General features: G+C 41.2%; 1 protein-coding gene across 1 annotated transcript; it reads left to right on the forward strand.

Moving 5' to 3' along the window:
* Positions 1-15,520: 15,520 nt before the first annotated feature.
* MDFIC2 (MyoD family inhibitor domain containing 2) lies at positions 15,521-60,477 on the forward strand (the record flags this gene model as incomplete). Its single annotated transcript, XM_081854005.1, is given in 7 exon segments — positions 15,521-15,589; positions 15,726-15,816; positions 41,935-41,963; positions 41,965-41,974; positions 49,568-49,636; positions 53,099-53,314; positions 60,218-60,477. Coding segments are annotated over 6 exon segments (675 nt in total). The 5' UTR covers positions 15,521-15,589.
* Between the last annotated feature and the right edge of the window lie 471 nt (positions 60,478-60,948).

Raw genomic sequence — 60,948 nt, forward strand, 5'->3', positions numbered from 1 at the left:
AAGCTGAAGCCATTGGTTCAGGTCCTACTATCTGGAGTAGGGTTAAACAAGCTTGTTCCCTCTTCCACGTGACAGCCCTTGGGATATCTGAAGATGGCTATCATATTTCCTCTCAGACTCCTCTTTTCCAGGTTAAAGATACCCAGCTCCTTCAACCATTCCTTATAAGGCTTGGTTTCCAGACCCTTGATCATTTTGGTTGCCTTCATCTGCACTCGTTCCAGCTTGTCAATATCCTTCTTAAACTGTGGTACCCAGAAATGGGTACACAGTATCCCAGGTGTGGTCTGACCAAGGTAGAATAGAACAAGGACTATTGAACAGGACCAAGGCAGAATAGAACAGGACTATTGTTTTCAGCAGTCACAAAATTAAAAGACGCCTGCTTCTTGGGAGAAAAGCAATGAAAAACAAGCATCTTAAAAAGCAGAGACATCACCTTGACAACAAAGATCTGTAGAGTTAAAGCTATGGTTTCCCCAGTAGTGATGTATGGAAGTGAGAGCTGGACCATAAAGAAGGCTGATCGCCGAAGAATTGATGCATTTGAATTATGGTGCTGGAGGAGACTCTTGAGAGTCCCATGGACTGCAAGAAGATCAAACCTATCCATTCTTAAGGAAATCAGCCCTGAGTACTCATTTGAAGGACAGATCCTGAAGCTGAGGCTCCAATACTTTGGCCACCTCATGAGAAGAGACCCTGGAAAAGACTCTGATGTTGGGAAAGATGGAGGGCACAAGGAGAAGGGGACGACAGAGGATGAGATGGTTGGACGGTGTTCTTGAAGCTACTAACATGAGTTTGACCAAACTGCGGGAGGTAGTGGAAGACAGGAGTGCCTGGCGTGCTCTGGTCCATGGGGTCATGGAGAGTCGGACACGACTAAACGACTAAACAACAAAAATGTTTTCTTTATCAGCTGCTTCCCCCATCCCTCCCATGGTGGCAGGAGAAGGTTGAGCTGCCAGCTATCAAAGCCACACCATGCCCGGCTCCATGTTTGCCATCCTCCACCCTCTGAACATTGGAGGGCTAAAACCCCTCAAAAACAAAACAAATCAACGCCCCCCAAAGTGCCTCAGCCCCTAGGAGTTGGCACTTATACTGTTGATTCATCCTAAGCTTTTCAAAGATGGGACCCACATTTGCTGCCTTCAGCCTGTAGGGTCCTCACCTGTTCTCCAAGATTTCCCAAAGATTATAGACAAAGGTACCTTTGGGGGCAGCTGTACCTTACAGGGTCTGAGTTTTCCTGTTTGTCCATTTCTTTGTTTAATGAGTGTGTGCACTTTTTTCGGGTATTGGGAAGAATTGTGTGTAATAATGTGCCATTACAATTTTAACCTGGCAGTTTACCTTTCTGGATACATGGGAAGAATATCAGAATTCACAAAGAAATCTGGGGTTCTTAAAATGTAGGAATAACTAAGATTCTTGTTTCGCCTGCAAAGAGTTAAATAAAACTATGCCATCTTCCTGCTAATAATAATAATAATAATGTGCTTTCTATTGAAATTTGTTCTTTGCATCTTTCCCCCCTTCTCCTTCTCGGCATAAGTGTTGGTGTGTATCACTGATAGGAGGTATAAGTTTGCTAGGGCAATTACCCATTACTGTTGAGTAGCTGAGTAGTCCCTTGGGCAAACTCATGCATAATTTGTTTGTGCATAAGATACTGTTAGAGGAGCTGAGGCTGCAGTGATTCCTTCCCTCCTGCTTATGTCAGGGTGGTGGAGGAGGAAATATTATAAGCTTTTCTTCCTTAGCTCCCATGCAGTGCTTCACCTGTTAATTGAACTTAACACTATTTCTCCTTGGCCTTTGTTTCATACACCCTCCTGCACAGAGATATTCTTGTGGCAAGAAGGGTGAAGCTGACAAAGAAGAGCACTAGGGAGGGGAAATATAACACTTTCATCCCTATAAGATACATCGTGGTCATCAGGTCTTGAAACATCAACAGGACATCCCTTTAATTGATTCATTCCGTGTCCCTCTATCTGCATATCCTTGTTATCTTAGCTAAACACTGTGGTCCTCTAAGGTTGCCTTCTCTGTGTGGATGCGGAATGAGGCTTGGATTAGCCTGGATTGGTTTAGTTTATAATCAGAATGTAAAATAATTACAAATTTCTTTTTTAAAAAAACAACAACAACGCAGCAGCAACTTGCCCTTTAGTGTTTGGCATTTTACCATCACCTCTCAGGTTCCTGCTTCCTTATCTATAACTCAATTCTTTCTCACCCTTTCTTTCAGATAGCAGGCTCTTTCTCACTCTGTTCAGCTTGCAGTTCTAAACACCAGACTCAGCTTGGTTTGTGTGGCCAAATATATTAGCATTTCAATGCAGCTCTTTCTCCTTCTGCTGCCTTGAATCTGATGTTTTGTTTTGCAAAAGGTTGTTTGTAAATAAATAAATAGTTTGCAAATATTTCTTTTTCAAAATATGCTTTTTTATTAAATTTTCTGTTTTACAATTTCAGATAAACATTGTACATACTTAAGATATCACTGACTTCCCTTCTTCTCTTTCCATGGTTCATTTTACATATCTTATATCCCTGCATATTTTACAAAAAACTATACCAATCAGTTTTCCATTATTACATCCATCAAAACTTATTTACACTGTTGAATTTATCTTAATGCTGCCAGCGTTTTCAGCTGTGCACAATTATTTTCCATATATTCAATAAACGTTTTCCAATCTTCTTTAACCGTATATTCTCTTATTCTATATGTTAATTCTGTCAACTTAAGTTGCCAATCTTCTTTGGTTGGGACCTCGCTCATTTTCCAATTTTGGGCTAACAAAACATGGGCTTCAGTTGACCTTTTCTTAGTTTGCAAATATTTCTAGGTAAGGATGCCTGGAAAGTATTTATGGTAACCATGTTACAATACTACACCCTCTCAAGCTGCAAACAAGAGAGCGAATGTGGGATATCTCTGAAGCACCCAGAACCAAAGTGAAGACCTCTGAAATTATTCAAGGCGCTTTCCCGATTCAGACATTAAAAACATGCAGACAGTAACAGCATCCATGTCTTAGGTTAGTGCATGTGGCACCTACTCAGTACAGATTGGAGCAGGGCCATATTTTTGGCTCTACATTCAGTGTCAGGTCTTCTTTTTTTAATCAACCACTTGTTGTATGCGTTTGTATACATGGAAGGTAACTTGTGAGGTCCTCCTTGTATGTAGGAGTTCCAGGCAACTGGGACACCTGCACAACCAAGTGTCCCAGTAATGCAGAGCCCCTACCTGTGAGCTAGAATGCTTGTGCTGATGGAACAATTGCCATAGCGCCATTATATATCATTTATACATTTGGAATAGTGCCTGCATGTGGAGTTGTAATTTAGGAGTAAAGGGAAGATGACTAAGGCTGCAATACTAAGCACACTTAATAGGGGAAAGCACCATTGTGCTGGGACGTGGGTGGCGCTGTGGGTTAAACCACAGAGCCTAGGACTTGCCAAGCAGAAGGTTGACGGTTCAAATCCCTGCAACAGGGTGAGCTCCTGTTGCTCGGTCCCTGCTCATGCCAACCTAGCAGTTCGAAAGCACGTCAAAGTGCAAGTAGATAAATAGGTACTGCTCCGGCGGGAAGGTAAACTGCGTTTCCGTGAGCTGCTCTGGTTTGTGGCTTAGTCATGCTGGCCACATGACCCGGAAGCTGTACGCCGGCTCCCTCGGCCAATAAAGTGAGATGAGCGCCGCAACCCCAGAGTCGGCCACGACTGGACCTAATGGCAGGGGTCCCTTTACCTCTACCATTGTGCTATACATCCTTAGGACTGGGCTATAAAGCTGTGCACGAAATATCAGGAGGCTCCATTGAACTCAAGGGAGACCTAATATCTGCCTCCCAAACTAATGTAATTATCATTTGGATTTTGCTCTTTTATTTTTTTTACACAGTGGTTTGTTCAATAAATGTATGAAAATGCATTAAACATCACATTTTTATGACTTGTTGACTGAAGCACCTAACCATCTTTGTATGAAAGATCTTGCAGTATCTTGGCTGCAGACATTTGGGAGGTGCAGATTGGTCTTTCAGAACCAACATGACACCTGAGGTCATTTCGGTCAGTTTGAGCAAGAAAACTGCTATTGGAGTAGATTTGTAACAATGCATTGAACTTGAATCTGGAGGCCTGCTAAAGAAGGCACTTGATAAGGGTAATGGAATTACAGTGAACCACAGTTGAGGAAGAGCCATAGCTCTGTGGTAGGGCACATGCTTTGCATCCAGAAGGTCCCATGTTTAATCCAGGGTATCTCTAGGTAGGATTCAGAAAGATCCCTCTCTGAAGCTACAGAGTACCACTGACAAGTCAGTGTTGAACTAGAGTAGACAATGCAATGCCATCCAGATGCTGCTGGATTCCAACTCCCACCAGTCCCAGCCAGCATGGCCAATGATCAGAGTTGATCTGGAGGGCACCACATTGGCTACCACCACTGGAGACATTTCTCAGATAATATATATATATATTAATTGTATTTCAATTTTCAAAAGTTTACAAATGCACACCTTACAATCACATACTTTCAATACAAATGCATATTAGACTTCCCTCCCCCCTTTTGTAGTTTCTTGTCTTATTTAAATTTTTAACACTGCATTTTCCACTTTACTCCGTTTTTTAGTTATTCTACAATTTATCTCGATAATGATTTTAACTGCTTGATTTAAGTTAACCCTACTTATGCAGTTACTTGCATACCATAATTTTTCAGATATTCCACAAATGTTCCCCAATCTTTAATAACCCCCCTCCTTGGTTACTTACTACACCATTTCGGCACAAGTCATCAGTTTAATCAGCCACTCTTCCTTGGTTGGTTTCTCTTCAGATCGTATAAATCTTTCACCACTCCTCTGATAATATTGACAAGTCGGCATGCTCATATCTGATCAAGTCCTGGATGGCCACTGTTGTCCGTCCCCCCTGCCAATAGCTCAGCCAGAATTCTGCAGCAGCACCTTCAGGTTCAACAGGTTGATGATAGGACAGACAAGATGCCCATGGAGAGGAGAGGAACAGGAAAGGTCCAGCTTTATTTCTGCTCAACTGTTGTTTAATTGTCCCGCCTTATAGTTAAAGCTATGGTTTTTCCAGTAGTGATGTATGGAAGTGAGAGCTGGACCATAAAGAAGGCTGATCACCAAAGAATCGATGCTTTTGACTTATGGTGCTGGAGGAGACTCTTGAGAGTCCCATGGACTGCAAGAAGATCAAACCGATCCATTCTTAAGGAAATCAGCCCTGAGTGCTCACTGGAAGGACAGATTGTGAAGCTGAGACTCCAATACTTTGGCCACCTCATGAGAAGAGAAGACTCCCTGGAAAAGACCCTGATGTTGGGAAAGATTGAGGGCACAAGGAGAAGGGGACGACAGAGGACGAGATGGTTGGACAGTGTTCTCGAAGCTACCAGCATGAGTTTGACTAAACTGCGGGAGGCGGTGGAAGACAGGAGTGCCTGGCGTGCTCTGGTCCATGGGGTCACGAAGAGTCGGACACGACTAAACGACTAAACAACAACAACAACACCTTTGTTATGATGACTTCCGGAGGCGGTGCAAACGGCAATGGCGGTCCTCCTTGCGCGGTGAGGAGGAAGCTCCGCGGAAACGGGTCGTCCGCTACGGCGAAGCGGAGACCCGCATCGAAAAACCACAGGCAGCAAGAGCCTGTGGCCGTGGGACTCGGCGGGCGCCAGAAGCGTCCCCCGAAACGGAGAGGGGACCCCGTAAGGGGTCTCTGAACGTGGAGGGGGTATCGCGGCGCTGTGAGTCGATCACTATTCCTGTGGAGTGAAGCCGCATAGCCGCTGTCGGTGAGCGCTGACCTTTTTTCCTGGAAACATTCGACTTTGAAAAGCAACAACGCGTGAGTAAGAAAAGAGAGTAAGAATTGGAAATTAAATTGCTATAAATTCGGCTAAAAGCGGGAGACGCAAACAGGAAGTCCGTCTTCCGCTTCTGCTTAAGATCTAAAGCAAAGGACTTTGATGTTTGGAGCCTTTGAAGAGGCGTTTAAATCAACTAATCTGTGCATCCATTGAAGCTGCCTCTGTGCAAAATCAGGATTTAACTTCTTTTAAGTGACTTATTTCTTATATGGACTGTGTTTTACCTCTTCTTCTGGAATTACAATTTTATCGAGAAGCCCAGGTAGTTGGACTGCCTGATCAACAGAACTGTCAGATTGCAGACTTTGATACTTTGTAACTTGGGTTTGTTACAATCTGAGTCCTTGTGGATTTGCTACACTGAAACATCCTTTCTGGCATTTGCTAGAGACATTGTAGTGCTTTTTAAACCAACTCTGCTAACTACAAGAAAAATTGAAGGTTCTCTGGAAAGTAACTGGACTTTAACAATTTGGCTTTTTCCCTCAAGACATATTCGAATTCCCTCTAGAGGATTTTGGATTTACAGTTGTATGTGACTTTACTTTCTCTTTCCTTTCCTCCTATTTGTCTGTTTACCCTCTGGGCTGCTGGATTCTCATGGGAACAATTTAGTTTGACCTTGACTAGTAGACAAAACTGGAATGAGTGGCACTGGGAAAACAAGAGCGGCTAGAGCGAAAGCTAAACAAACAACTTTAACTTTAACTTCACAGCCGCGCAGATCATCTGTTCCTACTGTTTTGCTGGCAGAGGAAGAAGAAATTGAGCAACCACTGCTGGAAGATATGGCTGCAGGAGGATCTGGTTCAGTGTTAGAGAAAATCTTTGAAAAACTGGAAGCTTTGGACAAGAAAGCGGATGAACAGACGGCCAAGCTTGACCAAAATACAGCCAGTGTTAATAAATTAACTGAACAAGTTGCTCTGAATACACAATCGATTGGAAAGTTATTCGAGGCCACTGCAGAAAATCGCAAAGTGGCTGTGGACGCCAGCCAAAAAGTTGAAGAATTAGAACAAGAGGTAAAACCATTGCATAAACAGGTTGGTGAACAGCAGGCGTATTTGTCTATGATTGAATTGCGGAATCGGGAAAATAATCTGAGATTGAGGTCAATACCAGAACTTGAACAAGGGAATTTAACTGAGTTCCTGACAAAAGAATTTTCCAAGTTTTGGCCTTTGGAGGAAGAAAAGGACTTTAAGATTGTGACTGCTTTTAGACTTGGAAAATTAGTAAGGAAAGACAGGCCCAGAGATTGTTTGATCACTTTGAGATCTAAGGAGGAAAGAGACAAAATATTAGGCCTACATTACGGAAAGTCACTGGATATTTCGGACAAAAGAGTCGAAATTTATAAAGATATCCCAAAACAACTTTTGGATCTTAGATCCACCTATATTGAGTTAGTAAAATTGCTGAGGAGCAATTCAATTGTTTTTAGGTGGGAATTTCCCCAAGGATTATCCTTTACATTCAGAGGGAAGAAGGTTAAAATCAAAACAGCCGAGGATAAAGATAAATTTTTGAGTGCCTACGGAGAGGACCTTCAGAAAGGGATTGAAAGACCTTCAGGGTCTGGACCATCATCTGTACCTGCACCTTTGGGACCTGAAGACCTGGAGAAAAGATACCACCACCAGAGGAATAACAGATTTGTTCAGGATGTCTCTGCAACTTCTGAGCTGGAATATTAATGGCTGTAATTCCCCGGAAAAGAGGAGAAGAATATTTCATATATTGAAAAAAGAACAATTGGACATTATTTGCTTGCAAGAAACACATGTGACTAGGCTCCATAGAGAAGTGTTAATAAATAAAAGATTAGGTCAAGAATTTATCTCTTCGGACCGAGTCAAGAAAAGAGGAGTGGTGATATATGCAAAGGAGAGCCTGTCACCAAAATTTCTATTTAAAGATGAGCAAGGAAGAATTTTGGCAATTGAGATACAAAATCAGGGAGAAAAGTTTTTGATATTAGGAATTTATGCACCAAACGAGGGGAAATCGGAATTTTATAAGAAGCTGCATGAGATAATGCTGGACTATCTGGACTATGACAACATCATTATGATGGGAGATATGAATGGGGTGGCATCAACCAACATGGACAAGTCTCAAAGCCAAAATGTGACAAAAGATGGCAGACTACCTAAAACTTTTTTTGAACTGACTGACAATATGGACTTGATTGACATCTGGAGGACAAAGAACCCCCTGGGAAGAGAGGGAACATTCTTTTCTGAAGCCCAACTGACATGGACAAGAATCGACCAAATATGGATAACTAGAGGTCTGGCACCTAAGACGAGAAAGGTGGAAATCTGCAACTGATGGACTACATGGAGCTAGCAGAAATAACCGGCAGAATCCGAGACCTGGGAGAGGAAGCAGTGGAGGAGGATTGGAAGAAATTTAAGGACTATCTACAAAAACACTGTAAACTATATAAGTGTTAAGAAGGATGAGAGAGTTGAAAATAACAGGGCACCATAAAGTTAGTTGAAAAGATTATGAGAATAAGTGAATTTTATGAGAAAATAAATTTTGAATAAATACCATGTTAAAATTAGGTATCTAAGACCTAGATAAAATATTCAAAGTTAGGGACAAAATATTGGAAATGTGTACAATAAGAATGGAAACAAGGTGATAAGTTGCTGGCTAAAGTTTTATAAATTTGGAACGCAGGAGCGAGAGATGTGAGGAAGTCCAAAAATGAAGAAAAGATGGTTATCACAAGATGCCAAATTTTATGTTTGTTTCTTTTTGTCTGTTTTCTGTGTATTCTGTTTTTTCTCTTTATTGTATTAACAAAACTCTTAATAAATTTTTTTTTAAAAAAACAACAACACCTTTGTTATGATGATACTGACTACATAATGTGCTGCAGCAATGACGTTTGACTGAAGAAAAAAGTTATTGCAAACCACTTTCTCCGCATCAGTAATAGAACTCAGAACAAACATGAGCCCTGGGAATAAATTGGAAAACACAATTTGCTGTTAAGTCATTGATCGAGAAGTAGAGTAGTGTTTCCTCTTTGGAAGTTAATCAGACACTCAAAAGGAGTACTCTGGGAAGCTCTTCAAAATGTATGTGCAAAGATAGCTGCCCCACCCCACCTCAAGCACATTATCAATATATTTTAACTCTGAATTTCCATTAATTATTAAAAGATATTCAGACAAGCCAAGCAGATATTCTAAAATGCACACTTCAAATATTTCCCACCTAAAATAAAAAAAGCTTGAAAAATGGATGGTGCTGTCCATTAGGAGGCTGCTTCCATGGACCAGGAATATTGATGGCAAGAGTACTAATGATTGGGATTTTGGACTTCGATTGCTAGGATTGTGCTGTTCCACAAGCAGAATGTACCAGAAAATGGTACCGCAAAGCAGATGCTGTGCTTGGGATTTCAACTCAGTTGCTGCATGCATGGAACAAGGTCCACTTAAGCAATGGGACTTCCTTTACTCACCCCTCCATGTGTCCTATATATCTGCTTTGGAGGGTTGATGTGAAACCCATAACATGGTGTGTTTTGTTTTGTTTTGTTTTGTTTTGTTTTGTTTTGTTTTGTTTTGTGTGTAGAGAGAGGAGGAAGGGGGGGAATGTCTCAGAGAAGGAAAGCAGAGGGTAAAGTACACATGCACCAGAGATTCATGTATACAACACTTCACTGGGCAACAATTTTTTACTTTTGAATGTTGTCTAGATTTCTACAACTGATTTAAGGTATTTTTGCACTGCTGAATCAGGAAATGGCATCCGTTTCTCTCCATCAGGTCAGGTTTACTGTAAACTGAATGGTGGGCATTGATAAAGGTAAGTACACATAAATTGCATGTTGCTTCAACATTTTTCAAACTTCAGGGCTTGAACTTCTGTTTCTTGGAACTCCTGGAATGCTCAGCGGCAGGGAGGTCTCTCTTCAGAGTCCAACAGTAGTCAGCCATCATGACTGCGTCCCAGCGACCCTGATACCTGGTCTCCATCTCTTTCATGTCCTGATGGAATCTCTCCCCCTGCTCGTCACTCATTGAACCCAGGTTCTCAGGAAACTGGTCCATATGTGAATATAGGTAGTGCATCTTGACACTCATGTTGCAGCCTAGGTTTCTGAAAGCAGTCAGCATGTTGTTGACAAGTTCTGCGTAGTTTCTGGCCTTATTGTTGCCAAGAAAGTTCTTCACTACCAGAACAAATGCCTTCCATGCTTCCAGTTCCACTTCGTTCATTGAGTTTCCGAACTCTAGATGAGCTGACGGATCTGAGGACCATCAAAGATGCCAGCTTTCAACTTCTCCATGGTCAATCCTGGAAAAGCCTGGCACAAGTAAGTGAAGCAGTCACCATCCTTGTCCAGAGCCTTGGTGAACTGCTTGATTAAGCCGAGCTTGATGTGCAGCGGTGGGAAGAGCATTCTGTCTCTGTCCACCAGAGGGTCGTTGATGACGTTCCTTTTTTTTGCAAGGCACCAATTCCTCCCACACAGGCCAGTCCTTCTTCGTGTAATGCTGAGCACGGTCCCTACTATCCCACATGCACAGAAAACATGGGTACTTGGTGAAGCCAGACTGTTGTCCCAACAAAAAGTTCACCATCTCCAGGTCAGCACAAATAAACCATTTATGCTGATCATAACCAATTTTCTCCAGCACATACTTCACCACTTCATAGTTCTCCTTCAGTGTACTCAAGTGAGCCAGGGGTAAAGAGGCAAACAGGTTGCCATTGTGTAGCAGAACACATTTCAGTGATCTCTTGCTGCTGTCAATGAACAGTCTCCAATCTTTGGGTTCGTACTGTGGCACTCCAAGCTTGAGCAGAAGCTGCGCAATATCTGTACAGTACACCAAGTCCTTCTCTTCCGAGAAAAAACGGAGGTACTCTTGATGCCTGTTGCGGAAGAAGCTGATGCGAGCACTGTCAGAGAGGAGGTTTTTTTCCTTCAATCTGGATGCCAACAGTTCGGCAGAGTCCTTTGACAAGCTGAGGTCACGAACTAGATCATTCAACTCCTTTTGGGAAAATGGATGTGGAGCATCATCTTCAAGAACCACTTCTTCTTCTTCATGTCCTTCAACACTGGAGGCATCTTCGTCACTAATGTCAGGAAGTTCTCAGAAGATAGGCACTGGAATTTCATCAGAATGAGCTACAGGACGACGTGCTGATTAAAGATCAGGATTTACTTAGTTTTGATCCCCCAACTTTATGCTTTGCCGCACCAATTTATGGAAGATTTCAAGGTTTTATGACTTCAAACTGATCCCTTTTTGACATAATCACCCAGAACTATCGGACCTGAATACTTCTTGTCATTAAAATAATCATTTGCAATCAAAACAATTATTCGACATGGCATTTTACCCCCACCAACTTCTTCTAAAATGCTCCACACAAGCGTACATGTGAACAAAAACATAAAAAAGACATGTGGCCATAGCTCAAAAACTTGACCTGACGGAGCAAAACCAATGTGATTTTTGGATTCAGCGCATCAGATTCGTCCTAAATCAACTGAAAAAACGCAGACAACAAATTTGTTGTTGACCAGTGAATTCAGAACTACATCTGAATCAGGCCAAAGTCCGCTTCTAGATGCTCTGCAAGATACCACATCCTGGAGGGAGGGAGGAAGGGATCTGTTTCTATTCCTATGCTCCATTTTCACCTGGTAGAAGAGCATAGGATCAGTCATTTGCCTTAATCCTAAACACATTTACTTGGAATTAACTTCCATTGATCTAAATAGAACTTAATTCCCAGTAGGTGTGCTTAGGATCAGGTTATTATCTCACTTGGCTATAATCCATCAACTCAGTCCAGCTCACTCGAGCAGTCGCTGGTACAGTGGTAAGTCGGGTTACGAACTTAATTTGTTCCAGAGGTCCATTCTTAACTCGAAACTGTTCTTAACCTGAGGTGCGCTTTCGCTAATGGGGCCTCCCGCTGCCACCACCATGTAATTTCCTTTCTCATCTTGGGGCAAAGTTCTTAACCCGAGGTACTACTTCCGGGTTAGCGCAGTCTATAACCTGAAGTGTTTGTAACCTGAAGCATTTGTAACCCAAGGTACCACTGTACTGGGCAAGGAAAGAATGAGAGAGCGAGAAACTACACGTATCCTGCAGGGACTTATATTACTACAGGCTTGAGTTTGCACAAATTGTTCCCATATCAAAAATGATACGAAATAAAAATTCAGCTGCTCTAATGTTTTCACCACACACACACACACACACACACACACACACACACACTTCACTACTAACCAGAGATGGTAGGTTGCCCATGAAGTTATAGAAAGAAATAAATAATGCACACATAAACACATAGCAAAAACATTTTTTCCCTGCAAGTGAGAATGACATGTGATGCGAGAGTAGAAGCAGCTTCTGTCATAACAAAAGGAATATGTTATTATTTATTGGACAAACATGAGTACATGGATCTGGGATTACAATATTGGGCGGCAAATGCCATACAGGAGTTTATAAATATTGCAGGAAGATAACATTGAATTTATTCTACGATAAATAGTTCCAAAACTCACATCTTGCAAAGGAGAATTGGTACTTGCTTTCTGTTTGGCTGCACTTGATCCAGCTCCCATTGAATTTCAAACAAGGAGCAGTCCACTATATATGACCTTGAACCTGACCTTCAAAGAGTCATCACAGATCACAAGAGACTAGCCTAATGCAAGCAGGAGGAGAAGGGGAAAAAACTGGACAATAGAGAGTTAGGTGCAACATATTGGACTCTGCTGCTGAAGCAGAATACAGTAGTTTTTTGTAAGCAGCCAAATGTTATTATAACTGGAACCTGTTTAGTCTCATTTAATTTTAATTTTTAATTTTTAAATCATTTATTTATTTATTCATTCATTCATTGAATTTATATACCTCCTTATACCCGGGGATTTCAGGGCAGTTCACAGAATAAAGCCCCCAGCCAATTTACCTACATCCATAAGATGAACCACGATTGGCTAGATTTTGATGCAGTTGTTCAGTAAGAAGGAAACCCATTGCTGGCTTCCAGTTTTCTGTCCAGAGTGCAATAGGTATGGGTTGAATATGCTAATTGGATTTAATAGAGCTGAGCCAAAAGGCTTTTTGTTTGGATAATTCTTGAAATGCAAAAGGTGTGCTTTCAACCTCCACAACTCCAATATTGTCTCTTCTTCTTCTTCTTCTTCTTCTTCTTCTTCTTCTTCTTCTTCTTCTTCTTCTTCTTCTTCTTTTGTCAAAGGTGCAGAGACTAGAAAGAAGTGAGAGGAGAAAAGCACCACAAAGCTATTTTTTAAGGCCACTTGTGCAGCCCCCTAAACTAGCCCACAGAATTCAGGAAAGTCCTTGAGCTGTGGGGGTAAAAGAACCATTCCATCTGCAACCATTGAGAAGCTCTCCAACCAGACTGCTTAGATGGACTCTCTGTAAGCCCCTTCCTGCTCATGTGACTGACAATGGTTCCATCCAAGCCTCACACCCATCTGCCTTCTTGACCAGTAGGGCTGCCTTTCTTAGAAACAAACTCCAGCTGCTTCGGTAAACTCAAACATGAACCGCTTTATTGAACTCAATGGCCCTTATGGTTTCTTCCAACTCTATGATTCTAAGTATAATAGACAGGGAACCCTGCTTTCTCCTAGGCTGGAGAAACCCAGCCAGATGGGCAGGGTATTATTATTATTATTATTATTATTATTATTAGCCCCCAAGCCCACATTGGCTTCCTCTTTCCACACACTTCTACAGGAAGTTCCCCTTTCAAGCACTTCCTCTCAAAACAGGAACTAACTGTATACACACCTTTAGTCATACTGGCTGCATGGAATGCTTGCAGATAATCCAGGTCCAGCCTTGATTTCAATGGTGTCGTGCAAATATACAACAGCTTGATACTTGACTTGATCAGGACCTTTGTTTTTCAGATAGCTGTTCAAAGAAATACCACCCATTTCATTTACTTTTATTTTTTACTTTGTGAAAGCAGGAGCCTCCAGATGTTGCTGAACCATGACCCCCCCCCCAACAGCATGGTTAATAGTTACACATAGGTAGCCGTGTTGGTCTGCCATAGTCAAAACAAAACAAATTCCTTCCAGTAGCACCTTAAAGACCAACTAAGTCAGTTCTTGGTATGAGCTTTCGTGTGCATGCACACTTCTTCAGATACCTGTTGAGAGTGGTAAATGTTTTGTTTTTCCTTTTGAAGAAGTGTATCTGAAGAAGTGCGCATGCACACGAAAGCTCATACCAAGAACTGACTTAGTTGGTCTTTAAGGTGCTACTGGAAGGAATTTGTTTTGTTTTGAGCATGGTTAATAGTCAGGGATGATGGGACTTGTAGTCCAGCATTCTGAAGGAGGGCCACAGCTTCCACGAGTGGTCAACAACATTCAGATTGGGCACAGCTGATCACGTGTCTCTTCCTTTATACAGAATCACTGCCAGATGAATTGCAGTTTTTGGTCTGGGCTGTTCCTAGTGTTGTTATGTAGTTTCTTCAAAAACCCAACTTTTTAACTAGAAAAGATTATTTTTTTAAAAAAATCATTTTAGCACTAAGTTGGCTGATTCTGGCTGCAAGTCAAATCTGACACTACACAGCAGAGGAAAGAGAGACTGCCGTGCTCATCTTTTTAGTTTTGTCAGTGTAGGGGAATGCTGGACGTTACACAACCTGGGAGGCTGCAGACTAAGCAAAGGCTCCTGGACCTCATTATCTTCACCTCTTTTGCTTGGAATGTACAAGTAATCCTATGGCAATGGTTGAGCTAATTGGATTCTGAGATGATGAAAATCAATTAGAAGAAGACTGGACAGCCCAGTGTTATTGTTTTTTCCTAGCTATCCGTGGAGGTAAACTACAACAGGAAATCCAGATAATACTCAGCAGGCTAATGTACACACATAACACTCCCAGGTACTGTAATTTTTCATGCTTTGGGGGCTGGTGATTTTCATTAGGAGAGATAAATGGCTGGGGATGGTAGTAAAGAAAATTTTGGTTACACTTTAGCTGAACTTCTCTTTATTGATATTTATTTGTGAGCAGCTTAATAGCTTGCTTTATTGCTGTTTAGAATCACATTAAACAGACAGAGGGGTACATCCTACCCTAGCACGGCATATCTGCGTGCTGTAATTTACTCGTAAGTATTATTAATACAACTCAACATGAAATTGATAGGAGTGCCATCGAAGAACGCATGTAATATTAATAAAGCGCTGCGAAAAGGCATATTGGTTTAATGCAAGAGATGTTACAGCATACAGCATCTTTAGAAAAATAAGGGGAAATGTGCTTTATTTAACATGGCACAAACTTCTTAGTATATAAATACAGAGAATGGGGAAAACCCACCCAAAGCTAAATTCTTTTAAGGCTGCAATCCTGTATGCACATACCTGAAAGTCAGTCCCATTGAACTCATTGGAACTTACTTCTGAGTAGACATGCAGAAATAAGGTTGTGTTGTACAGCTGCCATCCTAAACACAGTTGCTAGGGAGGAGACTATACTGAACCGAGTGGGACATACTTACTTCTGAGTAGACACGCTTAGACACTGCACATTGCATGGATTACAATGGGATATAATTAAGTCTTTAGTCCTATACCTGCATACCGAAGAGTAAAGACTGCAGAGCTCAATGGGACTTTTGAGTAGAGAAATCTTTGAGGCATAAAGTGTTTTAACTTTGCAGGGATTGTTTCCACCATGTTCAAACTTCAAACTTACTGATACTATCTTACTTCCTACCACGTAGATGTCAGAAGCAGAGACAGACAAAGTGAAAACTAGAACAACACCGAGCTTTGAAAATGACCAGCAAAATACTTCAACGTTGTTGAAAGAAGGTGAGTTGTACTGTTTATCACTGGAAATACTTCCTAATAACAGTAATACTCCACAAGAGAGTCTAATTCAACAGTGGTTAGCTCCTAACTCCACAACCGTGGCAAGTGCATTTTGCTTATTCTGGGGCTTGGCCTAAAGTTTAGAGATTTCTGTTTTTCAGTAATTTTTCATTCTGAGTAAAAAAATAAATAATAATCTAAGGAAAGTTTCAGGTGCCCCCATTGGAAGTGGGCCTAGTTTCTAGATATAGTGATATAAATGTTAGCCGTAGGTGCCACTCATCAGTCAAAATGAATTTTTGAAGCATCTGACATAAAGTAAGGATGCAGGAAAGAGAAATGCTATCTGCGAAATTATGCTTGGCAAAAGTTTATGGCTGGAATGCAAATAATGACATTAAAAGATTTAATGGAAGATAGCTGCATGTCTTGGTGGCATTTGGTTTGCTGTTGCTCATATTCATTTGAAAAATACATTAGAATTAGAAGGAGCTAAGGAGAAGAACATGTTTTGTCTCAAAAATACGCAATGTTTCGACATAGCTGCATGTTGTTCTCACATCTGCATGATAATGGAAACAACAGAGTTTTAAACTGTGGCTGCCAAAAGACTAACACATTTAGTCTGAGAGGATGACAGCGCTATCCTGGTTGTAAACTGCAGGCAGCAGCATTGAACGTTCATGGTGCACATAGTATGAAAACGTCTTTTGTCTATGAAAAGTAATGCCAAGATGTATTTATTTATTTCCAGTATGCAGGGCCGGATTTAGGTTTCATGAGGCCCTAAGCTACTGAAGGTAGTGGGGTCCTTTATATAGCAGGTGGGTCCCATTACTTACATCATAGGAGCCTACACAATACAAAATACTGTTGCTGTATGTTGGCTTTATTTGTTTTTTATCTTATATTTTGGAAATGTATATCTAGGGTTTTTTTCCTTTGAAATTTTTCAAGAGAGTGGGGTCCTAAGCTATAGCTTGTTTAGCTTATATGTAAATCCGGCACTGCCAGAATGTATAGACTGCCTTTCACCGTAGACAAAGTCTAGTCTTCAAAATGCTACAGGTCTCTCTTGTTTTTGCTACAGTGGCATTAATTAGCGCAATTACTCCTGTGCAATAGGTATACTAACTAAGAGAGCAACTCCCATTATCTTTGCTACTGGAGGGGGAATAGCATTTGGTGGAGGGGCCTGCCCACCGGCAGGGGACTCCACCACTGTAGGGGCTTTCAATGTGCCAATGGGAAGTGCAGCACATGGGAATCTGCTGCTGATGGTGCCCCAAAACAGGTCAGTAAGGTTATAATATTGAACTAAGACCTGGGAGACCAGGGTTCAGATCTTCACTCAGCCATAAAGCTCACAAAGTAACCTTTGGTCAGCCATTGTTTTCCAGCCTAACCTACCACACAGGTAGTTGTGGAGGTGTAGAACCATGTATGCCACCTTGAACTCCTTTGAACTGTTGTTCCCCCACCCTTGATGAATGTATTAGCATTGCAGATCAGAGTGGTCATCAGTAACACGTAGCTGTTTTCAGTTTGCTTAGTTTGTAACATGAAATGTGCAGTGTACCACCTCTGGGTACCAGAGTTTCTTACCTGGAAGGTTTTCCTGGATGCCTACAGAGGCTGATTTGGGCTTATTGGTCTTGAAACACATATGACTTGTTTTAGGAACATACTGAATAAGAGATTGGTCCATCCAGATCTTCAGGGTTTCAGATAGGGGATGTATCCAGGCCTACAAGGAGATGCTGGTGATTGGACCTGGGACTATCTGCATAAACGGCAGATGCTCCACCTCTAAGCTTTGGCTGTTCCCATAGTTCTGTGGTGTGATGGGAAAGGGAGATGTAGTTCTGGCTTCTCTATAGACAGCAAGCTACCAGTCATCAATGTGAAGGCAGGGATAGAACCAGACGATTTGGGGCACTGGGTGTGTTAGGAAGCAACTAGCAGAAAGATGAACAGGATTCCCCTCTCTGCTGCCCCAATGTTTTATTAATGGTTTTTATGTTTATTTATTTGTGCTCCACACCACTTAAAAATATTAGTTTTCAGGTCTCTCAGCAAAAAGAGTGAGTTGCATAGTAGAACCTGATCCTGTCTGCAAAAGCAAGAAAGCAGTATGTTCTTTTAGCATCCAGTTTTAAAGGAAAGTTATTTTTATTCCTGGTTTTGTATTGATTACTTGTGCCTTCTAAAAACAACAACCGTGAACCACACAGTGGAAGAAATATGCCATAAAGATATGGCGTAGTAGCTCTCTTTATATAGTGCCTTGCGCCCTCAGAGCTTCCAAAACATTTTGCAAAATAATACGTTATGTGCTGCGAGTGCCATCATTGTGTGCACTAGAAAGAGGTTGTGATCTTTATAATGTATCCATTAAGTGTTTATTGGCTATAATGCGGTCTTGACTATGCTACCACTCAGTGGATTTGTAACTGGCTGACTGACCGAACCCAAAAGGTGCTCATCAATGGTTCCTCTTCATCTTGGAGAAGAGTGACTAGTGGGGTGCCACAGGGTTCTGTCTTGAGCCCGGTCTTATTCAACATCTTTATCAACGACTTGGATGATGGACTCAAGGGCATCCTGATCAAATTTGCAGATGACACCAAACTGGGAGGGGTGGCTAACACCCCAGAGGACAGGATCACACTTCAAAACGACCTTGACAGATTAGAGAACTGGGCCAAAACAAACAAGAGGAATTTTAACAGGGAGAAATGTAAAGTATTGCACTTGGGCAAAAAAAATGAGAGGCACAAATACAAGATGGGTGACACCTGGCTTGAGAGCAGTACATGTGAAAAGGATCTAGGAGTCTTGGTTGACCACAAACTTGACATGAGCCAACAGTGTGACGCGGCAGCTAAAAAAGCCAATGCAATTCTGGGCTGCATCAATAGGAGTATAGCATCTAGATCAAGGGAAGTAATAGTGCCACTGTATTCTGCTCTGGTCAGACCTCACCTGGAGTACTGTGTCCAGTTCTGGGCACCACAGTTCAAGAAGGACACTGACAAACTGGAATGTGTCCAGAGGAGGGCAACCAAAATGGTCAAAGGCCTGGAAACGATGCCTTATGAGGAACGGCTAAGGGAGCTGGGCATGTTTAGCCTGGAAAAGAGGAGGTTAAGGGGTGATATGATAGCCATGTTCAAATATATAAAAGGATGTCACATAGAGGAGGGAGAAAGGTTGTTTTCTGCTGCTCCAGAGAAGCGGACACGGAGCAATGGTTCCAAACTACAAGAAAGAAGATTCCACCTAAACATTAGGAAGAACTTCCTGACAGTAAGAGCTGTTCGACAGTGGAATTTGCTGCCAAGGAGTGTGGTGGAGTCTCCTTCCTTGGAGGTCTTTAAGCAGAGGCTTGACAACCATATGTCAGGAGTGCTCTGATGGTGTTTCCTGCTTGGCAGGGGGTTGGACTCGATGCCCCTTGTGGTCTCTTCCAACTCTATGATTCTATGATTCTAGGTCATAACCCGCTTCATTCATGGAGGAAATTTTTGAGGAGGTTGATTGATATTTGATTCCAGTAGCATCAGCCCCTGGAAGAAGAAGGAGAAGGAGCCACAAATGTAGGACACGATCCAGCCAAGGTTAAGCCCTTTGAATTCCCATCAGCACAAGCTGCTGTTGCTGGAAGAGCAGATTTTAAATGGGGGAAATTATAGAGACTAGGTGTTTTGCAGTCTGTCTCCTAACAAAGCATTGGCATGTGTTATTCCAGGAGCAAGCAAAGTGTTCCCTTCCAGATGTTGTAGGAATACAACTACCATAAACCCCAGCTACCATGACTAATGGCCAGGGATTATGGAGGTTATAGTCCAACCACACATGGAAGGCACCCCATGCTATTTTAAAGGAGGGCATGCAGTAGAAAATTTAGGAGGACCTGTAGCGTTGGGATTTTTACATATGAACACCAGAAGCTGTCTCATCATTGGTCCATCTAGCTCAATAAGACAATGACTCTTTCCCAGCCGTACGGGGAGATTCTGGGGATTGAACCTGTGACTTTCTACATGCAATGTAGATGCTCTGCCACTGAGCTATGACCCTTCCTGACAAAATGTGGTGACCTCTGGACACTGTTGGAGCTTTTTGGAAAGTATGTGTGTGCATGCAGCCAGTCATTCAGAGGAAAGAGACAGGTCTTTCCCCCATTTTAAACCAGCTTGCTTTTTTAGTTAACTGAAGTTTGGAGCAGAGATGTATTTTAGCAAAAGATTGCTAGTGGCAGAGTTACTTATTCATGGGGGCATCAGGTAAAATATTTAAACCACAAGTTGTGTAACCTTAGGTGACTCCTCTCCACTTTAAAGAGCAGGGCAAAATGTGACCGAAAAGTGATGATGCCAATCCCAGAGGGCTAAATTCTCTGGAAGATGCCTTGTCAGCTTCGGGCCTATGATCAAGTGAATTAATCAATGCAACCCTTCCTTTAAGTTGTAAAAAAGCAGATTTAAAGACTCCCTTCCAGTGGGCACAGAGTCTATCAAATGTAGCATACTTCCAGCTTGCTGCTATTAATTGCAGTTTTATAAGCTGAGTGGCTCTTGAACTCTGAAATGCAATCTCCTGGGAAGGGAAGGATTTCAAATGCACTCAGAGAAACAATGTTACAGTAACTAGGGAGGTGTAGGAAATGCTTTTGTTAGGACAGCTCCAGCCAGACAGCTGTGCTGTCCATCCTGATAATTTCCCAATACTGGTTGTCTATTTGAAATAATGTTTCATTCTTAAAACTCTTTTGACTCCATCTAACTCTCACTGACCCCTGCCCACCTAGCAGTTTGAAAGCACGTCAAAGTGCAAGAAGATAAATAGGTACCACTCCGGCGGGAAGGTAAACGGCGTTTCCGTGCGCTGCTCTGGTTCGCCAGAAGCAGCTTAATCATGCTGGCCACATGAACCGGAAGCTGCATGCCGGCTCCTTTGGCCAATAAAGCGAGAAGAACGTCGCAACCGGTCAGGGGTCCCTTTATCTTTACCTTTAACACTCACTGAACAGCTCAGGAATTACAGCATGGGTAGGGAACCATCAGGACTCTCCCCAGGCTGCACTTTCTCCTCAGCCAACTCTTTTGTGCTTTTGCATGGCTGGAACATGCATTGGATGTGAGGAATTCAAATATGCTACTATTTATGTGATTGGAGAACATTTAGCTTGTTAAGTCTATGTCTGATGAAGCAGCATATAAACTGCTGCCAGAAAATCAAAATAACAATAATCTTACCTTCTGAAAATGTCAAGTAATGCTAAACAACAACAACAACAACAACAACTTCAAGTACTTGGCAATCATTTTTAATGATTTCTATGCAATTTTACACACAATTTATTTACCAAGCAAAACTAAATTATATTAATCTGACCAAAATATCTTTCGAATTCCTAAGTCATGTTAGAACTTCATCGCACCCCTCCATTTGGGAATTTGAAAGTTGAATAATTCAACATGCCCTACTGTCACATGCCCCCTAAATTTGCTCTGGGCTTCTCCCCAACCACCTTAAGCAGATTGGTGGAGGGTGGGAGCGCCTGGGCGTAAGGCAAGCAGAGACAAAGCAGAAGTTCTGTTGCACAAATAGAAATCCCTACACTTGCTTTTTTGGTTATACTGCCCATAGATTCTTGTGTTTCCTTTTTCTTTCCATTTCCCAGGCTCTGCTAAATTTCTCTGCTTTGTGTGTGTGTGTTTTTTTAGAAATGCAAAAAGCCCACCGTAGTGTCTCCACCCTCCCCACTCCTGATCAGGTTCAGTGCTCCAGGGTACAGATGGGGATTTAGCTAGCCCACTTGCCATGGTCCCTGTGAAAATCTTCCAGACCCTGGGATCAGACTCCCCTCTTTGTGGCTAGGAACCAGTGGGAGGGCGGATTCCCGTCGGGGCCAGCCCTACTGGGAACACTTCTGCAAGGAGTGTGCATGGCCACTACCCCTCTGGCCCAAAGACAACTCAACTCCATAGGAACAAGCCTCTGCTACCAATGACTGGGCCCTTTTTAAATGATATGCATTACATAGTGATACACATCTCAGCTACTGAGATGGAGCTGGAGCTCCTATATAAGGCTCAGTCCTGAAAGGAACTGCTTCTGAAGCAACATCTGGGCTCTCTTCTCATGCCTGAGCCTTGCATGGAGCTGTCCATTGTGCTTTTCTCTGGCCTTGCCTCACCTCAGCTTGCATCAAAACACCATCTAAGCTCCCATTTTCAAAAACATTTGGCCCTTTCCAAATCCTTAACCTTCCTTAGTGATCTTGCCATTTCCAGCAGAACAAGGAACCAGAGGAGGCCTGAAATAATTAATCTTCCCAGTAGAATATTTCTGTTACAACTGAGGATTTCACACAGGTTCCCTGATATTACCTGTTACAACTTTTTTTAAATGGTAGGCTTGGATAGTAAGATATGGGAGGAAGTTTGGAGAAGGAAATTTTCTCCTCTCACCCACATTGTGAAAGATTCTTCACATGCATGGCAGTAGCAGTTAGGGTGACGCTTAACTGACCTCCCAACACCAGCATTGCTGAGGCCTACTGGGAGGAGCCAGGGATGCGAGTGGTGCTGTGGTCTAAACCACTGAGCCTCTTGGGTTTGCCAATCAGAAGGTTGGTGGTTCGAATACCCGCAATGGGGTGAGCTCCCATTGCTCTGTCCCAGCTCCTTTTTTTTTTTAAATGATATTTATTAAAATTTCCAATTAAAACATATAAACACAAACCACAATAAAAACATACACAATACCAAAAACATGTATAATTTCGGATCTTATTTTCTTAAACCTAATTTCCTCGACCTCCTCACACCTCCCCCTTCTGTATTCTAATTCCATTTATCTAATCAGCAAATCCATTCCCTTATTTCCCATTATTTTTAATAATTCTGTTCTTTTTCCTTAATCAATGCCCCTGAAAACCACAAAATTTTGAACTCATGTCAATTCTAGCCTTCATTAATTTTATAGTGTTTACTTAGATAATCTTTAAATTTCTTCCAATCTTCTTCCACTGTCTCTTTCTCCTGGTTTCGGATTCTGCCAGTCATCTCTGCCAGTCCCATGTAGTCTGTCATCTTCATCTGCCATTCTTCCAGAGTGGGTAGATCTGGTGTCTTCCAATACTTCGCAATAAGTATCCTTGCTGCTGTTGTAGCGTACATAAAAAAAGTTCTGTCCTTCTTTAACACCACATGGCTAACCATACCCAGGAGAAAGGCCTCTGGTTTCTTCAAGAAGGTATATTTAAATACCTTTTTCATTTCATTATATATCATTTCCCAGAAAGCCTTAATCCTTGGGCATGTCCACCAGAGGTGAAAAAATGTACCTTCATTTTCTTTACATTTCCAACATTTATTATCTGATAAGTGGTAAATTTTTGCAAGCTTGACTGGGGTCATGTACCACCTATAGATCATTTTCATAATATTTTCTCTCAAGGCATTACATGCCGTAAATTTCATGCCTGTGGTCCACAACCTTTCCCAGTCAGCAAACATAATGTTATGACCAATATCTTGTGCCCACTTAATCATAGCTGATTTAACTGTTTCATCCTGCGTATTCCATTTCAACAGCAAGTTATACATTTTTGACAGATTCTTAGTATTGGATTCTAACAACTCTGTTTCCAGACTTCCGGTCGGCGCCAGCGTTTGATGGCGGTCCTAGCCTCGAGCTCCGAGGCAGGACTGCTCCGTAAGTTCGGGTCTTACCCGCTACGGCAAGCGGGGGACCCCTAAAATCACAGGCGCTGAAGCCTGTGAGCAAGGAGATTCGGTGGGCACCTTTGCGCCCCCCCGGCATCGTGAAAGAGCCTTTTTAAAGGCTCCGGAGCGGCATCGGGGTGAGCGCGGTGCTGAGGATCGCTACCCAGCTTACGGAGTGAAGCCGCGTCGCCATTAACGGAGAGCGCCGATTCCTTTCTGAAACTAAAGACTGGCAACAACAATACCCGTGAGTAAGAACGCAAAATTAAAAACGGGACTTAAAAATCTAGAAGATTTGGCTGAAAACGGGAAGGCAAAAATTAAGGAAGTCAGCCTCCCGGATCTGCATGATTAACGGAGCAATGAAAGACTGAGCTGTGCTTAAACGGACTTTCCTTTTAACTCTTATTAAACCAGACATCGAAAGGATCTCCCCCCTGTTGTGCAGGAGAAGGGGGGGAGGAAACAGAATTAATTTAACCTGCAAAAGAAAGGGATAAGGAATAAAAAACCTCTGCTGCTGACACTTCTGGTCAGGCTGCCGGAGCAGCGATCGCCTGAAAAAGGAACTGTCAAGTGAGCTGTCAAAAGACAGTGGTTACAAAATAAGACTTATTTGAAACATATTAACGGGACTTTGGTGGATTACAATTTTTACAGTAAAGTGCTACAAATTAAAGACTCTTAGTGGGACTTTTGCCTTTGGACTTTCTGTTTCTTTGTTGTGGGTGCCTTTGGATGGTTACAATTGCCTCCTCTAGAGGGCTTCAGTTTTATTACGGTGTATCCAGGGGATTTTCCACTTGCAACTTTCCTGTGTGAATGACCTTGAGTTATGAGCAATCCGCCAGAAGAAATTTCAACAAGAAGTAAAACAAAGCAGGCTCAAAAACAAGCTCAAAAAAGAGGCTCTTTATCAGGAGCAGCAGCTGCACAAGAAAAAATAACAGCAGCATCAATGGAGTCAATGACACAGGCTCTGCTCAAAATAAATCAGTCATTAGAAGTACTCACCAAGCAATCTGCAGAACTTACTAAACAGTCTACAGAGAACTCTAAGAAACTGACGGAGCTGACAACAAGACTAGACCTGAACACAACAACAATCTCATCTAATACAGATTCTATAAACCGTTTGGTTCAAGAGTCTACGGAAACAAGGAGAATAGCTGAGAGTGCTAAGTCTACTGCCGAAGAAACCAAAGGAAAGTTTGCGCCTATTGCAAAAAAAGTACATGAACATGATACAGCATTAGCCCTACTAGAACTGGAAAGGAAAAGCAAGAACCTGAAATTAAGACTGGTTCCAGAAGAGGAAGAGGACAAGCTTGGGGAATTCCTCACAGATAAATTTCAAGATTTTTGGAATGATGAGTTAGATGGAGAAGAAGATGAATTTGTGATAACCTCAGCCTTTCGGATTGGCAGGAAGCAAGGGAAGAAGCCAAGAGACTGTTTAATTACCTTGGGATCAAAGGAACAAAGAGACAAAATACTGAACCTACATTTCCAGAAGGCCTTGGTCATTAAAAATTCTCAGATCCAGATTTTCAAGGATATTCCTAAATACTTTTTGGAGGTTAGATCTCAATTTAAAGAATTAGTTGATCTACTTAAACAGAATAATATCCCATTCAGGTGGGAATTTCCACAAGGGTTGTCCTTTAACTTTAAAGGGAAGAAAATTAAAATAAAAACAAACCAGGATAAAGAACTCTTTTTGGAAAGAAATCAAGAGGATCTTCAGAAAGGAACTGTTAGTGAGGGGGAAGTACCGGACATTTCAAATCTATCATTTGGACTGAACCGAGCACCGACCGAGGAGGAACAACAACTTGGTGCAGTCGGTGGAAGAGCTACCCAGTAACAAAAATGTCTCTGCAACTCTTCAGCTGGAATTGTAATGGCTTGAACCACCCTCGAAAAAGGGGTCAAGTATTCCATCTATTAAAGAAGGAACATCTAGATGTAATCTGTCTACAAGAAACTCACATTGCCAGGACACATAGAAAACTTTTAACAAATAAGAGATTAGGACAAGAATTTATTTCATCAGATAGAGTTAAGAAAAGAGGAGTTGTGATCTATGTCAAGGAAAAATTTGAACCAAAACTGATCTTTAAGGATGACCAAGGAAGATACCTGGCAGTGGAAATTCAAATTCATGGAGAAAAGATTTTGATTGTTGGAGTATATGCACCAAATGAGGGGAAGGCTGAATTCTTCAAGAAGTTGCATGAGACTTTAATGGACTTTTTGGACTTTAAAATTATAATGATGGGTGATATGAATGGAGTTGTCTCCACAAACATGGACAAGGCCCAAAGACAAATAATATCTAATGATGGAAGACTACCAAAGACTTTTTTTGAACTGACTGACACTATGGACCTGATTGACATTTGGAGAACTAGGAACCCTCTGGAAAGGGAGGGGACCTTCTTCTCTGAAGCAAAAATGACATGGACTAGAATTGATCAAATATGGACTTCTAGTAATCTGGCATCAAAAGTTAAAAAAGTAGAAATCTGCCCAAAGACCTGTTCTGACCACAATGCTGTCAAGATGGAAATGAAACTGACAACAGCTGGAACCTTTAGATGGAGAATGAATGACACTCTCTTTGGAGATGAAGAAATTTGTAAAAAGGCTCAAAAGACACTTAAAGACTACTTCGAGATTAACCTGAGATCAGACACTGAAAAAAGAGTTATTTGGGATGCAAGTAAAGCCGTGATGCGTGGCTTCCTAATACAACAGAATTCAATAAAGAGGAAAAAACAGAATGAGAAGAAAGAGAAAATTTGGAATCTAATAAAAGAAGGGGAGAAGAAATTGAGATCTAAGCCTAAATCTCAAGAGATACTAAGAGAAATAAAATTCTATCAAACACAATACATGGAATTGATGAATCAGGAAATAGAATGGAAAATTAAACAAATGAGACAAAAGACTTTTGAGTCCGCAGATAAATGTGGGAAGCTACTGTCTTGGCAATTGAAAAAGAGGCAAAAATTGAATACAGTGACATCACTCGAAGTAGATGGGAAGTCTATTAATAAACCAAATGAGATAAGTAATTGTTTTCAAAGTTTCTTCAAGAAATTATATAGACAAGGGCCAAAAAACGAACAGGAGATAGAAGAATTTATTGGAAAATACGGCCTATCAAAAATCTCTGAAAATAATAGAAGGAGTTTAAATGAGAAAATTACAGATCAAGAAATAGAGAGCGCCATTCAGGATATGCAGCTGGGAAAATCACCAGGACCAGATGGATTAACTGCGAGATACTATAAAGCACTGAAGGATTGGTTAATACAACCATTGAAAGAAGTTTGCAATCAAATTTTAGAAGGGAAAAAGGCTCCCGAATCGTGGAAAGAAGCATTCATCTCACTTATACCGAAGACAGAAACTGAGAAACATCAAGTTAAGAATTACCGCCCTATATCACTCTTGAATGTGGATTATAAAATTTTTGCAGACATTTTAGCAAAAAGATTTAAAAAAGTTTTGTTAGAGGAGATTCACAGGGACCAAACTGGCTTTCTACCAGGCAGGCAATTGTCAGACAATGTGAGGAATATTATAGACATTTTAGAACTTCTGGAAACTGACATAAATAGAAAAGCTGTTTTGATTTTTGTGGATGCAGAGAAAGCCTTTGACAATATTTGTTGGAGTTTTATGAAGAGGAATCTCCAAGGGATGGGGGTAGGCAAAAACTTTGAAAATGGTATAAGTGCAATTTACTCTGAGCAAAAGGCCAAACTAATTGTAAATGGTATGGTTATGGACGAAATTCCAATAGAGAAAGGGACACGACAGGGATGCCCAATTTCCCCTCTATTGTTTATATCGGTACTGGAGGTTTTCCTAAATATGATTAGAAGAGACCAGCTGGTTAAAGGTATACAGGTCGGAACTAAACATTATAAGTTAAGAGCATTTGCAGATGATCTAGTCTTGACATTACAACAGCCAGAAACCAGTACAAAAAGAGTTTTGGAACTTATTGAAATATTTGGTCAGGTAGCAGGTTTTAAATTAAATAAACATAAGACAAAGGTGTTGGAAAAAAATCTCACGGTGGGGGAAAAAGATAGTTTTCAAAGAGAAACTGGTTTGGAAATTACTAAAAAGGTAAAATATCTGGGGGTGAATTTAACATCTAAGAATGTGAACCTATTTAAAGACAATTATGAGAAATGCTGGGCCGAAGTGAAGAAAGATCTCGATATATGGTCAAGATTGAGACTTTCCTTGTTAGGCCGAATTGCTGTTATCAAGATGAATGTATTGCCGAGATTGTTGTTTCTGTTCCAGACATTGCAAATTTTAGATAAGATGGACTGTTTCAAGAAGTGGCAGAAAGATATATCTAAATTTGTCTGGCAGGGCAAAAAACCCAGAATAAAATTTAAGATTTTGACTGATGCAAAGGATAGAGGGGGCTTTGCCCTGCCGGACTTAAAACTTTATTATGAAGCAGCGGCTTTTTGCTGGCTGAAACCATGGCTACTTCTTGAGAATACAGACATTCTGGACCTGGAAGGTTATGATAATAGTTTTGGTTGGCATGCATATTTATGGTATGACAAGGTAAAGGTACATAGAAATTTTAAAAACCATATTGTTAGGAAAGCATTGTATAATGTATGGAACCGATATAAAGATTTGCTTGAAAGTAAAACCCCCAGGTGGTTGTCACCAATGGAAGCTAAGGCGGTAAAAAGACTGAACATGGATACAGAGTGGCCAAAATATTGTGAAATTATAGAATATGATGGTGAAAAGTTGAAACTACAGAGTTTTGAGAAATTGAAACCCAAAGTTCGAGATTGGTTACATTATTTCCAGATCAATGAAACTTTTAAGCAGGACAGAAAATTAGGATTTCAGAAGGAGAGGTCAAAGTTAGAAACAGAATTGCTAGAACCCAATACCAAGAATCTGTCTAGAATGTATAATCTGCTGCTAAAATGGAATACACAGGATGAAACGGTTAAATCAGCTATGATTAAGTGGGCACAGGATATTGGTCATGATATTATGTTTGCTGACTGGGAGCAGTTATGGACCACAGGTACTAAATTTACGGCATGCAGTGCCCTGAAAGAGAACATAATGAAAATGATCTATAGGTGGTACATGACTCCAGTCAAGCTTGCAAAGATATATCATTTGCCCAATAACAATTGTTGGAAGTGCAATGAATGTGAAGGAACTTTTTATCACCTTTGGTGGACCTGCCCAAAGATTAAGGCCTACTGGGAAATGATCTATAATGAAATTAAGAAAATCCTTAAGTGGACATTTGTAAAGAAACCGGAGGCTTTTCTCCTGGGCATGGTCGGCCAATTGGTACCAAAGAAAGATAGGACCTTTTTTATGTATGCAACAACAGCAGCAAGAATCCTTTTGGCGAAGTATTGGAAGACTAAAGAATTACCTACTCTGGAAGAATGGCAGACCAAGGTGACTGAATTTATGGGATTGGCAGAGATGACCGGCAGAATTCGTGACCAGAAGAAAGAGACAGTGGAGGAGGACTGGAAAAAATTTAAAATCTATCTTAAAAATTGTTGTAAAATTTCGGAATGTTAAGATGTCAAGGGATTGGATACAAAGAATTACAGCTATAAATTGAAATTTATAAAATAGAATTTTTTTAAAGAGATTTAAATATAAAAATGGGATGAAGAATTGCTAAAAATTTTTAAAATTTGGATGCAGGGAAGGGGAGGTTTGGGGAAGTCGTGTTATGTTTATTTGTTTTTTGTTTATGTTGTAAAATCAATAAAAATTATTTTTAAAAAAAAAAAAAAAAAAAACTAACAACTCTGTTTCCAGTTTTGATTTTTCCACCTGGAAGCCGCTCTGTCCCAGCTCCTGCTACCCTAGCAGTTTGAAAGCACACCAGTGCAAGGAGATAAATAGGTACCACTGTGGCGGGAAGGTAAAAGGCTTTTTAGTGTGCTCTGGTTTCTACCAAGGTGTTCCATTGTGCCAGAAGCAGTTTAGTCCTGCTGGCCACATGACCCGGGAAGCTGTCTGTGGACAAACGCCAGCTCCCTTGGCCTGAAAAGCGAGATGAGTGCTGCAACCCCATAGTTGCCTTTGACTGGACTTCACTGTCCAGGGGTTGTTTACCTTTTACCTTACTGGAAGGAAGATGGGGAGGTCAGAGTGGCGACAATGCCACTGACTGCTACTGTACTCCGACATAGCTGCACCCCATTCCACATCGTTCAGGAGACACTTTTAGGAGGCTTGTGGGGCAGGGAAGGAGATTAAAAACATCTCTCTGTACACTTATCAAGCTGTAGTACTTAGAAGATGATACACTGCAACTAAGTGAAGGATCAACCAACATTTACAGACACAGTATTTTCAGAATTGGCAGAGATGAGGCTTAAAAGTTGGTTTTTTTCTTTTCAGGATGGGAAATTGGGATGAAATAGACCACATACCACTATGGGAGCAATGTGTGATTCAGAGCTGCTGATGCTACTATTGTTGTTGTTGTTATTTTGTCACTTTTGACGTGGAAGCATCCCAAAGCAACTTGTGATCTAAGAAGAGAAACAGCAAGTAAACAAATATAGGGACAAAAGTAAAAGAAGAACCTGAAATTGACACACACACACACAGAGAGAGAGAGAGAGAGAGAGAGAGAGAGAGAGAGGAGATCTAACCAATTCCACTAAAAAGACAAGGGAAGTAGTAGTTGGGTGTTTTGGGCTTCTCTGGCCAATTTTTTTTTTAAAGGCCTCATGGCTGACAATGCATCTTTGTACTAATTACTAGCACAAATTAGACTTCACTTCAGCTTTGCTGGAAAATCCCTGCAAGCAGTTTGAATAGGAAGGGGAACACTTTCTTTCGACATTGATGGAATGGCTCAGGTGCCAAGTTTCTTCTGCTAGATTCCAGAGATTACTTAGTGGAAACAGGAACACAATTTAGCAGTGTTGCCGCATCTATAATTAAGAGGTAAATTTGTAGCCTGGCTTCTTATATTATTTAATCATGAATTACTCTCTAGACTATAAATAATAAAGATGATATTAATCTCTTACCATTAAAACAAACCAGTCTGAAATAAAACTCCTGTGTGTTTGTGTTGTCTGAGAGTGAACTTTTGCATGAGACTCTGACGCTGACTCAGTCCAAATCTAACCAAACACAGGTGAGGTTGCACCATCATGCCCACCACATGGTGGCAGTAAGTCCCCCATTACTACTATCTCCCTTCCTTTTGCATGCTTGGCCATCTGTTCCAGGAAGGCATCATTTATGTCCTCCGTTTGGCTTGGGGATCTATAGTAAACTCCCACAATGAGGTCCCTGTTATTCTTCTCTCCCTTAATTTTGACCGAAATGCTCTCACTTTGGCTTTGAGGTTCTAAATCTTGGATCTCTTCACAGGTATACACATCCCTGACATATAACGCCACTCTTCTTCCTTTCTTGTCTGGTCTGTTTCTCTGAAATAGATTGTATCCCTCCATTATTACATTCCAGTCGTGGGACTTATCCCACCAGGTTTCAGTGATGCCTATTATGTCATATTTAGTTTGCTGTACCAAGAGCTCAAGCTCATCTTGTTTATTACCCATGCTTTGCGCATTAGTGTGGCCTTTTGTCATCTAGCTAAAAGAGCATTGTTCTGACACCCTGGGAGGCCTACTGTAACAACTTTGTAAGGCATAAAGCCACTCAGATTCAGACAGAGCTGGATGTCACAGTTAGAGCTAGCCATATGGCTGAATGGGTGGGTCCAAGGAGGGACTGAATGGAGAAGAGGGAGCTACCATCTGTCTTGAATGAGGCAGTGGTGTGTCCTCTCCTTAAGATGACTCCCCAGGATATCAACAACAACAACAACAACAACTTCTTCTCCTTCTTCTTCTTCTTCTTCTTCTTCTTCTTCTTCTTCTTCTTCTTCTTCTAATTCCATATAACCTGTCCACCTCACTGGGTTACCCCAGCCACTCTGGGTATCTTCCAATAAAATATACTGAATACTGAAATGTGGCTGCTTGTAAGGGAATGCAGCTGATAAATGTTCCCTGCCCCTGCTCTGCAGAGAACCATAGCTGTACTTTTGCTGGTCTGTGCCCAAAGGTGGGGGACAGCCTATCGAGTACAGTACAGTTCACTGTTGTTGTGCAAAGCCCGCCTGTGCTTATAATTTGGCAGCAACTGAAGTCCTGGCTTGACTTATGCACTGCTTTCCATATGTTCCTGCCTGGGCTTTGTAATACGCTTTATACCGGAGAACATTTCATTCACAAAATAGGTGCAGCAGTAGAACCACAACCCAGGAGTGCAGACTTTCTCACAGGCTGCTACGAGCCATGCCCCAGAGGGGACCTCTGGTAGGGCTGTGATGCACTAGTTTTTAACCATCATATCTTAAAGTACAACCATGTAAAAATAAATAAAGTTGAAAACTAAGCAGTGGTTTTTCAGTATGACGCAGCAGCATTACTTGAATTAGGCCAATTTACCACTTATGATAGCAGTAATGGGACTAAAAGCCAATAAAAGTGGTCTGTTAGTTCAGAGATTGGCTTTTATGGCTTACTCCAAATATTATCAAGCGAATCAAAAGCTGTCATCATAGTGTCTAAAAAGCCTTCATACCTTGTAAGCAAACAGTGTGACTTTGACAAATAATCATTAATATGCCTGCGTGACGCCAAAGCCAAGAAGAAGGAATAAAGGGAAAACCTGATATTTCACTTTACGTAAGTCATTAAAATAATTTTAACTAGATTTCAAATGAAACAGTTTTATGCGTAAAATGACTTAATTTGTACCTTTCCGTCCCATTGTATATAATACTCAGACAGTGGAAAATGTCTGGGTCCCAGAGCAACAAAATGGGTACTTCGATATCCCTTGTAGTATCGCTGCCAATTCTGGAAAACGCAGCAGGCACTACTGACAGAGCCCTTTCACAGTGACAATGCAGCATAAACAATATTAATGCATGAAGTTTTGTACCTTGCAGATAGTGGCTGCGACAGGGAGAATTGCAGGCACACCCCTTCCTCTTTGCTGGTTAGGGACAGCAATGTCTTCCCCCAATACCCTTCCTCTGCTTATTTTCCCAAGTACCTACATTCTTCATTCTTCCTTCGCTATTAGGGATGGAAAGATGTGTCCATTTTCATTCCTTCAGTTCCTCCTCCCCTTCACACACACTTCATCCCTTCCCTTCTCAAGCTTTGGGGATTTCACCAGTCAGCTTGGTTTTGTTTCAGTTTGAGGGGGACTGCTGTGGAATTTTGGACTCTAGGAAGGAATCTGATCTGCCCCCTAATGTCCTGTTAATGGTACAATTTGACTCGGAAATGTGAGCACTTTCGCCACTTCCCTCCAATTAGCCATATATATATATATATATATATATATATATATATATATATATGCATTTTCAAAAACAAGCAATTAGCCTTGTAATACAGGATATGCAGAGAGCCGATGCGCTCTTCTAAAATACGGCCACTTCTCTTTCCATTGTTCTACTGCGCATTACTTTCCTCAGATTTCTCCATCAGCCGAAGTTTTGACACTAATGTAATATTTGAAAATATTTTCCATTTTTCATATTGATATTTTTGACCCATGTGCTCTGCATTTATTAATGGCAAGTTCCCTTCCTCAAGACATTGTGATAATGGACTGAGAGATATATGCTTGTTATCCTTAAAAGAAGTGCCAACTTTAATGGATGAGAAAAATCTGAATATGAGGGGTTTGCAGTTTGGCAACACAACCTTTTTCAGAGTTTCATTGCCCCCCTCCCCAGTTTCCCAAATCATTTTGTTGACGCTAAATTCAAACATTGCTATAGGGAGGGAAGGAGAACTTTCAGCTCCAGGTGTTGCAAGACTCCAGTTCCTATTATCCCTGAGCTGGCTGTGAGCTGGACCTGGCAGCCATTGTAATTTCCCACAATTCCATGGACTGGCACTATGTCAGGGGCATAGTTTAGAAATGTAAATGGCTGACACAAACACCAGATACTGGATTGGCTTCAAGGCAAATCCCAGTACTGGTAGAACTGGCTGGGGTTTGGGGGCCTGGCAGTTGCCAGAGGCTGGTATTGAGAGTGGGCTCCATAGCTGTGTGAGCTCAGAATGGGATAATACCATCTTTGGTTCCCTGAGCTCATTGGAAGGAGGGAGACCTACAGATGTGTGAAAAAATTGTCCTAAATAAGCTAATTTTAAGTACATGCACATGATCCTATGTATGTTTGTTGTTTCCTCTTTTAGCTGCTTATTCATATTATAATTTGCTAGAATACAAGAAGCTTTACAAATAAATAATTGCAGCAAGTGATTGAGGAAGCAGTTTGAACCAGGTCCCCACCAATGCCATGTACACATGTTCTCTCCTTCCTTTCTCTCCAACAAATAGATGTTTTAAGTAGTTTTAATAATATCCCTTTAATATTGCCATCAAAATTCACCAGAGTTCAAGAGCAGAGCAAATTTACATCTGTTTAAATAATGGACTTGACATTGATATTACATCACAGCTATTTTAAATATAATCATTCTTCATAACACCACCTTCCATGTCACTGCTCGCAAAGAAAGGGCTTGATCCTGCTTCCATCAAAGTCAACAGCAAATCCCCCCCTTTCGCTTCATCAAGAAAGGGATTGAGCACTAAATGTGAGATGCAAAACTGGCCTTGCGTTGACTCTTTGGGCTTGACATTGTTCACTGATGCACTCAGCGATGTTAATTCCCTCCACTTCAAGAATTACTGGATGGATTTCTATGCTTTGTATTATTTAGCCATTGAATCAAATGATCACTATGGTCTTTCTTCCGTCTGTAAAAACACGCAAAGCCACATATATTATTGAGATTCTCTGGGGAGGAAAGGCTAATCGAGTGCAGAGCTTTGTGTTTGCTGGACTTGGGGTGGATTATTCTGGTGCCGTTCCGATGCCGTTTCCTGGACTGCCTCTCGCTTCAGACTTGGCAGCGGCAGAAATAAAGGCATGACACCAAGTCCATGGAGCAGAAGCAGCAGCAGAGGCAGCTGCAAACATGTGGGGTGGGAGCCATAGAAGAGTGGTGCAAAACTCTATTCACACAGTGAAGCTTTCCTCTTTCCTCCGTCCTGAGCACCTGCAGCTGAGTGGAGGGGCAAGGGAGACTCTAGTCTAGGGGAATGGGAAAATCAGGGCTGCCTTGCACAAGCACAAGTGCCTGCTTGTACATGCAAGGCATCTTTGAGACCAAGCCATTGGCATCAGGAACAAGGTTTTCCAGAAGCACAGATGCTTCTTCTGCCCACTCCTGGCTTCAGCAGGGTTCATATCAACACACAGGAAGCAGAAACTTGAAAATCCTGTTTTACTCACCATTCCTAAGTTGCCCCTTTTCTTATATCAACTGTGCAAGAGAGAGTTCACATAGGCATAGACTGTGATTCAGAGAAGTCAGTTGTGTGCAAGAGAACTGTGTTTGTTGAGTGAGGGGGGTGTAGGAGTGAAAATACAGACATTTCTACATGCGTACATGATTTCCTTTGTTTCTTCAGATGCAATGAATCTTAGAATTGTAGAATTGGAAGAGACCCCGAGGATCATCTAGTCAAACCCTTTACAATGCAGGGATCTCATGTAAATGACTTTTGAATTGCAAGCAAGAGTAAGAATTGAAGGGCCACCACTCAGTGGCTAAACATCTGAAGAAGGACCAGCATTCCAGCAGGTAGGAGCTCTGTCTGGAAACCCGGAGAGTTCCTACCAGTTTGTGTAGACAATACCAAGCCAGAAGGACCAATAACCTAACTCAGTATAAAGCTTCTCCTTATGTTTCTTGTGTCTCAACTAGATTATACTGAGGAGGGGGGGAAACCATGTCAGAGGCTAATTCAGATTTCTAAGAAGGGGTGGCGATACCTGACTGTTAAGCAGCATGTCTTAAAATGTGCACCCTAGTCTCTCACACTTTGCTCTTTTTAATATGGAAAAAAAATTCAGTAGCTGGCACTAATGAGCTGAAATTACCAATTTTGCACATGATGTTTTAGAATTTATTTCCATTCCTCCATCAGAAACACCTGGTCTTGTGCTTATTTAGGAAACCATTTAGCTTGGATGGTGGAGGGGGCACATGTCTCAAGTGCTCAAATGGAATGAAATGGTGGTTATCGGAATGAAGGATGTGATGTACCTTGCTCTCTGTGCTGGGTTGGTGATTTTGTTGCACTTGTGGTTTGTTCTTTTTGCCATTATTTGGAAAAGTAATCTGGCAGGCACCACCAGTCCCTGTTTATGATTTTGGCTCCATGCAAACTAACCCAGTTATAGGACCCCAAAATGTTGTTTTTCTCAGTCCGGAATCATCCGCACTCACTCTCCACTGGATATTTTCAATCCAGCTTGGTTCTAGATTTTGCTGTCCACATGGATAGGTGTGGTTAATACACATTTGAAAACCCTTCCCTGATTAGGTAATCCACACCTTTTTCTCCCTGCACATGCTGCAGGTGAATGAAGAAAGAAGTGGCGATTGTGATCTTTGTAGACGCCCACCCACAGCACCATTGGGCAGGTGTGGAGACCTGACAGGACCATCTGCTTTCAAATGGACACATTATAGAGTAATGCTTTCATTTTTGAAATAAAACAAGCTTCTTATGAAGCACTTTTCAGGGGCAAAAAAATATGCAGTGGATCTATATTGTGTATATAGAAAAATCAGCCTCCGTTGATTCTAGAACAAAACCCGGAGAGTTCCTACCAGTTTGTGTAGACAAGCTAGAAGGACCAAGAACCTGACTCAGTATAAAGCTTCTCCTTATGTTTCTTGTGTCTCAACTAGATTATACTGAGGAGGGGGGGAAACCATGTCAGAGGCTTCAGCACCCCACAGTATTCAAGTCAGCCACTAGTTTAGAACCATTCTGGCTCAATTCATTTTGTGCTTGCAAAGACATTTCTATTTTCTGAGGCATTTGGCTAGATGTTTCGTTGTGCTCGTGATACTGTGATATAAATTTGATTTATTGTTGTGCTGGCTGTTTTTTTTTTAAAAAAGATTGTTTTATTTTATTACGTGTTATATATTTTTATGTTATATCCTGCTCTGGCATTGATTCTAATGAAGAGCAGGTGATAAATTACCAAATAAAGGTAAGTAAATAATAAATTATAGCAAACTAAAATTACAAAACTGACATTATGCATATGTACTATGCAGGTAAACATGAAAATGAAGGCAATTTAGTCAAGTGACTGACTGCTTTCACTCTTGGAAATAACCTTTAAGTTGATTAATTGGGGGGGGGGGAGAGAGACTAAGCTTTTAAGGGATACTCTTCTGGTACATTGTGCACAGAAGGAAGAAATCCGAAAGTTAAAAGATTCACACCTGTATAAAAATTCTAGTGGAATGGAAGACTTTGGGCTTGATTACATGTGGTGTTACTGAAGGGATTAAATGCTAGCCATGTGTAGTGGGAGATGATTGTCTCCAAGAATGCAGCATACAAGGAGAAGGGAATGTAAGACCACAAGAAGAATCTGGAGAGATCAGGCAAAAGACTCATGCCCTCCCTGCCCCACAGATGACTGATTGTGGTGCTCCGGTAAATGGAGAGATTGGGCAATGGTGAGGAATTCAGAGAGTTGTAGTCTGTCTGTTTTTTAATCTGTTCTTGCTCCTGGTCTGCCAGATCCTTGACTGCTGCTCTGGAACTTAACCATGTCTAGTTTTGACTGCAAACTTACTTCCAATCCATCTGAGCCTTGATTGCTGTTTTGGAACTTCTGCCCATCTGAGACCATACACCTGCTTATAGCCCCCTTGGACTGGCAAGCCAGCTGTCTCTGGATCTTGGAATCCCAATTCCTGGAATCCTGTAAAGACTTGACACCCATAATCACATTCCACCCCTCTTTCTAGCAAAGCTACTTTCACCCTCTATCTAAAAGGTTTCCCTCAAAAAGTGAAGGATCCTCAAGAGTAACTTCTGCTGCAGTACAAGTAGTTATGACCAGATGAAAAAAAATGTGGGCACATCTTTGCGTCAACCCACAGTCATATCCTGAAGACTAACCCTGAATATCACATCATATTCAGCCCATATCCTCTTTCTCTAGCCAGTGTGGTGTAGTGGTTAAGAGCGGTGGACTCATAATCTGGGGAACCGGGTTCGCTTCCCTCTCTTCCACCTGCAGCTGCTGGGTGACCTTGGGCTAGTCACACTTCTCTGAAGTCTCTCAGCCCCACTCACCTCACAGAGTGTTTGTTGTGGGGAAGGAAGGGAAAGGAGATTGTTAGCCACTTTAAGACTCCTTAGGGTAGTGATAAAGCGGAATATCAAATCCAAACTCCTCTTCCTCTTCCTCCTCTTCTCACATCCATCAATTTTTGTTTTAGAACAACATTATTTGTGCAAATAGGGTCCAATGACAAACATGCCATAGAAAAAAATGTCGACACTACCAATCCTTCTACTACTTTTTAGAAAAGAAAAGAAAAAGTTTAAATATAGATTACAAAATGTCACTGTGATGGCATTGCTAGCAGAAATAAAACACTTGGTAAATATAGTGTTAATCTTTTCTTCCTTAAATGAATCATTTTAAAAAGCTATTAAACTAAAGAGAATGAGCATAGTTTTCTAGTAATGACTTCTCTTCTTCAGAATGAAATTGGTAAAAACCCTGATTGCAGATCTATATCCCAAAAGGCCTAGGAGTTTGGGGGACTAGATGGCTGGCGGGAGGTGATGATCTATGCTATACTGTATATCTAAGTGCCACATCCTTATATACTTGCTATATTTACAGATATGGTTGTATATGTATCTTTATTTAAAATCTCATCAGGTTTCTTCACCCTCCCCTTCTCATTCTGATGCTTAAAAACAATGTTCTCTCCTTTTCTTAATATATACTTTGATATATGTATATACACACACATATGCTAAATATAAGTACAATTTTATTCATAAGCTCACATAATGATTCAGGCTGTGATTGTTAATAAAAATGCATTTCTAACCATCAAATTTGAGTCTATTATTCTAAGTTAATTGCATTTGCCCTAAAGAGACTTAAAACTGGCTGTCAGCCTATTTGTGTCAGTTTCATTTTATTCATCAGTCAATCTTGTCTTTTCTTTTCCTTTTCTTTTTTTACATCCCATATATTGATCAAATAGATTTGTTAGCATGCCTGTGCAGCTTTGGGGAGGTGTGGGGGGAGAAAGTTTATGTTATCCATCAGGTTTATTTGATTACTGTATTACTTTGCATATTATCTTAATTGATATTTCAGTAGCAAATAAATGCCCTTTTTGATGGTCCCATAAGATTCCTATTAAATATAAATCACCTTACCTGTGACTTGGATGTGGATACAGTGAAAGGGAAAAGCACACGCAACACATAAAATATATTACATTCATCCTGCACTGTTTCTGCAGGTTAAAGAATAACAAGCTTGTGCTCTAATTTGTGGCACAGAAGTTTAGTTCTTGCCAGTTGGTTACAGAGAATAAAAATATGAAGTAGTAACCTTTAATTAAAGCTCTGTAACCAATTAACTAATTCTTAATTTTCCCAGCTGAAGCGTTCTTTATATCAAAAATGCTAACATGCTAACATACAGCGGTAACGCTTTCTCTGTTCTGAATTTCTTATGAACGCACCATTAGTAAAAATCATAACAGGAAATGATGTTGGTGTAAAGAATATCAAATGTTTATTTACTGAAACATAAGATGTTTCATATGCCTCTCTAAAATGGTGGCTTTATTTACTGAATTTGGAGAGGACTCTTCATAGCGATCCCAGGGCACTTTCCAATGTTACAAAATATGCAACCACGTTAATTTTAAAATAAATAAATAAAACACAGTGGAGAACACCCACTTACCACTGTGCAGCAGCCCAAGCCCACCAGTACTTCAGTGACAACTGCACCCCGCCCCTGCCCCAGTCGAAAGGCCTGGGGTTGTTGGTATGGAAGAAGGTGCCCAAGCTGGTGATAACAGGAGGTAGCTGTAGCCCAAGATAGGACAAGAACCACATTCAGTTGAGCATGAAATCCAATCTCTGCCATTAGGAACACTGAGCACTCAGGATTCTAATCATGTTCAAAATCTTCCTGCAAGATTTTGTTTAGTGAATTGGTTGTGGAACCAGCCAACATGCATGGGATTACTGGGGGCAGTGCACCAGAGTTTACCAAATTTTTCAAGTTGTTGACACACTTTTTAGACTTGCATCATTTCGTGATACAGTAATTCAGTTTTACTAGCAAACTGGGGGGTTAAACTAACCCGTTATAAGACACGAGGAGTGTTCGCGTGACACACCTACACACTGCCGCTGACACACTAACATGTCACAACACACAGTATGGAAAGCTCTGCCCTACACAGTTTGAGCCCTCACACATTATTTTGAATGGCTACAAGTGACTGGTTAATTTGGAGCATCATAGAACGCTCAAGGTGGAATGCTGATATTTTGATCCATGGAGAAAGCAACCTTTAGTGAGTGATGCAGCCTGCTTGTGAAGCAAAAGCAATACACCAGAAATACGTGTTCTTTCCCCCATGAACAAGAATGAATGAAGATCTTTAAGCAGACAAAAATTCACATAATAATTGATCTGGGTATATGTGTGTTTGTGTGTGTTCCCACTGAGCAATGTATTTTCAATAGTCACTTATAAATCTTGGTTCATGCAGAGAGGCTCAGATGACACTCTGCCACACAGATCTATGAATGCAGATGGTTTTCTGTGTCAATCTGTGTGTATTCTTCAGTGTGCCAGTTTTTAGAAGAGTTCCTGATCTTTTACTAAGCAGCCTCAACCAGCACAATCTTCATTTTGTTTAAGGTCTCCCGGTTTTTTGTCAGCACCCCATTTCAAGGGAGGTACGTTGTTCCTATATTTTATTGTATTTTTAATTACAACATTTACATGCCTCCTATTTGCAGAAAGTTCTCTGGGAGGTTGTCATGGCACTGTGAGGCAAGGGATGTCCAGAGTGAGGAATGAACAAAAAAAAAATGGTCAAAGATTATAAGTTAGGGAAAAGGCATATTTATCAGTCCTACATCTCCCAGCTACTCCTAGGTGTGCACTCAATGAGGCAGTTGCAACAACAGAGAGGCCCCACCTCGACCTCATTGTATGTATCTCCTGCACCTGAGCACAGAAGCAGGCAAATACTTCACCTGCGTGTAACCTGTTTCTGCTCCTCTCACTCTCTCTTCTGGTCCTGGGAGATGGTGGAGCAGGAGAGGTGGGGGCAGCAGGAGGAGGAGGAGGTGTGCAAACCCTTGACTCTGTACCAGCCTGATCTTTCTCTCCCTCTGCAGCCACCTGTTCTTCATGTTCCAATCCTGCAGCTTCTCCTGCCTCTGACTCTCATCCCTTGGCTACTACGGGGTCCCCCAGCCAACTGATCCCTTCTTCCTAGTCAGTCTCTAAGCCCCCTTTCCCGGTGCCCACTCATCAATATCCACTCACTGCTCCTCAGGGTCCAGGCAGTCCCTCACAGTGGTTCCCCTGTGATATCTTAAGCCTCAGAACTGTTATGGAGAGAGTGGGCATTGGAATGTCGGCTCTGAACTCTGAACAGAAATCGGAGAGCAAGCAATGAAGAGTCTTGCCGTTTATTTTCAAAACCTTGGACCATCTAGTATCTACTCTAAAGAGGAACAGCTGCAGGGGGTGGGGAGGATACCACCTTCACCATTTCAGAGCAACAAAGGAAAGGGGGAAATGATTGCTACATGAAAGGCATTGCAAAGACCTCCCACAAAACGCTGGTACAGAATCCCTAGTAGATTCATGGCAAGAGAACTGTCACACTAGTAATCCTCAACAGACTTTAGCAATACGTTCCCATGATCAAAAGGCACACACAAAAACAACCCCAATATAGTCTCATGTAGGATTTTGAGGCAAAAGATCGATAAAAAGGGTTCCTCAAGTCTGCAATCTAAAAAAACCCCCATGTTTCCAGCAAAGACAATGTTGAAAACTGTTGTCACTGTTATTCTTGCACCTTCTCTGCTCCATAAAAACTGCTGTTATCTTCAAATATATCCCATGAGATGCACTTTGATGACCATCCAACCCCATTTGTGCTATCCAGACCCCAAGCAAAGCACAGACTGGCTTGCTGAAGAGGGTTAGAAAGAATGTGGTTTGTTCCAGTGAGATAATTTGAAGGCTGCTTTTGAGCTGTGTTTTGAGGGGTTGTTCCTTTACATGATACCCTGACACCCCTGCTTCTCCAGGTGCCTTCATGTTTATAAACATAGTAATTTTTCTTCTTTCCCCCCCTCCCCCCTCCATCCCAAGTATTCACCAACCCTATTTCCCAACCTCTTCGGAGACCAAAGTAACTGCAGATTTTAAGCATAAAGTGCAAACTAGAGGTGAATTTAAGTGATTCCAAACAGTTTCCACAGGCAACCCCATGTTTTAGCACATCACAATAGTCTAATGGGTGCTATCTGTGAACAGATAACAAAACTCTACTGAGCTGAATAAGACGTGCTCTCAGGTTGTGTGTGTGCAGAAATACATCATGAGGTAGCAATATGCAAAGCCAGTGTAATTTATGCTTGTTTAATTTAAAATGTTGCAAAGTATAGCAGATCCAAACTTGATTCAGCAGCAGGATTGCTGCTCTACTGCTGACTGAGTCGACCTAAAGGGGAAACAAGCCTTTAAAATGGTAGAGGGGAAACAGAATGGCCATTTTTTTCAAGGATTAACACAGTGTAAGATCTGCTAGTCTCAGTTTAGCCCTGGCTGAGCTACGATGAAAGAGTCATGCTATCGTATCTCTGGCTAAGCTGAGGTTGGTGTCTTACACCAACATAGCCCAGCTGAGCCAGGAACCTGCTGGCTGAGGTATCCTAACATGGCAGATCTAGGGTTAGGATTATGCCCTTAGTTTAAACTACAACTCTTTTAAGTAACATTCAAACCAACTGATGATCACCCATTGTGCTCATAGCAGAGGCAAGATGTGAACCAAGAATTTCCAGGACTGCACTGTCCTGCATGTGTGTGTCTTACGAATCGCCCCAAGAGAGGACCAAAGTGGATGCAGATTTGCATAGGAATGACATCTTATAATTGTATAAATATCGTGCAAATATATAAATCATTAAACAGAAATGCAATGCATCTCACCATAGTGGGGAAGAGGGTGACCATGTAATCTGTGTGCCAGCTCAATCGGCAAGGCCTCTGCGCTAACCTTCTTACGGTTCTTTCTCTTTAAACAGGACATGGACTAGACAAGCCTATCAAACAGAGGACTGTCCTCCAATAGCCATTAAAATAGAGAGCTGTCTTTTATAAAGTAGGGAACATGGTTACTTTTATTTGACTAATTTCACACTTCCATTCTGGACTTTTTGTTTGTAAAGCAGGTCTAACACAACAACCTCCCCGATCAGCTGCAACGAAGCAAATCCTACGGTGAAATGGAGGCAACTCAGACTATATTTTTGGAACCCCCTCCCCCTTTCCCAACACACCTCTTTTGTTCTGTCAATCTGAACAGAAGTGCTCATGTGATGTAATTTAGAACGGAGCTCGCTTAAAATTTTTTTTTTTCAGAAAAGCTTTCAGTCAGGAAAAGCTTTGGGAGCTCTGGGGGTATAGCTTAGCTCGAAGAAAGAAAAAGAAAGCAAGTTTGCATTGACAGCTTGATCCCAGAGAGAGGTAGCTGGCTGCTTGTCTAACAGGTCCTCTGGGTCTTGATGAGGCAGAGACAGAGGAACAAGTCATATTAAGTGAACGTGTGCTGCCAATGTTAAAGGAACAATTACCATTATTCTGCATAGTTCACTGTTTGCTGCTGCGATTTCCTTCAATAAAACCTCTTTTCACTTGCCAATTGGAGCTTGTCATGTAACAATATTTCTCATGCACAATACACATCGTAAAATGCCCTTGTGTTTTTAATACATTTGGAGTCATGAACAATAGCAGTATACTGACAGCAAAAAGTGCTTGCTTTGAATATATAGCAGATACAAAAAGAGGGAGAGGGAGAGCAAGATCCCTCTTTTCAAGTGGGAATAAATGTGGGTTTTGCCTAATTTTGATACAGAAGCAGAGTTACATCTTATGCATGACTCTCCCTTGGCGTTACAGCTCTATACAGGTCATAATTTAAGAGATGCCTTTCTTCCAGTAAGAAGCTGGTACACCTTCCTCTTAGAGAGGTCCTCAGAAGGACTACTTCCTGTCAAATAAGCACACCCCAGCCAGACATATACATACCACACAACGAAACAAAGCCTAGTTTAAGACAATTTCAAGCCTGCGCTGTGAGCAACTGCTAAGTTTCCCATCAGATTTTTCAGCCCAGTTTTGCACATTCAGGATAGATGGTTTCAGCAAGCTTCAGGGGGAAAAATATAGGAAGGATTGATCAGATCCAGTTTTATCAAGTAGACAGCCATTTAAGAAAACACCTTCCGGCAGGCAGAACTAGCAATTCAAATGACCTTCAGCTCAATTGGATTGCAATACTGGATCAGTTTGTACTGCAGCCATATGTTGAGCAGATTCGGAGTGACTGTAGTACCTGCTGTCTGAACTGATGGCTATAGCCACCAGTTGCGCCTTCTAGCAATCTAAGCATCAGGGCTGGTGCCAGCACCAAGCATACTCATAATGAATATTTTCCAGCTCGACATTCCAAGCAGTGCCAAGATGTTGGATCTTTTCATTTCCCAAAATGTTGCTAACCAAATTGCATTCTGGGACATCACTGGAAACTGAAAGAACAGCCAAACACTTTTTGCTGTTTGGGGTGCTGTCACTGCAGCCCACCAGCAAGATACTTTGCCCAGGGCAGAGGAGGAACAAGGAAATCACCAGGATTTCTCATTGCTGCAACTTCCTGGTACCTCTTTACAGTCAGACTAGGCCGGGCTTCCCCAGCCACTCTGGGCAGCTTGCGACAGAATATCCAAAACACAATAAAACACCAAAAATTAAAAGCTTCCCTCAACAGGGCTGCCTTCAGATGTCTTCTAAAAGTCAGATAGTTGTTTATTTCCTTGACATCAGGTGGGAGGGCATTCCACAGGGCAATATAATCCAAAACAGAAAACAGATTTAACATAAAGTAAAATTAAAAGATATAAATTAAACAGCAATCAACACAAGAATTTTGAAACAGAAACACAACTCACAGTAAAGCCAAACTTCTTGAAAAGCACGACAAAATAAAATTGTCTTCACATCCTAAAAAGAGACAGGAATGAAGCCAGGCGTCTTTCTTTAGGGAGGTCATTCAAAATACCAGATGCCACAACTGAAAGGACTCAGGTGGTGGCGGTCCATGAAGATGGAGCAATCTCTTTAAGGTTGTATCTTAACCCTTATTCCACACAAAGGAAAGTGAGCCCTCCCAGCTGTCACCTGGGAGTTCACCCATACCCTGCCCCTTCATCTTCCACCCATCACCTTCCTGTGTGTATCTTCATTAAACATTTTAAAAACAAAAATATAAGGGTAAAAGGTAAAGGACCCCTGGACGGTTAAGTCCAGTTAAAGGTGACTATGGGGTTGTGGCACTCATCTCTCTTTCAGGCCGAGGGAGCCAGCGTTTGTCCACAGTCAGCTTTCTAGGTCATGTGGCCAGCATGACTAAACCAGTTCTGGTGCAACGGGACACCGTGACAGAAACCAGAGTGCATGGAAATGCCATTTACCTTCCTGTCACAGCAGTACCTATTTATCTACTCAGACTGACGTGCTTTCAAACTGCTAGGTTGGCAGGAGCTGGGACAGAGCAACAGGATCTCACCCCATTGTGGGGATTCAAACTACCAACCTTCTGATCGGCAAGCCCAAGAGGCTCAGTGTTTTAGACCACAGCGCCACCCACATCCTCTTATATAACTATAGATAGAGTTAGCAGAAAGGAAAGAAAAAATAGAAGTCATAGAAAAGGAAAAGAAAAGAAAAGAAAAAGAAATTAGAAGGGTTTCCGATTCTCCGCCTGCCAACTATGTACATAATGATTATTCAAAGTATTCAAAATATACACTCCAGGATAACCTCTAGCTGTGTTCCAGATAATATCCAACTGTTCCTTAATCTGCTGGGCTGTGTTCTCCCAATCTTCAATCCCAGGCATCTCAAATTCATTCATTGTTGAGGGGTGGGAGGAAAATGTTATTTCTGAGGCTCACCATGGCCATGATAACCTCCTGACCACACCCCAACCCCTGGCTTGCCCAAGATGGCAAAATGGGGGAGAAAGAATGACAAGGACCTGGCGCCTCACAATAAAAAGTTGTGTTTGTTAAGGTTTGCATTAGAAGAAGAAGCCAGGGGGCTCTCAAGAGGATGAGCAACAGCCGTGTGTACCTGCTTCTGGTCAGTGTGGACAATACTGAGCGAGTTGAAGCAATGGTCTGATTATGTGAATAGCAGCTTCTTATGTTTCTTCGCCTCAGGCAGCAAAATGTCTTTGGCTGGGCTGGTTATGTATGCATTCACAAACACACACATGCACTACTGCAAATCTTACTCCTTCCTTTCTTAACTCTGTGCATGTTAAAAAATTCAGGTATTTCCCCCCTAAATGCTAAGCTTTATTTTTTTATTGTTAAAGGTAATTTTTTAAGGAAGAAAAAGAATATAAACAATATATAGTGACTTTTGACACTCCATTGCTTTCTTAAGCGAGAATAATAAAAATTTGCAAATGAACAAAAGAGTGGGAGGAAGCTATCTGATTTACAATGTTTTTGAGATAAAGAACACTATAAAAAAAGATCAATGTGAATAATAAAGCATTGTTAACTGAGTCATGACATTTCTATTCTCAGGGAAAATCTGAAGAGTAGAACTCTGCAAATGAGCACCTTCTGCCATTTTCAAAGTGGGAGGAAGACATATAATTATAATTTTTGAAGTGATGAGAGTTTTATTTAAATTGCAGGGGGGAAATTATTGAAAAAACATATCGACATATCAATATTACGTAAATTGCTTTAATTTTATTAAACTGAATGTGGGAGAGAGAATCTTTTCTTAACTTCCCTTTCCTGCCATCCTCTCTCTCTCTCTCTCTCTCTCTCTCTCTCTCTCTCTCTCTCTCTCTCATATCTCTCCACTTTTTATTTTGTAGGAAGTCTGGCTACAAAATGTCTTCCAAGAGAGATATTTCTTTATTTGAAAAAAGGGGGCGGAGGAGATGAGACGAAAGAGCTCCAAATGTCAGCCCTACCATATATTTATTCTAATGCTTCCAGTAGCTGAGACCTATTAAAAAGATACATATTTTCAAAATAGGTTTAACCTTCTGTGTCTCAAGTGTCTACCTTTAATACTTTTAACATGTCACATTGTAATATGTGCAAAGTTAACATGCTGTTTTAAAAAAAGAAAAAAAAAAAGAAAAAGAAAATGTATGCAACAGAGATTACTCCAGAAAGTCAAAGTTACACACGTGGTATCTAATGCATATTGTCTGTCGGAGGGTTTTAACTCATGGGACAAGAAGTGATAAGTGACCAAAAAATAGAAAAATCCATTTGTAGCTAAGGCAGCCATATAGGTTCACATTCGGCTTGGTTTTACTAGCATGTTGGTCATTGCACATTACTGGCATTACATATTATATGAACATTATATAATTGAGGTTTTTGCATACAGATGGGCAATGCTACACAATGGAAAATCAGAGTTGAACACTTATCTGTTTAATTTGAATTTCAGCTTTTCATACATAGAACAGAGATGAAATGAATTGAAATTCTTAATAAAATGAAGCCTTTTTTGTCAGACAATTTCTTTGCAATCTATTATTATTATTATTATTATTATTATTATTATTATTATTACAGCAAATTTTATTTTGCCAAAAATGGCTATAGTGCTCTTATCACATACAAAAGCTGGGACCTTTTCTCTTTGGAAACTAAACATGCTTGGGTTATTCATCAGAAGGATGGGAATAATTTGAAAGGCCAAGTTTTATATGGGGATGGCAGGTGGTTTCTGAGGATACATTCATGTGCACAGGATATAGTTTAATAACAATAACGTTAACGGAAATGAATGGGGTGTGAGATTTGGATGGGGACAAAGTGCCTGGCCATCATATTATAATAAACCACCCTGTGATGCCTGGATGAAGGGCACTATAGAATTTTAATAAATAATAAAAATAAAAGTTAAAAGGCCACCAAAAACATTCTAATCTACCCAGTGACTCATATATGAACTTAAAAAGTGAGATCAAAAATTCACTTCCGATTATATGTTCCTTTCACACCATCAGCTCTTCCCTGTTACTGCATTAGCAAATCCAGTAAACTCAAACCAATGTGAATTACTCATACATCATCATAAATCAAAAGAGAAGAGGTTTGCATGGCTTAATGATGTCATAAGCAACCCATAGTATATTTATAGGCTGGTACAGTTTCCTGCTTCTATGCTACTAAAATAAACACTTTCCAAACCCCCTTAACATCCTTTTGCCTCAATATAGGAAACAGAAAGGTTGTGTGTGTATGAAAACAAATCACAATTTGTGTTCAATTTCAGATCACAACCACATCTTTATTTCAGTCTTCTAGTTTCTGTTGGAGTTTGTTTTTCTATTTTCTTTGCACCATGTGCACTATGTAGCTTGCAAAATTTCACAGGTATTCAGTCTGAAAATGAGACCAGTGCGCTGCTTATGTGCTTACACACACATGTCTTTCATCTCTTTCTCACACATGCACACTACATGCATACACACTTGAATTGTAATTTGTTGTAGCCAAGTATTTTCTGGAAACTTGGTGTATCCACAGTGGTTTGCTGGTTTTCTGTGAACATATGTCGGCAATCTGACAAATGGAAGCAGGTGGAAGCAAACTTGCAGGTGCAAGTAGAAGTGATTTTGAGCCCAATTCACAGTGCTAGGTTTGACTTATAAAGCCTTATAAACAATACCTCACAGATCACCTTTCCCTGTATGAGGCTACTTGGACACTGAGATCAATATCTGAAGCCCTGCTCTGTATCCCTGCCTCAAGAGAATGGACCGTTTCCATGGTGGTCCCCTGATTGTGGTATGCTCTCCCACGGAGGATTTATCATCCCTGCTATTGGGAAATATATATTGATTGATTGATTGGTATCAGGCATTTGGACAGCACTATTGGTCTGGCTTTTGGTGGTTGAAAAATGCGAGTAAGTGTGAATTTCAAAGGACAGCTGTGTTTTGACTCACCTGCTGTTTCAGGAAGTGCAGCTTTCATAGATGTGGCTACAGATGAGAGCTGAATCAAATCAGATGAGACCTCCCATCTATAATCCAGAAAGGTCTAGAGTCTAGAACAGGGGTGGCTAAGCTGTGGCCTTCTATATTTTTGTAGAATCAAAGAATCATAGAATTGTACAGTTGGAAAGGACCATGGAGATTATCTCGTCCAATCCCCTGCAATGCAGAAATCTCAACTAAAGTATTCCTGACACATGCCATCCAACCTCCAGTGAAGGAGAGTCCACCACCTTCTGAGGGAGTTTGTTTCACTGTTGAATAGCTCTTAACTGTCAGAAAGTTCTTCCTGGTGTTTAGCTGGAATCTCCTTGCTTGTAACTTGAACCCATTGGTTGAACTCCAACTCCCAGCAGTGTAGCCAATGCTCAGGAATGATGGATTCAGCAAGATCTGGAGGGCTACTGAGCAGTCAGTCCTGCCCTAGACAAAAGTTCCCATGGGGTTGTTATTGACCTGGCCAAAAGTACTTTCCCTTTGAGGAAGAAGAGTTGCCCCAGAATAACAAAATGAATGTGCTGAAGGAAAATTAATGAGTGTAAAAATAATATTTCACCCAATAAGCCCTCCCTGTCTTATTACAAATAGTTACTACTCTGAAGTATTATGTTCTTAAGGAATGACCCCTGAATAGCATTTGTTGATTGTATCCTTGTTTATTTTTCCACCAAGACAGTTGCACCAACTCCCTTCCTCTGCAAGTTCTCCCTATTGTAATTCTGAATACAGCAGATCACCCAGGTAAGATTCTGTTTGTGAATAATTGTGTAGCATTGTACCACAAATAATGTCACCCATACATACCTTTTTTTAAAAAAAAAATTAAAATTTTCCAACAAAATTTACCATAATCAATACTAAATTTAAAAAACCCCAGAAATTGCATTTTACATTTCTATTCCCCGCCCCCCCCAACTTCTCTTTTTGGTTTGTCACTTATTCATTTCTTCTGCATGTAGTTTTCTATACATTATATATTGAAATTGAAATCATACCTTATTGACATATTCTTAACATTTTACCCTCATATTTATATTTTCTATTTCTATTTGTTAATTGTAAGTGTCTTAATCAAATCCTTAATCACTCATACATACCTAAAGCCTAAGCTTGCATCTATATCCATCTTAGGACATCATTGAAACACTTGATTGTTTTCATACCTCCTGCTTTTTAGCTACAAAGAAGGTAACCATCATTTTGGATAAACATCTGGCAGAAGAGAATCATACTCTCAGTAAAGATTGCTAGATGATATTGCTGCTGCAGTCAGACAGTAAAAAATTTCTAAAGTGTGGAATCTTTTTGAGAAGTGTTGCAAGCTTAGTTGTCTCAGAGGCTGTTCACTGGAGGCCTTGAAGCAATATCTGATGTGAAGTACATTGCCTCTCAACATCCAATTCTCAACTCATAGATGAAGAAAGTATTTAGCTGTTGTTAGCTACCTTCTCTTCTCTTCACCCTAAGGTCCCAAGGTAAAAGGTAAAGGGACCCCTGACCATTAGGTCCGGTCGTGACTGACTCTGGGGTTGCGGTGCTCAACTCGCTTTATTGGTCGAGGGAGCCAGCATACAGCTTCCGGGTCATGTGGCCAGCATGACTAAGCCGCTTCTGGCAAACCAGATCAGCACATGGAAACACCGTTAAAGTCCCAGGGTGGGTCACAACAATTAAAACAAAATGTTAAAAACAGTTTAAAGCAACTTAGAAATAAGGTGATTGTCCCTTTCAGGCATGGGCTCACGGCCATCGAGCTCCTAATCCTCTTCAGAAAGTGTCCTTCCGGCAAAATTATTTGCAGACTAGGCTACCAGAAGCTGAAGACAAACTAAGTGGTATAGATGTTCTTGGTTTCCTATAGTCTTAATTTCCAAAGGTCCAGGGTGGGGGAAAAATATGTATGCCCCAGTTGTTGTTGTTGTTGTTGTTTAGTCATTTAGTTGTGTCTGACTGTTCGTGACCCCCTGGACCAGAGCACGCCAGGCACTCCTGTCTTCCATTGCCTCCCACAGTTTGGTCAAACTCATGCTGGTAGCTTCAAGAACACTGTCCAACCATCTCGTCCTCTGTCGTCCCCTTCTCCTTGTGCCCTCAATCTTTCCCAACATCAGGGTCTTTTCCAGGGAGTCTTCTCTTCTCATGAGGTGGCCCAAGTATTGGAGCCTCAGCTTCACGATCTGTCCTTCCAGTGAGCACTCAGGGCTGATTTCCTTAAGAATGGATAGGTTTGATCTTCTTGCAGTCCATGGGACTCTCAAGAGTCTCCTCCAGCACCATAATTCAAAAGCATCAATTCTTCAGCGATCAGCCTTCTTTATTGGGAAAAACATAGCTTTAACTATATGGACCTTTGTTGGCAAGGTGATGTCTCTGCTTTTTAAGATGCTGTCTAGGTTTGTCATTGCTTTTCTCCCAAGAAGCAGGCGTCTTTTAATTTTGTGACTGCTGTCACCATCTGCAGTGATCATGGAGCCCAAGAAAGTAAAATCTCTCACTGCCTCCATTTCTTCCCCTTCTATTTGCCAGGAGGTGATGGGCCCAGTGGCCATGATCTTAGTTTATTAGTTTTCCCCAGTAAGGAAGGCTTTGAAATATGCTTAAAGTCATATCAAGGTGCCACTTAGTTTCAGTATTGTTTTGCTGACTCCTGTCAATAGCAGTTGAAGGGGAAGCTGACCTGACTCCTGAGTTTGCAGACCATTATTAATCTGTATCAGTTAAGCTGGACTGTGTGCTCTGATTGTTAGAAACTGGCATTTGGAATTGGACATCCTGGCTACATTTAATTGTAACTTAAATTGTTGTTGTGCTAACATTTAAACTGTCCATTAATAATAGCAACTAAGCATTATATATTTTGCATGTTTATTAGACTTTATTTATTTCATCCCCCCATCCCTCCGCACCTATTATCATAGCCATAGAATACTGGACTCTAAATGAAAGAGGTAACCATGTGATTTCATGCTGGCCTGCTTCCTTTATATTTCTGTAGGCACGTTCTGCAAGCATTAGATTGATAAAAGACACAATGTAGATGGGCCCATGGCTGTGCTGAGGGTAATTGCATTTTAAAAAAATATGAAATGGAGACCTATAATTGTGCAATGCTTTCTCTCGACTACAATGTTTTCTGGAAGACAGGATCCTGCTTGTCATAGCAAGTTGCTTGTTATGGTGATTGTACTAGGACTTGATCTTGCTGTAACAAGACACGTATAACATTACTTAGTGGAAGCTTTTCAGAATAAGAGCCTGACAGTAAAATGCACTCTATTTTCATTCTTGAACAAACAAAAGTCCTTGAATGACAGCTTTTTTCTTACCCTTTTCTTTGAGGATGTTGTAATGGGGAATTCAGGTTAAATCTATGCCTTTTATACTTCTCATTTTGATTTCCTCTCCAACAGCACTTGAAGGATAAAACTCAGCTTGATGCACAGGGCAGCTTGTGGATATAGCAAATGCTAATCTAGCATTTACTGATTATTTCCTTCTGATTCTCTCCGTCTAGTGCCATTGAATGCTTAAGTGCATTTCTTGGGCCATAGTGGGAACACTGGAAATTGCACAGAATTTGAGGGTGTGCTTTAAAGGGGGGGGGGGGAGTTACACTTTAAATTGAGTGTTGCTAAATTTTCCCAGAGCCAAATTGTTCTTACCTGTGCATCTTCTAAAAACAATGATGGGAAGGGTCTGTGGGGCTTGGCCTCAAAGGAACAGGAGCAATATATGACTGTGTGCAAATGAAATGGATCTGAGGGGAAATCTAGATGAAGTTTCCTTGCTTAATTTGTAAGAGGTGTCTGGTTAAGAGCCTGAACTTATGAGTCAATTCCCTGTTTCCTAGTCCCAGGACATCTCTAAGTCAAAGTTTGCTAGCCTCATGATCTTTGTCTATATGTCAGTGAGTAACAAGATTTATAGATTATTGTTCTGTTGTGTTTTGTGATGATGATGATGATGATTTAAATAAATAGCCTTGATTTTTTTTTTCAGTAAAAGGGCAGCATTAAAATGTTTCTGAATTACAAATATATATATTTGAGCCCATTACATTATGTTAGCTACAGCAGGAACTACCTGAATCTTGTCATTTCATTGATGGCATTGGGACATTGCATACGACATGTGTGCTATATATTGGAGCAATCTCTAAATGTCTAAGCTTCCTGACCATTTTTATTATCTTCTCCACTCTAGAAAATCAGCTAGCAATTAAGGATGAGAAGCCTATGAAAGGTATTGTTCTCAGCTCAGTATCAGAATTCGGCATCACAGACGTGCCATCCAAGGACACCAAAAATGAAAGAAAACTGTCAGAATCTAGTGCATCTACACTGTCGTCCCTGGAGAAATGCAGGACACAGTTCAGCTACCTTGAAGATGATGCATCAGTCCACGAGAGGGACAGTAATGGTACGTTTTGAAAACTGTGCAGAGCCCTAGACGTAATCCATTTAAATGCTCTGTGTACACACACACACACACACACACACACACACACACACACACACAAACACATATACTAGCATCACGTTTTCCATTTTTAAGTTGCACAACTCTTTATATTAATGTGTTTACTTATTTACTGCATTTCTATGTGGCTCTTCATTTTAGCAGTCACATTCAAGCAACAATTAAAATAGACAATAAAACCATGCATAAAACTATAATTCCGATTAAAACCAACCAAACTTCTCTAGCAAATAGGTTAACTCTACTTTCAGCTGGACATAGCAGACCTCGATAGACTCGTAATCTGGGCAACTGGGTTCGTGTCTCCGCTCCTCCACATGCAGCTGCTGGGTGACCTGGGGCTAGTCACACTTCTCTGAAGTCTCTCAGCTCCACTCACCTCACAGCGTGTTTGTTGTGGGGGAGGAAGGGAAAGGATATTGTTAGCCGTTTTGAGACTCCTTAGGGTAGAGATAAAGTGGGATATCAAATCCAAACCCCTCCTCTTCTTCTTCTACTAACGAGGAAGGGATTGAGATTGTGAGAGGGCTCATGAAAGATGACATTTTCTAAGCAAAGCTGCCGCTGCTTACGAGGAGAGTTGAGGCAGCTGCAACGTCAGGGCTGCATGGAGCCAATTGCAGTGCTTCTGCTGGGGCGCTGTGCAGCCCTGGCCTCACTGCTGCCTTTCACCTTTCTGGCAGGAGGCTATTGCTGCAGCTTTGTCCCAATAATAGAGCCACTCTTTCCACCATTAGAAAGAGTGAGGCAGCCACCTTAGGTGGCAAGTGCTTAGGAAACATGCATACGTGTGTGTGTGTGTGTGTGTGTGTGAGAGAGAGAGAGAGAGAGAGAGAGAGAGAGGGGCTTTCCATCTGCTGCTTGCCAACACATGAACACCTCAAGGCCAAAATGGTTTCTACCCCTTCTTAAGATGTTATCATCCTATCTCCTGGCATCTCCATTGTGAAAAGAAAAGTGGTACTATACTGAGTTGGGGCTGCATCTGCCTTCCACTGCTCCTGGCTGGCCCTACATTTCTGGTTCCTGTGGCTACATTTCCCCACCAGGTTCTTCTTCGCGGTATGCCCCGCAGAGGACCTTAAGGTCCACAACCACTTTGGAGGTCCCGAGCCGCAAGGTGGTTAGATTGGTCTCAGCTAGGGCCAGGGCCTTTTCAGTACTGGCCCCAACTTGGTGGAACACTCTGTCACAGGAGACCAGGGCCCTGCAGGATTTGACATCTTTCCACAGGGCCTGCAAGGCGGAGCTGTTCCGCCTGGCCTTTGGTTTGGACTCAGTCTGACCCTTATGTTTCCCTCCCCTTATGGTTTCGATTTATGGGCTACTACTAAAATGAGGCTGCATTTTAAATTGTATTTTAACCTGTATTTTTAACCCGTAATTTAATTAACTGTTTTTCTTTTTCTTTTACGTTTTATTGTGATTTTATTGGTGTTAGCCGCCCTGAGTCTGGTTCTGGCCGGGGAGGGTGGGATATAAATAAAAACTATTATTATTATTATTAATATTATTATTATTATTATTCCCCACGTTGTGTGGGAACATTGAGTTTCCATATTTTTGCTCAGCCGCAAGAATTGTGCTGCCATTCTCTGGTGAGTGAGTGATGAGCTCAGCCTTGCTCACAGCCCTGGAGCTGCAGGGGGCATGGAGTTCCTGCCCATGATTACAAAATGCTCTCTGCCCCATTTCCACCTTCAACAAGCCTGCCACCAGGTGTAGCAATGGGGCAGGAGGAAAGGGCTTGAGTTTATACCCCACCCATTTATACCTCACCCATCTGGCTGGGTTTCCCCAGTCACTTTGGGCAGCTGCCAACAGAATATTAAAAACATCAGACATTAAAAACTCCCCTAAACAGGGTTGCCTTCAGATGTCTTCTAAAAGTCAGATAGTTGTTTATTGCCTTGGCAGGGCTGCTTCAGATGTCTTGGGAAAGTGCTTAAGCACATGGTCAGTTGTGTAGTTGCTGATCAGTTTGGCATCTGATGGGAGGGAGTTCCACAGAGAGGGTGCCACTACTGAGAAGGCCCTCTGCCTGGTTCCGTGTAACCTTGCATTGAGGGAACTGCCAGAAGGCCCTTGGATCTGGATCTCAGTGTCTGGGCTGAACGATGGGGGTGGAGATGCTCCTTCAGGTATACTGGGCCGAGGCTGTTTAGGGCTTTAAAGGTCAGCACCAACACTTCAAATTGTGCTCAGAAACGTATTAAGACTGATTTAAGAGTTAAAAAAATTAATCAACAAAAACATCCAGTATTTCACTGTATTTACTGTTGGCCATTACCATGTGGTCTGTGTCTCAATGGGTATTGGATTGCTCCAGGATGTGGCATCAATCCTGAGAGCCTTGTTCCTAACTTTCCATCTGACTTTCACTTTTTACCCATACCCCGAGTTGCCACCCAAAATTATGTAAACCCTTGTCTGGACCCCGGAAGTCCTCTGCCAGTCAGTGTAGGCAATATTGAGGTAAATGGACCCATGGCCTCACACAGCTTAAGGCAGCTCCCTGTGTTTCTGACACCTACCGTATTTCCGCGAATCCAATATGCCATCGAATCTAATGCGCACCTCTATTTTCAAAACCTTTAAACCAAAAAAGTATTTGCTATGCCAGCGGTGTTTTTCAAGCTTGCAATCAAATCTAATGTGCCATCACATCTAATGTGCACCCTGATTTTCGCGACCTAATTTGGCCCCCCAAAAGGTGCACATTACATCTGAGTAAATAGGGTATAAAGATTCAAGTCTGTTGTGCTATGGAAGCCCAGTGCTCCTTAGCTCCTTCAGAGTAGTGTGCCTTTGTTTATACTGCCTCTAATTCCTTAATTTTAAACATTCACAGTCCAGAGGCATAAAATGCCCCAGTATAACATCTGGGATGTGTTTGGCCCTTGGATGAAAAGTTGCTGATGTTGCAATTTATAAAGCAGCCTTGGAAGGGATTGCCATCAAATAGATGGATCTTGTCACATCTATCATATTAATGATCCTTGAACGAAGAAGTACTAAGTACAGATCAGCACAATAAACCACAATGCTCCAAAGCAACCATTAGGGTCGCATCTATTTTATGACTGATCTCTCGCAATAATTGGAATTCTCCTATCTCCCGTAACAGGAAAACATTTAACCGTTGTGGCAACTATTAAGGGAACGGGCTCAGCAAATGTAGATGCCCTCTACCAAACATAGCCTCGTGGACCGCTTAATTTAAACCACAGCAAAGATAATTATCAACATGTTCAGCTTATCAAACGTGGATCTTTGGCTAAAACATGTTGCCTCTGAATGCTTGCAACAATTCATACATACCTGAAAGCACCTATCGATTTCCAGAGAGAGCTTGTGCTTAAATTAACTTAAATTGAAGGGACAACTCCGTACACACAAATGGACATGCATCTTTACCGCTGAATAACAATGACTAGTGAAATCCGCTTATACAGAAGCACTAGGAAAGCACCAAAGTGTGTGCATGTGTAAGTAACTCCAGATCAGGAGAATTATATAAGGCTCTCGGTCGCATTCAGCTGCTCTCACTTTCAGTTGCAGCAAGTGGGGTGGAAATCATTAACCAGAGGCATGTGACAAATTGATCAGGAGGCAGATTTAGCCTACCTTTAATGAAACATGGGGATAAATGATAATTATCTTGAGATAAAACATTACCTTGGGGTTAAACCTTTCAAAATTGCAATGCATGCAGAAGAAGAAGGAAAAACTTAAATCTTTGTTTGAGAGACAGTCACTAAAATGCAATTAATGCACAACACAAGCACCAAAATAGTTCATTTTTGTTGAAGTCGGGCACATGGCCCAGTGCTACAATTGGAAGCTAGAAGGCAAGTCACTTTTCAGTCCAGCAACATCACTGGGAAAATCCTACATCAATGTTGTACGCTTGGATCAGGTTACATAGCAGCACAAATCAAGCATGGATTGACAGCCAGGAGCCACCGAGAGCATGGAAATGTAGGGTGAAGTCAGACCAGCAGCATTATTAAATATAGTTCTTTTTGTAATAATTAATCTACCAATGGAGAGGTGAGGTCATTGTTCTTATTGAGATAAATGCAATAACGTCTTCCTTTTTCTGCGAGCAGTCTGGAAAGCAGAAGAGAAAACAGAAGGGTTGCATCTGCGTTGCTGTAATTTGTGGCTAATTTATTTTCAAATATATATAAACGAATGCATAGAAATGAATGCTTAATTGCTAATATCTATTATTTATTATACATCGCCCACTTAAAATGAGGGGAAGGAGGAAGCAAAAAGGCTCATACATGCAGATTTTGCAAAATATGTTCTCTCCATTAGCACGGTTTCATGGCGTGTGCTCTGATGGGGATTTAAAAGCATCTTTAGTGTACGGCACGGTCTATGTGCTAAAACATTACTTTATTATTAAAATGTTGTGCTTTTTGTGTGGTACTTTCCCCCGAATAATGGGCAAAATCTTAAGAGCAATATCCATTCTCTGATTAAAATTATGCAGATGCCAACAAGGTTAATAAACTGAAGATCGTGCATATTATTAGGAAAACAGAGCTTACATTTCAAGTAAGAACTGAAAAGATCCCTAATTGATGAGTAATTTCAAATTTGATATTCCTTCTATCTTGGTGCAAAAGGGTGTGGGGGAGGGAAGAATTTCATAAATATATAGTACCTAAAAGAGAAGAGCCTTAATTACACCATGGACTACTGGATAAAATGATTACATTTTCTACACTGTAAATTCATACAATTAAATGCAGCAGTGTCACCTTATAAAATGTTTCAATTTGATAATTATTTCAGTTCATTTACTCAGAAAAAATACAAGCATGAATTTACTAAGTATCTCCCAAATCTAGTCATTTTCATTCTCTGGGACTGACTTGGAAGTTACTTTTGCTTGTCTGAACTTAAATAGATCCCTGACAAATTTAGATAACTATTAAAATTGATAATATTATGGGTGATAGCTTACTAATAGAAATTAATTCAATGCTGTGCTTCTAGGGTTATTACCTGATATTGTAAAACTACATTTTAATATAACATTTGGGATGTTTAAGGAAGCTTTTGCATGGCTCTTATTATTTTTTTAAGTACTTGGGGGTGAAATTCTTGTTTAATACTGCTCGCTGCGTTAAAGAGATTGTGATGTATAATGAGACTTCTATGCATAAATGCACATCAAAGTGTGATTACAGATCACAATTAACCAAGTGGCAAGACAGTGTAATGTGAGTATCGCCACTTGGCAATCTCTATATCCCTGCAAGCAGCGGGAGACTATACCATTTGCCTGCTTCTTCAGTTGCACAAAGGTGCAGGTGTATGTTAAAATTCTTCTAACCACTTCGCAGGAAAGTGCAGATTTGCCAACTTAACAGAACATTAATGTGCCCATTATGGCGGTCTCATTATTGACTCCTAAACAAATAAATAAGATGACTTGACATTTTCTCACTGATGTGAGAACATGCAATATATACACTCTACCTATGTAGAGTCAGTGGAGTAGTGGTTAGAATGGCATACTAGGACCCATGAAACGAGAGTTCAAATCCCCTCTCAGCCATGAATGTCATGGTGTGACCTTGGGACAGGCACTTAATTTCAAACTTACCTACCTCATGGGGTTATTGTGAGGATATAATGGGGCGGGGTAAGAACAATTTTATTTTATTTATTTATTGAATTTATACACTGCCCTATACCCGGAGGTCTCAGGGCGGTTCACAAATAAGATCACAATTTATAAAATCAGATTAAAAACAATAACCCAATAACCACCTCCCCAAAACAGAGCCACACTGTAAGCCACCTTACATTAGGTGGGATGCAATTGCCCAGGCAGATGCATTATGTGACCCATGAGAGCAGCAAAATAACCAGACTGTACAACATTGATGGGATAAAATCAGGCCAAATCTTTATTGACAGCAGTGGGCAAGGTAAGGGTTGGCATGGCATCGGATCCCAGGATCACTTCATCCTTCCACAAGCCCCATGTTGATAGAATTGATCTGTCAGGTTTCAACAACCCCAAACCCGTAACTTGGGAGTTGGTCAGTGTTGAACTTTGCCATGGTGCAAGTGAAGCAAGCAAGGTCTCACTGGGTGGCCAGGGTGCAGATTCCAACCAGGCAAAAACAAAAACGCAGAATAAATAGCAAAAACAGACAGACCTCAGTGTAACACTCAAAATGGAAGTGTGGCTCTCAAATTGGAAGCATAACACTCAAAATGGAGCATGTTCGGCTTCTGAAAAAAGTTTGCAAACCGGAACACTGACTTCCAGGTTTACAGTGTTTGGGTTCCAAGTTGTTTGAGTACCAAGGCATTTGAGAACCAAGTTACCACTGTAATGGGCCCATTTAAGCTGCAATTTCTGCTCCATCCCTGCTTGATCCACACCTCTCAGATGCATGTGCAGAGTGCGGCATAATTACTAATCAGGTTGTGATCATTTTAACACACTGAAATGTTGCTAGTGAAACATTCCTTTAAATGCCTATTAATATTTGTAAAAGTTTGAGAGGGCTTTTCGCTTTAAAGAGGTGATAGATCTGGAAATGCAACGGAAGCGCATTATGGGTAAGAAATATGTGAAAGTAACACAGAACGGATAGATTCGGACATCCCTAATTTGGAATAATTAAGGGGCGTGTGTGCATGTATACATAATAACACCCACAAGAGGAGCCCATATTAATTTAGTTTCTGGTTGAGTTCGGGAAAGTGTGGGAAGTCTCACTTTATCATGCACTGGATGGGCAACAATGTTCATGGATTTGTGCCTCCTGTGAATCTCACTCCTTGCTCTTCTCCTTTTGAAAACAGATGAATGTGCCACACTCATCTTGGCCTGCTTGTTCTGCCAGTTTTGGGACTTTCTGTTCATGTTGCCCGATGTCTGTGAAAATTGGTTGACCAATGTGTGCTGCCCTTCCCATAGATATTACCAAACCTCAGGCGACGACACAAACAACGGCGACTGCAGCTGTGATTGTGACATTGATTGCAGCATCCTTGAGTCTTGTCATGAAACCAGCGAGTGCCTGGAGCTGGCCCTGGAGATCTCTCAAGTCTGTTATCACTAATGTAAAACAGTTGGCGGCATGTCCAAGAACCATCCCTGCTGAAGCAGACCTAGTTCCCCGAAGGATATACTCGTTTAAAGCAGAATAATAGCAGTAAATAATAAATAAACAACATGTATGAAGAGATCCTGTTTGCTAGCCGGGGTTGTGTCAATGCATCTGGTTATAAATCTTGTACATTCTGTAGAGCAGCACAAAGAAGATTCCGTTTCTTTAAGGATTTCCTAACTGCGGCGCATGGAGGGCATGGAGGAGAGAACAGAAGCCATGAAATTGCCTTCAGAGTTTTGCAACAGATTTTATGAATTGTATGTTTGTTTGTTTTATTTAGAATGTTTTTTGGCTGCCCAATCAGTGCATTCTGCAGGGTTCTCAAAGTGTTCAAGCAATATACTAAAACACTGCTAAAAAAACCCCCACACAATCAGTTCAATTTTCTGCCTAAAAACCAGTGCAGGTAGCATTACAGAT

The sequence above is a fragment of the Podarcis erhardii genome (assembly GCF_964252035.2).
Source record: "Podarcis erhardii genome assembly, chromosome: 2".
NCBI lineage: Eukaryota > Metazoa > Chordata > Lepidosauria > Squamata > Lacertidae > Podarcis > Podarcis erhardii.